The sequence below is a fragment of the Brassica napus genome, chromosome C6 (assembly GCF_020379485.1).
Source record: "Brassica napus cultivar Da-Ae chromosome C6, Da-Ae, whole genome shotgun sequence".
Lineage (NCBI taxonomy): Eukaryota > Viridiplantae > Streptophyta > Magnoliopsida > Brassicales > Brassicaceae > Brassica > Brassica napus.
The window spans coordinates 16,769,381-16,841,469 of NC_063449.1; the positions used below are offsets into that span (position 1 = coordinate 16,769,381).

The window sequence follows — 72,089 nt, forward strand, 5'->3', positions numbered from 1 at the left end:
TAATTAATATAACCATTTTTTGTTATAAAAAAACAGTTTTCTAAATTTCAAGTTCGAAAATAGAATTTTATAGTCGTCATAATCTCTCTACAAACACTATAATCATTTGTGTCCAAACGAGATTTAAATATGAAAATATAGAACTACTTTTTAAACCGGCTGAATTTAGTAGTAGTTTGTTTATTATTTTTCCTAACTCTTACCAACAGTTGATCCAAAACATATCTTTTCCCAAAACATTTCGGCACTATTATTTTTTTTTGAAAAATATAGTTCTTTTTTTCAAGGATATAAGAGTAAAATAATATTTTCATTTTTACTCATTTCATACTTACTTTTTCATTTTATAATATAAATATTTTTTATAAAAACTTTTTTTCAATTTTGTGCAATTTTATTAATTAATAGTGAAATTTTGAAAAATTCATAAAAGTGAATTTAATAATTATTATTAGTTTATAGTTATTGAAAACAGTGAATCAAAAAAATATTTATATTTATAATTAAAATTTAATATTTTATTAATAATTAAAAATTAAAATATATTCTCTATATAAACCACAAGTCACATGACCACTAGAATTTTGACACAAGGCAAAGCTTTACAAATAAAAATTAAAAATCTATGTTAATTAAATATAGTGAAATTAAAAACTAAAAGATCACTAGTCATGTTTTTCCTTCTAAAACTAAAACTACAACAAAATCAAAAACAAAAATTTTAAATATATATTTTATTAATTTTTACAACGAAAACTAAAAACCAAAAACTAAAAACTAAAAACCAAAATCACCATTCGTGTTTTTTTTAAAACTAAAATCTACTGCAAAATCAAAAAACCAAAAACTAAAATCTAAATCCAAAAGCTAAAAACCAAAAGCCAAAAACCAAAATTTAAAATCTAAACAATCATCACCTATTTAATCAGAAAAAGAGAGAAGGTACAAAATTTAATTTAATAACTGTTTATATCTTCTACATCACAACCAAGAAATACCCATCTATTTGTTTTCTTCACACATTTTCCGTTATGTTGTCAAATCTCTATTATTAAATTGTCGTTGACGCATTTGTAACAAGTGCAAACTTTATTTGAACGTCTTTGTTGGTTTGTGTCTTTGTTGGTCTCACTGCAAAGTTTCAACAATGAAGATTCCAAATCCTAAAAAAGAAGAAGAAACACAGAGATTTTCACAGCAACACCAAAAGTCAAGCCACAATCTATAGCAATGGTAAATTATTTTAATTACATAATCAAATTCAAATAAATTTAAAATTTTGCAGAGAAACTAATCATGTATTATGCTGTGTTCTAAAACAAACTCGCAAGTTCTACTAACGGATTTTCAACTTGCTCCAATATGCATGGAAAGCAATGGCTAAATGATATCGCAAATGGTATATGGTATATAAACTCACTGTGTCATAATTTACATGAATCAACTAATTCATGCGTTTGGTTTCAAATTTCAACTACCAACTGAGTTCGATATCATAAAATCATGAAAATTTTAACTCATATCTCATGATTTATTGATGGTGAGAAAACCTCTTTGAAAATAATTTAAATTATATCTACTATTTGCTATCCAGACATATATAACCATCCACGAATAATAAATCAAATAAACTATTTTCAATATATTTTAAAATATTTGTCTTGGTAATATTATAATATGAATTATTGTTTTACCTCTTCCCACTCCTTTTTACAACCCTGAAATTTGAGACACTGTTATTCAGATTCATAGAATATTTGGCCAAAATTAATTTATTTTGACTAAAAACGATGACATGATTAATAATTTTAAAGGCAGTAAAATAGACCCCATGTAGCATGGAGTTATTTATAAACCAAAAGAGGGGTAAAAAGTAAAAAGCTCTATTTTAGATATCAATAATTTACACCGTTACCAAAAAAAATAAAAATAAAAATAATAATTTACACCGTTTCTTAGAAGAAAATTACATACAATACACAGAAAAAGCTAATAGGAAAAAGTGAGCTACTACAATAATTGCCATACAGACATGTTTCTTCCGAAATTAAAAGAAAACTATTTTTTATAATATTTTCAGCATTTTTCTTGACTAAGAAGTAAAAAAAAAAGAAGTCAATAGGAGCACTGAAGTCTATGATCTCTGTCTCTAAGAATCCCAGTGTACAGAGCCATCCTGTTAGCAGGCATGTCGTTTCTACAAACCGAACCGGTCTTCTCCGGTTCAATCACCGGTTCCGGTACGATTCTCCGGAGATGCTCTCTCTTGCGATACTCTTCACCGTTCCCTTTCGGCTCCTTCACATCCTCTGCAAATTTCACCTTCTTCCTCTTCTTCCTCTTCTTCCTCTGTTTCTTTTTTTCCTCTGCATCAACAAAACAAGTTCAGAAAAAAAATTCTACCCGGAGGATGATCGGAGAAGACAAAAGGGTACCTGAAGAAAGACATGAGCGGAGGATCTGTTGATCATGGAGATCTGATGTTTGGTTGGTAGAGAATTGGCGGGAAATCGCCAGAAACAGAGCAGTGCTTGAGAACACCATGGCGGTAGCGATTACGACTCCGTGAGAGCAGCTCAGCATACAAGCCATATGTATGTATGTATGTATGTATCTGTGCTCAAGATCCGGATGAAAAAGACAATAGAAAGAGATGATGTTTAATTTGCACTTTTTAACTTTATCTTTCTTCTGAGTAGAGGTAGAGTAGAGAGGTTGTTGATCAATGAATGAGTTTAAAACGAGAGCATGTGTGTGTTGCAGAGAGATTGGTCGCACCAACAACGTCACGTAAAAAGTACTGCTTGATATTGAACGGTGAGAGATCCCTTCTTGGGTCTGAAATAAATTAATGGGAAAAAGTTCTGACAAAAAATCATAAATTTGGAGTTTCTTTGTGTGCTATTGGAAAAGTTGAAAGAGTGTGAGAGATTGGTGTTTGGTTTAGTAGTCACAGGTTTATAACAAGATTCACTTCATGTATTCATTTATAAGGTAAAAATATATTATAAAATGATTAAACTTATTTACTGTTACATTTTTTGGAGGGGGTTAATTAAACTATGTCCACCTAATTGTTAAAATCTTTTTTCTATAACATAATAAATATCGGATCTTTTAGGTGCAACGAATTTTTGTATAAAATTAAAATTTTATTCACGTTGATTACTTTAGCAAATTAATAATTTTTGTTTGTCATCATCAGTTTGATATCTTTTAATGAGTACTGGTGCTGTTCCCGGGCTACGCCCGGTTATTTTCCATGAAAACGTTAAAGTAGAATACCATATTATATTAAGACATTTGTTGTCTAAATTATGTTAAATATAAAATATTGGTAGAAGTAAAATAATCATTGAATGATAAAAAAGATAGAAAAAGTAATATCGATGGGTATTGGTACTTACTGATACAATGATTATTTTAATTGACGTAGGAAGCATTAATGTAAATTTAAAAACAGTTGACTGTGTCATTTGCTGTCTTGTTATGCCATCAGACTTAGGATCGCAGTTTGTTCCTCTTTTGGAAGCGTTGTATGATATCAATGTCACTGTCAAAGTAAAAGCGCGATCCTGGTGTAGTTGTGAGTGATAGTTTCCCTGTAAAAATGAAATATTTATAAGCATTTAGTTTGACATAAACTTTATGTTTTGTTTGTTACCTTCATGTAACCGTGGAATGATACTTGTGATGATTACGATTTGGTTTTTCCGGGTAGTATACGGTTTAACCCCCTGAAATTAGCTGCCTCGTTGTCCCATATAGTTAGACGTACCACTTTGGATCTGTAAAAATTTATTGTATTATATATTTTTTGGTAAAAACAAATCATATTTAATTAAATGTTAGTACCTGTCTAAACGCAATCCAATGATGATCTTTGTATTTGTGTTGTGGTTATATATATCACTTCCTTGGATGAGGCATATTCCGCCAACAACATCTTTGGAACCAATTTTTTTAAGTTACAAAAATAGAGAATTTATTGGTATGTGAGATAGGTTTTTTTTTTTTTTACCTGGGAGGAAATTGGTGGCACTTGCTAAGCTGATCAACGGTGTAGTGTTGGGGAGAGAATATGTATGAAGGAATTGGTGGAATGTTTTCTCGAATTTGTGTAATAATTGTTGTTTCATTGATATTGATTATGTATAGATGAACGGTAAGCTTGTACCATTGGTTATTGAGAAGAAGATTAAAATATCTAATGTGATAAATTTTCCCTTCCTTGAACCGTTGGTATATTTTGTCAAACGGAGAAAAAGGCACCCTCCCTTGCATTTTTTGTTCTTGTTTAGTGGTTAAAAGCAATCATTTCAAAAGTAGTTGGAGTAAAAAAACATGGTATTTTTTACACAAACCTGGATGTCAAGACAAATGAAAATTGTTCGTAGGAAAGCGTTTTTGTTTTTGTGGTTTGTGATAGGCCACATCCTAATGATCCTAACGATTATTGGTTGTGGTTCGAGGTTGGCGCTTTGGTTTTTATGATCTTCGGCTGTGTGTTCTGCACACATGAGAATGATAATTATTTTGTATTGCCCATCTTTTATTTTTTGTATATTTTTATAAGTGGGTTGAGATTTTTTAGGCGCAGAAAATGCTTTTAAACTTATTTATTTTAGGGGATAATCTTCAATAATTTGGAGTTATTTTATATTATTTTAATCCCAAACGCATAAGTGATGATGTTTTAGCTTTTATTTGTTTGATTTGTCAAACTTTTTTGGTTGTCCAAAGTACAGTCGATCAGTTATATGTATTCTCTGTAGAATCTCAACTCTTGCAAATATATACCAAAAACGCAAACCACAAAATCATACATAAATAATAACCTGAATCTATTGAAAATTTAAGTTTGTTATGAATTATGTTTAGAAGCAGAATAGTCAGTATCATTATTAAGAGCAGATGCTGAGGTCGTAAAACAAAGAAGCAGAAATCATAAATAAGGTGGTGGAATTTTTGACGAAGAGGGTGGTAGATGTGATGGGATTTTCTTGAGTTGAGAGCCTGGAAATTATTTTGAAAAAAATCAGTAAACATAGCTTAGTAATAGGAATCAATTTAATTAGTTAATAGAGTAGGGAGACGTACTTGGAAGTAGCGAGGTATCCATCACCAGGGAAGGAGTTTTAATTCTGAATCATTTCTGGGGGTAGCTCGAATACTGCGTAGCAGGTAAATGTGAATTATTAGATATATAACCACTGTAAGAACCTTCAATGAGATTCTGAGTTTTCAATATCACTTACTCTCATGGGAAGAAGGCGGTTGAAGATTTCTTTGTAAACTATGTTTTTCACTTTTTGTTTGTATGAGTCTTCGCCTTTGATGATTTTTAGTCCTTCTTTGCTTGTTACACGTGAGAGGGCCACGTAGAGCTGACCATGTGCGAAGACCGGTCTAGGTAGATATAGGATAACATCTTTTAAGCTCTGCCCCTGGCTTTTGTTGATTGTCATTGTATAACACAATCTGATAGGAAATTTTCGTCGACGTAAAGTGAACGGTATCTTTGTATCCCCATGCAAGAGGACAATTCTTGGGATCAAAACTTCTTTTCCAATGTGTGAACCAGTAATTATATCTGCCTTAAGCACTCTTTCGCCTATGTGGGTCAGGATCATACGGGTACCATTACATAATCCTTTTGTTTGATTTATGTTTCGCAGAAACATAATCGGGGCCCCAACTTTGAGAGTGAGTTTATGGGATGGCAAGCCTGGAAACTCCATGGAGTTGAGATACTCAATGGCGTATAATGTATCATTTTGGTTAGATTGAGTTTCTGAAACCTCAAAGCTATCGTAACTGTAGTAGTCTTTTGACTCCCCGCCGGTTTTGGAGATTGTATATGCATTAATTTCATCGACTGTATCATTTCGCGGTGTAAGTATAGCTTTATCAGTGTAGGAGCTTTGGGAGGCCTCTATTTGGTTGACATCACCATAAGCAACATCGATAACTTGTTTTAATGACTCATCCTTAGTCTCTTGTACCAATGAGTTTACGACGGTTATCATTTGGTCATGGTAGCCATCATCCTCATCTTCTTGTCCGGATTCTGGACGACCTTCCCCGACCATGAGAAGCCACTCAGAGAACTTTTTCTCGTCCTGATTGACTCACATATTTGTTTTTAAAGAGAACTTGTGGCAGCTATTCCATAGATATGAATGACTTATCGAAGCTAAGACAATATCATCTCTACTACCTTGTGGAATTACTGGTAGGATCAGTCTAAAATCACCACCTAACAAAACTGTTTTGCCGCCAAAAGTTTGATCTTTTGCGGGTGGATTTTTTATAGACATTATGTCTTTCAAACTTTTGTCTAGTGCTTCGAAAGCATGCTTGTGTGTCATAGGTGCCTCACCCCAAATTATGAGGTCCGTTTTCTCGATTAGTTCAGCCAGTATTGTATTTGGTTTGATGTTGCAGAGCTTATTTTCGTCGAGCTTCAAAGGAATATTAAAGCGAGAATGAGCTGTTCTCCCGTTTGGTAGTAGCAATGCGGCTATTCCTGAAGAAACAACCGGGAGAACGATTTGTTTTCTCGAGCAAAGTCTGGATATAATGGTTTGGTATAGGAATGTTTTTCCTGTGCCACCTGCACCATATACAAAGAATAGTTTCCCATCCTTTTTATCAACAGAGTCTAAGATTGATTCGTAAATCGCACGCTGCTCGGCATTAAGTAAGTTTTACTGCCGGTCATGTCTTAGTGTTTCCTCGGCAACATCGTAATCTATTTCTTGGTTCCACAATCTGTTCCCCGATTCTTTTAGCAAAACAGGTTTGATCTTTGGCATATCTTTAATATCATTTAATGAGCGGTCATGCATTCACATCAACTTTTCCACTTCGATTAACGTGTATTGCTCAAGGGTCTCATCATCCAGTTCCAGATTTGTGTGACCCAAGATCCTTTGTCTCTTGTGAAGTATGTCCTCGCTCATTGATTTCCATGAGTGTTCCCATAGGTCTTTAGGGCTTGCAACGAAGCAGTTGGTTAGGAATGTGACAAACATATCTCGGAGTTGGTATGGGGTGGCTGTTCTAGCACCCTCCGACATACTCTCGAGCCATTCAACATCATTGTTCAAATAGCCTCGGGCGTGGCAAACTGATTTGAAGTCAGGGTATTTCACATCGTTAAATGTTTTCAGCTCGTCATAACTCCTAGGACCCTTGATCTTATTAATGAGGATCCTCAAATAATATCGATCTCCTGCTGATGGATGGACAGTGACGATTCGTCCAATGGTTTTTCCTTTCTTACGTTCAGACCAGACTTTGGTATTGTTGTTCCATACGAAATATTCTGGTATTTGCACATAGGTTAGCGTTCGTGCGAACTATGACCTTCTGCATAAGACCATCCATTCAGTAAACATTGTCTTCTCAATACCTGGCTTGCGGATTACACGGCCGAGGTTATCAGTTGCTTTAATTGTGATGTTATGTTCGCCTTCTAGGTGAATGATAAGCTTCTCAACTGATGGCTTTCTTTTGTGTATGTGGAATGCGAAATTCCGCCACATAGACTCGTAAGCTGATAAATACCGAGCATCGATGTAGTCTTGGATCTCATTCCGTTGCTTCATCACTCTTTCTTTTGGTTCCCCAGATGCCACTGTGTCAGAGGTAGTTGCCGGATTTCCTTTTTCTATATCTGCAGATGCTCTGTCAACACCCTTGGTTATGTACTTGAATAAGTACTTCACTGCACTTGTATGATTACACCATTCCACATTAATATGAGCTTCGTACTTCTTTGGGAGCTTAATGTTATGAGGTACAACGAACGTGTTGTTTAGGATTGCCCCATTTTTTACCACATGCTCAGTTTCATTTCGGCGGCGACGATATAATACATACCCTGATTTGTCAATCGAAGTACTCCCATTATACGGCCGTGGATACTTTTTTGTGCACACATTATTTTCCATACAGAGTGACTTCGGATTAATGACACCACATGGACCATGAATCATGTGTTTTGTCACTAAATTGTAAGCTTCTGGGTCTTCTTCTTTGTTTGGGAGCTCTGCTGAAATAATCTCATCTACTTCCTCTGAACTTGGTATTCTGGAAGAGTTTCCAAACCACAATAATATATGCGCATGAGGAAGGCCTCTTTTTTGAAACTATATTTTGTGGAGAGCTGCTGTGTATGGCTTGAAGAAAGTTCCTTTTTTGAAATCCTTGAGTAGCTCATCTAGCTTCATCTTTAATACCCGACATTCAATGTCTGGTCTATCAATGGGGGAGTCTCCACCGTATCTATCAAGATGTTCTTTAATCTCTCTCCAGTTAGGATTGGCCGTCATTGTGATAAACAAATCCGGATTCCCATATTCTCTGCAAATAGCCATCGCATCATGGTATTTCTCAACTAAGTATCGAGGCCCGCCGGTGAAACTTGGCGGCAGTATGAACCTTTGACCAATAATTTTAGCATCGGTGCCACCCTTGCTAACATCATCGAGTACATTACTGTTGATGACATATCCCCTACGATTAGGCCTGCGACTTCACTCGTACTCGGAAGATCGTATTCTTTCCCTTTCCCTTTATCTGAGAGCAACCTAATATTAAACTCTTGCCCGCTGCCTTCGTAGTAGTCGCGCACCCGTCGAAAAATCTTAGCTAAACAGTTATTTTCGGCAATCATCTCGATGAGGCGCGCTAAGGTTGTCTCGTCAAGGTTACCTTCTGTTGAGGTTTGGCCCATCGCATTTAAACGGTTTCTGACTTCGTTTCCCGTATCAAATATATAAAGCTGGAGATATTCGGGGGGACGGCCTTGTCTCGGTATAAGCGAGCCAATTCTATGGTTCCAAGCCTCCCAGAAATGGATGAGCCGAAATCGCAACTGAGCTTCGTGATGACCCAGCGAGAGATCTCTGAAGACCACAAATTTTTCGTCATAATCGGAGGAGACAATCGACTTCCCATTTGGTTTCATCGCCATCGATCGAGTTTCGAGCAGCTCTAGGGTTTAGATTTGTACACGGGAGAAAAAACAATATATAAAGAAGGAGGAAAGGAGGGAGATGAAACGAAACCATTAAGAAGAAATTGATTGCGAAATTGATTGTGAAGAATAGGATGATCAAAACTCAGACGCTACGGTTTCAAGGGGTGAAGACGAAGTGAAATGGGGATGAGGAGAAGAGACTCGCGACTTCGTCTTCGTAGATCTAGGTTTAGATAAAAGACAAAGCCAAAACGACGATAAAGCCGAAACCCATTCGACCCAGACCCGAAAATGAAACAAAGCCCATTCAATCAAATTTGAAGCCCAACCCGAAAATAAAAAGCTGTGATTGGATGATTATTTCTGATGACGTGGACATACTAAATTTTGAGGAAATCTGGCTTTTAGTATTGTGATATACATTACTGCTGACAAAAAAAAATGAGTATATACATTACTAAAATTTATTTGCTATAAAGTTATAGAACAATTTCCGGGTAGCTAACTATCTAAGACCAATTAGTGAACCAGTCAAAGGGAATCCAAACTGGATATATGTAAGGTTACGTTTATATTTAATTATTTATGTTAATTAAAATGAAAATGCTTATTTGAGTAAATGCTTAGGCTACTGTTTCCAAAAACTAAGTGTGCTCTTCGACGTAGTGGTAAGAGTCTCGATTCGGTTCGGGTTTTGGATTTCTAGGATTAGATATTTAAGTTTTATTTTAAAATTAATAAATTTCGGTTTAGATTTGGTTCGGATTTTGGATTTCCAGGACTAGAGATTGAAGTTCCAATTGAAAATTAATAAATTTTGGTTAGGATTCAATTGGGTTTAAGATATCCATTTAAATTATATAAGAAAGAAGTACATAAATTTGAATAATGTATAACCAAATATTTAAAATTATAATTGGTTTGGTCCAGTATTTTGAATATTTTTGGTTATTTTGATATTTATTTATTTTATGTACTTTGGAAAATTCGAAATAATTTTAAGTATTTTAGATATTTTTGAATATAAAAGATCTGAAATAATTTATTTATTTTTAAATATATAATTTTTATGGTATTTTCGGATATTCAAAATATTTTGGTTCAGATTAGAATTGGTTTGAGTTCTGTTCAATTCCGATTTTGGATACTAAATTTTTGGATCTGCTAGAGAAATTTATCCTTTTTAATTCAGGTTTAGTATAAATTTTCAGATCGAATTTAGTTTGGTTCTCGGGATTCTGACATATATTTTGCTTAGCCCATGTATTGAAAATGTTAATAATTTATTGTCGAACAAATTTAGATAGAAAATTAGCTAGGTTTAGCTAATGAGACTAGCGGATTAAACCATATATTTTGAAACACTAACCGTTTTAATAATTTGAGAACCAAATTTTTTGTTCTATGATAATTTCTTTATAGAGCCACAAACATTGAAAACCATATATTTTGAAACTAACCGTTTTAATAATTTGAGAACCAAATTTTTTGTTCTATGATAATTTCTTTATAGAGCCACAAACATTGAAAACATAACCGAAAATATATGGGTCTTTTAAATATTTTGACATTTTGCAAACTATTATTTTAAGTTTTTGAATATAAATATAGAGGAATCACGTTTTTGTCTTTTGGATCATTACAAATATATGGGTCTGTTATATGTTTTCTTTAGTCACTAGATACATTTAGTACGTTTAACACAAATAACTTCAAAATAACTAAAAATCAAGGGAAAATAGGTTGAAGAGAAATATAGGAAGACAAAAACATTATTGATGGAGAAAGATTCTAAAGAGTTCAATGAATCTCTTCCATTCAGTTTTGATTCCATCTCTCTATCATTAACCAAAGCAGGACCTGGCACAGGCTGTTGCCACGTGTCTTATTTCAAAACCTAATTTTGCCGCGTTTAAAGAGTACTAGTCAACCTGTAATTCTTTCGAAACTTCTTGGTAGTGATATGAAAAGACTAGACCAACTTCTCTTCCTTCTTTTGCTTTAGTATTAGTACTTGTTTCCGTGTTCTACATAACTTTCAGTGAAGCCTCCAGATGTTGCAACTCATTTAATTTATATCTAAAATCCTTGTGATCGTAGTGAAATATTTGTGAATTCGATAATTATATATGTATAATAAATAGATTTATCAAGAGATAAGATTTTAGCATCTATCGTTATCGTACGGCAACTTGTCTTTTGGACATTAAGTACTTGAGAGAGAGAGAGAGAGAGAGATCACCAGAAGTTAAAAGTCTTTATAATTTTTAGAGAACGTAAAGAACGAAAGAGATTGTCACATGGGTTGATTGACTTGGATGTCCTAAATAAAATCAACCGCACACCTCTATTTTATTCTTTCCTTCAATTATATTCACATTTATCCACGACTAATTCATATAGTATCAATCCTACCAGAAACGACTGAATCCATTAAACATGTTTTTTTGGGGGGTTGCATTTGTAGACTGATGATTTTACTAAGTACTCTATGATGATTTTACAGTCTCTAATGATTTTAAACCAGCTTTTGTAGACTAGTACCAATTGTGGGGACCTAAACTGATCCAAATCCTCACAGCATCCAAAACCAGCTACTAAGACCATGCATGGTTTGTATAAACGTAAAAGTGAACTAACTATTTTCTTATGATTTTAACAAATTTAATCAAACCCTAAACATAAACAATGATTACAATAAAACAATAGTCCAGAAAATTAAAAGACATAATAGATAAGTTCATAAGAAATTAGCAACAAAATAATTAAGTACCAAAAGGCACAAGACTACATTCTCTCCGCGCGAACGAAAATCAAAAGCATAGCGGTGAAACACAATACCAACGATATTAGAACTTATTGGTAACTAAAGACAATGAAGCTAACTGTTTTATTACAAAAGCTATTGCAGCAGAAGAAAAGAGGAGAGATAGTTATTTATTACCAATAGATACTGCCATAGAACCTTAGGTTGTAAGAATTGGAGGCAGGTAATCAGATTTAGTACCGAGGATACGAGCTTTTGTGTCGGGGAAGCATTCACATCCAGGTAGCTCAGTGATTTCTCCTTGACTAGCAATACCAATCGGGTAGCGAAGTAGATGACCAGGGAGATCATGTTCGAGTGACTCACTTGAGTAAAGATCCCAATACTTATCAGCAATACGGTTAACTTTCTGGACACATTCTTGACTCGATGGATCGAGGAATGTTTCATCGAGCATTCCTAAATGTTCATACCATAATGACATGCGGAATCCATGGATATGACCTCTAGCTGGTTGTCTTATTGAGAGATGGTATGGTTGATAGCCTCCCATTGCTATCTCTGAGTCTCTTGCACCATCCATTGATCTCTGGTTGATATTTGCGGACCCAATGATAATGTACTCATCATCAACTGCAAAATGAGAAGTTAAAGCATCTCGTTTATATCAGAAAAAATAGAGAAATATCTTTGGATAGCACTAAAATATAATTTTATTCCAAAGATACAAATAACATATATTTGGGTTCGGTTTTAATGTTTAGGATTTAGGGATTAGTATCAGGGTGAGTGATTATGGAAAAGATTTAGGATTTGGAGTACATTAATCATTTTAGCTTTTACTTAATAGTAATTTGACTTTTCCTTGTGCCATTTTGTCATAATTTTTCTGTACTATCTAAGGGATTTACCAAAAAAAATTATAAGTTCTTGTAAGAGTTAAAAACACTAACCGATCATCATTTTAGTGTGAACATAGATCATGAAGCGGCGTGCTTCTTGTGCTCGCATATAGTCTGAGTCCGGTTCAGGTTTCTCTGAAGGCACATACTCTCCATCTTTCTTGGTCTCTCGGTTACCGAGACAGAAGAATGTTAGATAATCTCTTGGATCCTCTCCCTCAAGTCCCTTCTCTCTAAGTGCCTTGATCACATCTTTGTACATCATCTCCATTGTTCTCTTCTGCCAATCTAATATAGCTTGGACTGAACCACTCTCAGGAAGCCCTTCAGGCCACATTGGAACAACAGCATAAACCTTAAACTTCTCTCCAGCTTTGATCTTGCTAACAATCTTCAGAGATAGCTCCTTTGGAATCAAATGAAGAGCATTGATCTCCTCAGGTTTGATTCCATCTGCACTCCAAGCAAAGGAGCTTCCAAGGAAGTACTGGTTTTCGATATAGATGAAGTCTTTAGCTCGTCGAATCGCGTGAATGTATGCATCTTGAATACTCCTATCAATTATATTATCTTTACCACTCACAAGACCTGCTTCTGCAGCAGCTTCAGGGGACTCAGGAAACGCAGCTGCTGCACCACCATCTATTGATCTAAACAGCTGAACGTTCCACGAGTCATGATCTTCTGAGAACAGAACAGGAGAAGGAGGGACGATGATATCGTCGAGGTCTCTTATTTTAACCAGAATGTCTTTACCACCTTGTCTACTCCATCTCTGCTCAAAGTTATACAAGACATCCCATGCAATAGGTCCTTCTAGACGACAGTGAATGTCATGCCACGGCTCTCTCGGACCGCCTTTTGTTATGGCCGCCCCAGTGAAGTTCGGTTGATGGAAGTCATCGTGATGCGCAGTGTCCAACGTCCTGAACAAGGAGTGAAACGGGGTGTCGTACCTTCCATCACAAAGATCAAGACCACCAACGAAACTCACAATCCTTCTTGATTTTGTTCTTGCTGTTCCAGGCATTTCGCTGTCCACAACAACAATCTTTTGGTGATGAGTGAACATAGTCGAGACTTGCAAGTTTTGAACTATGCTTCCACCATCATCAGGATTACGAGGACACAGAACACAGTTCACGTCGGTTCCTCTGAAGAAGTTAGCAGTTTCTTCATCATGAGTAGCCATAAGTCCATCTTGTTTCAGCAGATCAACAGATGTTCTATCGTCCCACACAAGCAAGATCACTTTAACACCTTCACTTGCCTTCTTCTTGAGTATCTCACCAATAGTCACGTCTCCTCCTTCTTTAGGCCTCCTTGAGTCTCTCACCAAAGAGATCTCAGTGTAAACAGACCAGCCAGTAATGTAAATCAAATGCTTTGCATTAGTAATGGCATCAAAGATATCCTCCCAACACCGGCCTGCCTCATAGTGTTTCCCTCCAGCTAAAGGAATCTTGGGGACGAAGTTTCCAGGAATGTGAGCATCTTGGTACAAAGAAACTTTGCATCCCTTTCTCTGAGAGAAGAAAGTGTAAGGAACTCCAGGAAACTTAGCACTTTTGATACCACGGTTCCAGTTTTTATCTTTTTCAACACCAAAGTACTGAAGCTTCACATGGATCTTTGATCCTCCTTCAATGGGTTTCTTCTCAGTGTCTAGAATCTCAACCCATCTATCAACTTCCTCTCCGTGGAGAATATCCTCAACGGGGACATAACCTCTTCCTATCAACGTTGCACCGATGGGATTGTCGTCTTTGACAGTGAAGATAACATGTTTGGCCATGTGACCACAGTAGATATGAAATGACTCATGCCATTTTGGGCTTTTTGGTTCGTTTGTTATCTTTCTTGTTCTTCCAACTCTAGCTTTCTCTAGGTCGATTGTAGCATATAGCTGAGTTTCTCCTTTACCAACACCGATCTTTTCTTCTACATTTGCTAGCATCTGAAAAGATTAAAACCAGAAATTAAAGGAAAATTTTGGAATCTAGAACTTACAAATTGCATGGAGTGTTTGTATACATCTTAAAATTGGGATTATCATGGCTTATCATATGATATTCCGACTTAAAACTAGTTCGAGATAAATGGATTAGTTATTTCTCTAACTACCAATTTAAGATTTCTTTCATTCATTAACATTCATATAGATTGTACACCATTGATTAAGTTATCCAACTCGTTTTAGGTTCTTTTATTGTGGACAAAAAAAGTCTTATAAACTGAGACAATACCTTTCCTAAGAAACCTGATCTGCCTCCTTGAGTAGCATGGAGAGCATCGATTTCATAGATTGTAGCGTGTAACCTTCCATGTAACAAAAACTCTTCCATTTTTTCACCTATAAACATCAATAAAATTATAACACATAAGTAAGAGATAGTATTTGTTTCCTCATACATTGGTAATTAAAGCAAATCTTGGATATTAGACAAAATAATTCGAGATCAGAGATTATTTCACCAATTCTCTTAAACTACACCGACCAATACTCAAACTCTGAAGAAATGATCTCGATCAAAATAAAACCGGATCAACAGAGACATTCAAGAACGTAAAACAAATCTGGATGTCACACAAAGATCTATAAGGAATCAAGAAGGGGTGATACCTTTCAACTTTTCAGAGATTGAGAGAGAGATGAGAGAAGCTGGTTTATTAAGAATTCACGATTTTGATCCGAGAAGAAAGCTCTTTGAATGAGAGCTACTTTGTGTGTGTCTGGAGCTGCTGAATATTGTGTGTGATATTAATAGAAGATGAAGCAAAGACGAAACAACTTTTACAAATAAATTTATTAATTAGTATATGTAAAGGTCTGTTACGACGATTCAGCTCCAAAAACCACGCGCAGTGAGTTTAAAGACATGGTCCAAATCACAGGGATTACCGAGAAACGATGACACTTAAGTGTTTTTAGAATCGGTTTGAAAATAGGCCAGAAATTAGGTTTTTTGTTATATGATTTTTTTTTTTAAATTATTTCAGTTTACATAACATATACTAGGAAATTAAATTTCCATGTACATTTATATATTAATTTCTGTGGTACTTTTAAAAAAATTTAGTTGACTCGGTTTGGTTAATTATTCTTCTCCAAGCTGGTTTTTATTGGAATCCGTTTGGTTAAGACCAAACCAATTTACCGAACATAACTGCCTAATGTAATTAAAAAGTCAAATCCCTTACTTGGGCCACAAGTTTTCCGAATCTCTCTCGCAGCTTCGCATTCTCCCGGATTTTCCGGAACTCCATTCTCATCCTCAAACCTCAACCACAAGGCCAACGATCAAACGCGCGTCATACTCTTTTCCAGAAATGGGGAAGAGACCGCCGAACCCATCAGACATCGAAAACGGACTACCACCATTACCACCACCAGCTCGACCTCCGTTTCGCCCTCCCATTCCCGTGCCATGGTACGCATGGCTCGTGCCTCTCATCTTCGCAGCCAACTTCGTCACATTCACCATTACAATGTATGTGAACGATTGTCCCGCGAGATCAGATGAGTGTCTCTTGTTTGATGTCCTTGGAAGGCTTTCGTTTCAACCTATCAAGGAGAATATGCTTCTCGGTCCTTCTATTCCCACGTAAGGACAAGAATAGTTACAACTTGATTATATCCTTATATAGATGATGGATGGCATCTTTGTTGTTGAACTAGGCTGAGAAGGCTTGGAGCTCTTGAGAGGAGACTTGTGGAGGAAGGTGAGAGATGGCGCCTCATCTCTTGCATATGGCTTCACGGTGGACTCCTTCACCTTCTGGCTAACATGATCAGCCTCCTCTGTATCGGAATGCGTCTTGAACAAGAATTCGGATTCTGTGAGAATATTTAAAACCCCTCTATGTTTTTAGGTCGTCATTAAGAACTTGAACTTTGCTGTTATCTACAGTGAGAATCGGAGCCTTGTATGTTCTCTCCGGTCTTGGTGGAAGCCTTATGTCTTGCTTGACAGATTCAAGAGGAGAAAGGGTATCAGTAGGAGCATCTGGCGCCTTGTTCGGGTTACTAGGTGCAATGCTCTCAGAGCTGATCACAAACTGGACAATCTATGAAAATAAGGTGAAAGTTTATCATCTTCAACCTTAATGGTTAAAGCCGGTCATGAACATAATCAAGTGAAGCATTACCATTTGGTCCACAAAGTTTTTTACTTATATATAAACATCGATCCCTAAATTGTTATAATTTCTTTTTACTAAAGTCTAAAGTGTTTAAAATACCTCCCCTCCTCCAATATCTCATGCCGGCTCGGTTTATAATACACTATTGTTTAAACCCACCCCCCCTCTCCCTTCCAAATCTCAGGCAAGCCCGGTTTATGGTACATCATTGAAGGCTGATCTTAATGACTTTTGCAGTGTACCGCACTTATGACATTGATCCTGATCATTGCACTGAACCTAAGTGTTGGATTCTTACCACGTGTGGACAACTCTGCTCATTGTGGAGGATTTCTCGCTGGTTTCTTGCTAGGGTTTGTCCTTCTTCTTCGTCCGCAGTACGGATACGTGAGTCCCGAGTATATTCCTCCTGGTTATGACATGAAACATAAGAAATCAAAATACAAGTGTTATCAGCACTTTTTCAGGTTTACATCTCTAGCCATCCTTCTTGCGGGGTACGTTCACAAAAAAAAAAAAGACTCAATGATTGTCCAAGAAATATGTAAATGATTCACCTTTGTGTTTGAAATCTCTGCAGATTCATTGCGGGATATGCTAAGCTTCTCAGAGAACATACCGTAGGGAGCGAGCCATTCAGGGATGTCAATTAGCATCTTGTAGCCAACCATTGACACATTCTCTGTAAAAGATCATTTCACAAGATCCCAAGATTTTTCCATATTTGATACAAATATCATCATCAGAAAGGTTTATACATTTGACGATTCAAAAGTACTACATATGTAACATGCATGTTCAAAGGCTGTTGTACCTATACAATCTGTATAAGAAAAACATATATTAACTGTAGGAAACATTTTTCATATACTCTGTTGTAGCAAACCAAGATCAAAATCAATGATGTATTCTTAGATCTCACATGAATCAGGCCGACCAAATATAGCCATACCAGTTGTTTGTTACGTATGTTGGATAAGCTTGAAGATATCTTAGGATACAAGTTTCCTATTTTGTGTCATGTTTATCTAAACGAGATTAGGAAATATTTAAAAGGGTTGTTTGATTAGGATTAGGATTTATTTAGTCATATATATAGAGATGCATCTGTGTTTACATCTCTTGTGAATTGTGTGAAGTGATTTTGTGATTTGAGCTTTGAGTGATTAATAAGAGAAGAACTTCTTATTAAGGTTTGTTTGTGATTAAGTATTTGGTATCAGAGCCAAACATATTGACAAACCCTTCGACTTAGATCAACGACGAACGCGTACTAAACCTATTACCATGAGCGACATCAAGGAAGAAAACGAGATGAGTGGCGCAGAGACTAGACCTTCTTCTATACGATTTCCTATGCCAAACTCTACAAATTATACAGTTTGGGCAATGCGTATGAAGATTGCTCTCAAGGTGAACAAAGTGTGGGAAGCCATCGACCCGGGGAACAAGGCTGAGGATAAGAATAACATGGCTATTGCTTTGCTGTTCCAATCCATCCCTGAAGCATTGACGCTTCAGATTGGAGATCACGACACGGCAAAAGCTATGTGGGAGGCAATTAAAGCAAGACATGTCGGCGCAGAGAGAGTGCGAGAAGCAAGGCTCCAAACATTGATGGCGGAATTTGACAGACTCAAGATGAAGCATGAAGATACAATCGATGCCTTTGTTGGCAAGTTATCCGAGATATCTTCAAAAACTGCGTCTCTAGGAGAAACCATCGAAGAATCAAAGCTTGTAAAGAAATTTTTGAAGAGCTTACCAAGGAAAAAGTACATACACATTGTTGCTTCCCTTGAACAAGTTCTTGATCTGAACACAACAAGCTTCGAGGATATTGTTGGTCGTTTGAAACCATACGAGGAAAGAGTTTGTGAAGAAGATGAAGAAAATCAGCAAGATGACCAAGGGAAATTAATGTATGCTAACACGGAATCGCAGCAAGGTAGCTATAATGGCTACGGCGGTCGTGGTACGAGAGGACGCGGAGGTCGCTCTAACTGGCGTGGAAGAGGTCGAGGTCGTGGAAGCTTTCATGCGCAACGAGATGCTTACAAACAGAGCAACGGACATAACCAGGGTCAAGAAAGAGATATATCTCATATCACATGTTTTAGCTGCGATAAGCGTGGCCACTATGCGACTGATTGTCCCGATAAGCTGCTTAAACTATAAGAAACTGCTGAAAACAAGACTCATGATACGGAAGAGGCCGACAAACTGATGATGCATGAAGTTCTCTAACTTAATGAAAAAAGGTGAATCCAAGTGTTTTTGAAACTGAACTTGATATGAAGAACATGTGGTATCTTGAAAATGGAGCAAGCAATCATATGAGTGGGAACCGTTCTTTCTTTGTGAATCTAGATGAGACAATCACATGAAAGGTAAGATTTGGAGACGATTCTCGAATCGATATACGAGGAAAAGGATCTATTCAATTTATCTTCAAAGGAGGCGAGAAGAAGATACTGCACGACATATACTTCATCCCGGACTAAAGAGCAATATCGTTAGTTTGGGACAGGCCACTGAAGCCGGCTGTGAAGTGAGCATGAAAGGTGATGTTTTGATGTTGTACGACAGACTCGGTGGACCAATGGTGAAGACAACTAGAGCGAAGAATAGGCTGTACAAAGTAAGGCTAGAGGTTTATGAAAGCGCGGAATGCTTGAAGATAGTCATGACCGAGTCAAATAAATGGCATGCCCGGCTCGGCCATGTCAACACAGAAACGATGAGGACAATGATCAAAAACAAATTAGTCGTTGGCATCCCAGGCATCGAAGTTGAGAAAGAGACATGTAAGTCATGTCTACTTGGGAAGCAAGTAAGACAACCGTTTCCAAAATCAACTACATTCCGAGCATCACGTCCTCTTGAACTCGTCCACAGAGACCTGTGTGGACCCATCACGCCATCAACCCAATCACGAAAGAGATATGTGTTTGTTCTCATCGATGATCATACTCGCTACATGTGGACTATTTTGTTGTCAGACAAGAGTGAAGCATTTGATAAATTCAAATGTTTCAAGGCGGTAGTAGAACAAGAAATAAAAGGAGAGCTAGGGACGTTTAGAACAGATCGTGGTGGTGAGTTTATGTCACGGGAATTTCAAGAGTATTGCAACAAGAATGGAATAAAACGACATATGACAGCACCGTATTCTCCTCAACAGAATGGGGTTGTACAGAGACGGAACCGAACACTTCTCGAGATGACTAGAAATATCTTGAAGCATATGAACATACCAAATGATATGTGGGGAGAAGCAGTCAGACATGCTACCTATATGATAAATAGGATCACAACAAGGGCCTTGCAGGGAATGACGCCATACAAAGCTCTACGAAGTAAGAAACCGAACCTCTCTCATATTCGAGTATTTGGCTGTGTGTGTCATGCTAGGACAGACACGGTGGGACGAAGAAAACTTGATGATAGGTCGAGAAGATTAGTTCACTTGCGAACCGAACCCGGTTCAAAAGCTTACCGTCTGTTCGATCCGTCTAGCAAGAGAACTATAGTAAGCCGTGATGTTGTTTTTGAAGAAAATCGTGTATGGGACTGGAACAAGACGACTACAAGTCCACTTGAAAGCGACACGTTCTCGGTTGGTTACAATTTAATAAAGGAAGGAGCAGAAGAGAGAGTTTCTGAGTCAAATGATATTAATCAAGTTAACGAAGAAGATGAGTTAGGCGATGAAGAAGACGATAATGTTGAAGCTTCTGAGAGTGGTCAACCTGAAGTACGTAGATCATCCAGAACCGTTAGTAAACCAGCATATCTCGATGACTACATCCTTGTTGCAGAACTAGAGTGCGAACGTATTCATACAGAAAGCCTCTTTACACATCTGCGAAATTGTTTATAATAGCATCTCCTACACATTCAATTTTTATTTCAAAATGGAGTTTAGATTAAAAAAATTTCCAATCTACTTCAAATTTAACTCCATTTTTAAAACATGTTGAACCGGTCCCGAGGCGGTTACACTTACTGCCCCCGTAACTCAGCCGGAGCTGTTTGTGTGTATATATATTGAGCAGAATATATATATATATATATATATATATATAAATATATATATATATATATATACACATACATATCCAGATGAATTACTTTTAAAAATATTTTACCAAGTACGCATCTTTCTTGTAACATTACAATTTCTAGCTCCAGAGTGTATGAAACACATTGAACCAGAGGATAAATAAATAACACATCAAAGACAAACCGAAGATAAGGAATATCAAAAAGAAAAGAAAACATGTAGAATGACCATGGCTCTATTACAATCCTTATGATGAGACAATCCAAACACTTACATAAGCTTCACGTCCTCTATATGGTCGAGAAAAGTGTAAACCTTTTTCCCTCGTATTCCTTGGATTTCAACACTTCTGCTAGTTTTCCTCTGGAGATTGTAGTAAAAAATATAAAAAGGGTCGGATACATATTTGGGAAATAACACAATTTCATTTGTACCAGTCACTCTAACAGAGTATAACGTGTCCTCTCTAACTTCATTACTCAAGATGGGAAACTTGTAAGTATGCTTCGACCATTCTTGTTTGTCGGGGTTTTGTAGAACCCACATGTCAAAACTTATACTGCTCCAAAAGCTATACGACCTTTCCATCATAAGTGAAGCCAATTTACCTTTATAGTTTATCAGAGTTGTTGTAGTATCCACTGCTCCAATGGAACTTTCTCTAACTCTAACATAGTTGTACTTCTCAGATCTAACGTCAAAGCATACAATCATAGAAGCTTTGGAAAGTAATTGATCAGCAGCTTTGTAGTACAAAACACCACTGATGCATACACCACCAGAACTAGGCGAATGAGGTGTACCACATTCAATCGTTCTCCATGACATTTTATCAGTTTCTAATGTCAGAACTTGATGCTCGTCAGAGATTGCATGGTCTACTTCACATTCCCACGTTATTCTCAATACCTTGACTTGTTTCTCAACCGGATCATACCCCAAATAAGTTTTTATCCAACTAAGTACAATATTATAAGAGATGATGAAGCTTCTCGAGAGAGAAGATGATTGTAACAAACTTTTTTTATCTCTTTTATATGGGAAGTTTATTAAAATGACTCAAATTAATTGTGTTATTACTAGAATGACTCATATTTTTTGAAAATTATTAGAATATTTTTCAGGTCGAAATTGCCCTTATCCATAGTTTTAACAAAAAAAATCATTACTAAAGTACCCTTACCATTTGATCGTCGGCAGATTTATTTTCAAAAAAATAAATCTATCGAATAATAAATCTATTTATAAAATCTGTTTAGAAAAAGAAATCTACTGTTAAAGCGGTGTCAGACTTTTTAGAAACGTCAGATTTGTTTCCATGGTAGAGTTAATTGTCCGATTTGAATAGAAAACAGATTTTTTTAATGATATATCTGGCGAATGAGGTAGCAGATTTGTTATAAATGGTAGATTTGTGTGATCGACTTATTTTCTTATGTTCGACTTATTTTCTTATGACAGATTTATATATTCGACTTAAAATGGTTGGTAGACTTTTAAATTTATGTGGTGATAGACTTTTTAATTTATGTTGTGGCAGATTTGTTGACTGAAATCTAGGTTTATGTCAACCAAACTTAATTTAATATTCAATTTCGAACTGGTGAACGTGAAATTCTTTTTCCTTTCCGCCTTGAAATGGGAGCAGGTTTGAAAAAGGATCTTAGAGTGTACATTAATTTCAAATCTGGTTCATTTTTAAGTTAATTAAGATCATAATTAGGTAATTTTTTGGTATCGGTCGTCATCTTTTTCATCTTCTTTTCTTTCTTATCAAGTTGCTCTCTTTCATACTTGTAGCTAAAGAGGAAACTAGATATGAGAACTTTGTGAAAAAATCATACATAATTCTAAACACATGTTCTCTTAAGTGATAAGTACACATGTTCTCTTAAGTGATAAGTATTCGATTTAGTTTGAGACTGGTATTACATTAGATTTGGTGGTATTACATTAGATTTACATGTTGGTCATTTGTCTTTTGTGGTACATTACATTTCATTGTTTTTTTTTCAGAAGTAGGTCCAAACAAGCCTTTATATACATCTGAGATCACACAAGTGAAAGAAACCACATACAAACCTTATACATCCATCCGAGAAAAAGTAAAACCATACAAGTAAGACATCCCCACGAAAGTAACAAAAACCTACCAAATAATACATCCATCCAAGTTAAACGTATTAATAAAACTACTAAATAAAATGATCCAAATTACACGTCCTACAACGGTTAAGATAACATAAAAGTACATCCAACAGCAGCCAGACATTCAATGTACTTCATCTTTCATCTTCAAAAGTAAAACACTAGAATTAATGGAAAACCAGTATTGTGCTTCTTTTTTCCTCAAATTGCAGAATATTAGTAAGATACCTTTGAAAACACAAGACGTTCCCAACTTATAGGAAATAGCGAATTCTCTTAGGACTCACAAGATCATATACAAAGAATGTATTGTCATTAAATAGCACAGCTACACGCCCTCGGCTGCGATCTCCAGCAACAACATGTGAGAATTTAGTTCTACGTACTTCATCTCTGTGACTATTAAATGCAGATGACTGTCCAGTTGTTACATCCCACCATCTTGTGTTTCCTGATATCTCCCATAACCTGAAAAGAGAGCAAAATATGATTTCCAATGCAGCACTTCAGTTGCAATGTCGTTGCCGTCAAGATACTCACGCTTCCATCATCAAAAGCTGCATACTCTTGCTGGTAGCAAGCTGTCAGGAAGCCGCAGAGTACGAAGCTGGGAACATTCACTTATCTCTGCCAGCTTCGAAACCTTAATCAAACCCAATGTCATAACCAAGCTTAAGAAAAAACATAATCAGTCTCTCGAAGGAATGATGAAATTGGAAATTAGGGTTTTCGAAATTAAACATTCAATCAAACAATATTTGTTAAAAGCATGTAATAAAAACTTGGAATTGCATAGATTTAGCACTTACGGTTTCAATTTTGTCAATTTAAAATTGAACCCAAATAGGAGCTAGGGTTTTCGTGAATCAAAGGGATGACGGCGACTTGAGGAAGACGTGACGAAACGGATGTCGGCTGTGACAGAGAAGATGTTGTTGGGGCCGGAGATGGATAATGAACTTTTGTGTTAATGAAGTAAATGGTGGTTTTGACGTTATAAAAAAAAAATTAAAGGATGGTTTTTTAGTAAATTTGCTTGTTGCTTGTGTCATTCTAGTAATTACAATTTTATATGAATTAGTCTAGTAATTCTTAGTATAATTGGAATCATTCTAAGTAATTCTCCTTTTATTAATATGAAATGTAATCTGAATACAGTTTATATAGTATGATGTTCCTGGTTTACTTAACATATTAAATCAGTACTAAACCACACTAAACCAATACTAAACATTCATCTACTCTAATATTCCCCCTCAAGATGGCAAGAAAATCGATTTTAAAGCCATCTTGCCAACTAGGGATGTTGTGATGGACAAAATTACCCGGCCCGGCCCGAACCCGAAATAAACCCGCCCAAAAAATACCTTACACTAAAAAACCCGAAAATAACTCGGTATCATTAGGGTAACCAGCGAAAAACCCGAAAACGTTAGGGTTACCAACGGGTAACCCGTGAAAAATCCTGCTTTATTGGCTGGTTTTAAAATTTTTGTGGGTTTTTAGTTAAAGCTTTATAGTTTTAAACTAAGTTTATATGTATTGAATATTTAATTTTTAATCATGTTTTGAGCTTTATAGTTTTAAACTAAATTTATACATAGTAAAGAGCCTCATGATATGTTGTTAAACGAGTTCAAACCCACCAACATTGACTTATCTTTTGCAAAATTCAACCTTGATCCAGTTCAGTAGCCACGAACACTCAGATAATCTTTTGCTCTATCGGAATTGTCGTCGTCGCATCGCAGCAGAGAACATATCTGATTTCTTAGATCCAAGATTCGTGACTGTGGGCAGGGAAGAGACAAAACAAAATTAGGGTAAAAGAAAACGTAAAACGATGTTGTTTTACTTAGCTTTCTTTTTTAAAAAAAAAACTCCATCGGGTACCCGAAACCCATAGGTAAACCCGATAGGGTAATTTATAAACCAAGACCCGCCCAAAAAAAAACCCGCAAAATTAAAAAACTGAATATATGGATTTTGGGTTTTAGATTCCAACCGGGTTTAGGGTACCCTATTGGTAAAAACCCATTGATAACATCCCTATTGCCAACAAAAGAATAGAATTGAAGAGAAAATAATTAGTAAAGATATCAGTAATCTGATGAGTGATCTTGACATGAAGAAACTTGATGAAACCTTTGAGAAGCCGTTCACGGACTTGGTGACAATCAAGCTTTATATGCTTCAAGCTCTATATGCTTGGTTCTTTCATGGAAAACAAGGTTAGTGGCTATATGAATAACTGAAGTGGAGTCACAGAAGAAGGGAACTGGTCCATATTGTGGTGCCTGCAACTCGAGCAAAAGACCCAAAAGCCAAATAACCTCTCGTGAACCATATTTCATAGCTCTGTATTCGGGCTCAGCAGAAGAATGAGAGACCGTATGCTGTTTCTTAGACTTCCAGGAGATTAAAGATTGACCAAGAACCATGCAATATCCTGAACGTCGAGACTCCAAGCACGAGGCCCAATCAGCATCAGTAAATGCTTGCAAGACAAGATTAGAATCCTCTGAATAGAAAATACCATAGCCAATCGTTCCTTTCAGATAATGAAGGACTTTATAAGCAGCCTTGAGATGAGTCATGGTTGGAGCATATGTAAATTAACACAATTTGTTCAGAGCAAACGTAATGTCTGGACGTGTAATGGTCAAATACATCATACGACCAACCAATTGTTTGTAAAGACAAGCATCTTCGAGAACTGATTCCGCAGAATGCTAAGTGAGCTTAAGACCAGGATCCATAGGAACTAGAGATGGCTTGCAAGCTAATAGTCCAGTGTATTTGAGTAAGCCAAGGGTGTATTTGCGTTGACAAACATAAATCCTTTTACTTGAACGAGCTATTTCAAGACCGAGGAAGTACTTTAAAGTACCAAGATCCGAGCTTGAAAGCATTTCCCAAATCGTCTTTCAGTTGAACAACATCATCATCATTATTACTTGGAATAAAGATGTCATCCACATAAACCAATACTGCAGTGTACACTCCATTAACATTGTGTATGATATGCATTAGACTTCTTGAAAGCAAGCCGGATTAGTGTGTCACTTAGTTTTAAAAACCACTGTCTTGAAGCTTGCTTCAAGCCATACAATGATTTTAGGAGTTTACCGACCGCATTAGGTGGAAGAGTTTCCTCCTCCTTTGGTGTATACCCTGGTGGGGAAGTCATGTATATTTCTTCTTCCAAGTCACCATTCAAGAAGGCGTTGGAGATATCTAACTGAGAAGACTCAATTTCTTTGCAGCAGAGAAAGCAAGAAGAGTTTTGACTGTTGTCATTTTAGCAACAGGAGAGAAGGTGTCAGCAAAAGTTAATACCCTCCTCTTGTGTGTACTCTCTAGCCACTAAACGTGTCTTGTATCTCTCAATGGTACCATCTGCATTCACTTTTATCTTATAAATCCATCTGCATCTGATCGCACGCTTCCCTGGAGGTATAAAACAAACAATCCATGTGCTGTTTCTTTCCAGAGCTTTTAATTCTTCATTCATAGCTTCGGGCCATTCAGAAAAGTTCTTGGTCTGCTTGAATGAAGTAGGTTCTGGAATCAAAGCTACAGAGCATATGTAAGCTTTGTATTTGTCAGAGAGATTGTCAAAAGACATATATGCAGAGAGGAGATAAGGAATTTCAGTTTCATACTCAATGACATTGCAGTAGTAGTTTTGAAGATATGCGGGTAACTTTTAAATTCGTTTGGTTTCATGTACTCTAGTGTCAGGAGTGGAACTAGTATATGCAAGTGGTGTATTCATGACTTTAGAAGAATCAGGGTCTAAAACAGGAAGTCTACTTGTAGATGCAGAAGCTCCACACACAGCATCTGGTTCTTGTAGAGAAATGAAAAAGTCAGTGTACGAAGGTGATTGACTTTGAGCATAAAGAAAGATATCCTCATGAAATGTGACATTTCTTGAGATAAGAATCTTGTTGGTTTCAATATTCATCACTTTATAACCTTTGAAACCAGCAGGATAGCCAAAAAATATGCAAGGTTGAGCTCTTGGTTGGAACTTTTTTCTGTTCTTAAGTGATGTAGAACAGTATGCAAGGCAACCAAATACACAAAGTCCTTTGTAATCCATTTCTTTTGAAGTAACCATTTCAAACGGAGATTTATCCTTGAGCAGAGGAGAACGTAGACGGTTGATAATGAAGACCGCAATAAGAACACAGTCTCCCCAAAACTCCAAAGGAACTTGTGATTGTAACATTAGAGCTCTTGCAACATTTAAGATATGTTGATGCTTCCTTTCGACTACTGAATTTTGTTCAGGAGTCTCAGGACAAGAGTGATAAGGGACAATCCCTTTCTTTTTGTATAAATCTGTAAACTTCAACTCAGAAGCGTTGTTAGATCGTACAACTTTCACAGAGACTTTATACTGATCCTCAACATTTGAAGAAAATCTGGAAACACAGTCAGAACTTCATATTTTGTGCGAAGGAGATACACCCAAGTTACTCGACTGTGATCGTCCACAATGGTCAAGAAGTATTTATAGCCTTCTGTAATTGAGACTGAGAAGGGACCCCATACATCGATGTGAAGGAGATCAAATATGTTGGCACAAACGTTGTTGTTTGAAGGAAAAAACTGACATTTCTGTTTTGCAAGACGGCAAATTGAGCAATGAACAGGTCCTTTATTCTTTTGTTTCAAACCAAGTACATCTATAATAGATTATGTTTTAGACATAGATGGATGGCCAAGTCTGTTATGCCACAAATTTGTATCGAGAACAACATTAGAACAAGAAGCAAACGGCAGAGGAATAACGCTTGATCCTGTAATCTCTGCTGTGTCAAGAACATATAGATTTGAAATCTGTTCACCCTTCCCAATAATCAATCCCTTGGTAAGATCATGTATCATAGAAGAATCCGGATCAAAAGAGACTCAGAAACCCAAATCTTTAGTGAGCTGGCTTACACTGAACAGATTTAACCAAAAATTGGAATATAAAAGACATTCGATAAGACTAGAGCATTATTCAGTCTTATACGTCCTATTCCTTCAATCTCTACTCCAAAACCTGTTGGTAAGGTTACTGAAGTGCTCATTGTATCAGACATCTCAACAAATAAACTTTTGTCATGGGCAACGTGATGTGTAGCTCCACTATCTATTATCCAAGATTCTGAACAGAGAGCATTATTTGTTCCTCGCAGCATGCCAACAAAGCATAGAGTAGAAGAAGAAAATACCATACCCGAAAGTGCAGTGATCGTTCCACCAGAAGAAGAGGCAATGCAATTACTCACTTGAGCTATCTGAGATATGAGTTGTGAATTAAAGTATGTGATAACCTCTTCACTCTGATCTTTTAATTTGTAAAATTATTAACCACACTTAAGACAGAATCCGAGAGAGCTAGCTAAGCAACTAGAGGTTTAGTGGAACCAACATTCTTGTTTGAGGAGGACTGCTTCTCAAACTTCTGTTTCACCTTATGCTTGAAACTAGCTGGATACCCATGAATCTTGTAACATGTGTCAACTGTATGACCATTATAACCACAGTGAGAACATACTGGGCGAGATTGTTTCAGTGGAAAGTTTGACTGAGTAGCATTAATCTGAGGAGAAACTGAAGCATGAACACTGACTTGGAAAGTAGAGGCATTATGAATTGGCATAATGTTACGCTGATTGTGATCTTGATAAAGAAGATTATAGATCTCAGAAAGCTCAGGTAGCATCTTCTTCATGATGATTTGACTTTGGATAACTGAATAAGAGTCATTCAAACCAGCTAAGAACTTTATAACTTTGGCATGATTGGATTTAGTCTTTGTGGCTTTGCAACAGTCACACAAGTTGTGATGCAATTAGCGCCATCCAATTCATCCCAAAGAATCTTGAGAGTAGTGTAATATGTTGCCAAACCCAAAGGACCTTGCTGCGGAGACCATATCTGTTGTGAGAGTTAATATGACCGTGGAAGGTTAGTGATATGAAACCGAGTCAACAGATCCTTCCATATTTCAGCAGCATCATTGAACCTGAGCATACTTTTGTAGATCTGTTTAGATACAGTATTCAATATCCAAGATTTAACCATTGAATTGCATCTAGACCAAATCCGGAAGTTGTGATGAGATTCAGCAGGTCGCACAATCGAACCATCAATAAAAGCAAGTTTGTTCTTAGCATCCAAAGCAATCTTCATAGCAATACTCCAGTTATCATAGTTTGAACCATCTAAAGATTCAGAGATGGTAGATAAACCTGGATTATCGCCATTCGTGAGATAGTAAGGTGAATGAATGCTATCGGGAGATAGTTCATCAGATCGAGGTGAATCAGGAGACGCTGGAGGTGATTGTTCCGGAATAGGAACACGGCGAGCTGATGTTGCACTTTGTTTGCCAATACGGCGTGCTGATCGTCGTCCAATCACCATCGTATCGTCGATTTCACAGATGTCGTGTCTTCAGCAGAATAACTGAAGAAAACGATGACGGAATTGAACAACAAAGAATGAAGGATCAGGAGAAGACGAGACGGATCGGTTGAGGTTTGAGCCTTAACGCTCTGATACCATAATAGAGATGATGAAGCTTAGCTCGAGAGAATATGATCGTAACAAACTTTTCTTATCTCTTTTATTAATATGAAATGTAATCTGAGACAGTTTATATAGTATGTTGTTCCTGGTTTACTTAACATATTAAACCAGTACTAAACCGCCCTAAATCAGTACTAAACATTCATCTACACTAATATATATATCCACATGTTTCAAGGAGAAAAAAAATCTAAATGTATGCCAAATATTTGGGATCGCAATGAAGAAGTTAGAGGAGATGTAGAGGGTGAACAACACAAATATAAAAATAGAAGAATGACACACACACCAGATACATACATTCAAACATTGAGTTTTCTCAAAAACACATACCAGACCTTGTCTTATTCTTTTCTCTTAAGCTGAGTTTTAATTTTGTTCATACCTATGATCTTTCAACCCCATATTCATTAATACAGTTAATTACTATCATTACATTTCTGATTACATAGTTATTATTCGAAAGAGTTTTGTGTCCTAAACTCTTTCTTCCTTAATATACTAGGGGCATTGCCTCCGCGCAAGCGCGGGGTTGTGGACAGAGTTCTTATTTCATCTCAATATTAGCTAGGGTTATTGTAGTTGTGAATTTTGCGTTTTGAGTTGTTTTCAAGTTTTTTTATTGTTATAGGGTTAGAGTTGTGATGATGAACTGTGTATGCATTGTTCTCGACTTATGAAGGACTAAACTGTGTTAGTAATGTGATTGATATAGTTCGTATTGTTGTTTGCTGTGTCACTAAGACTTATTGTTTGTTTGTCTTTTTAATTTGTTTCTTGTACTGTTGAGAGTACATAAATTATATTAAAGTTGTTGAAAGTACATTTTGTTTCTGGATTTTTTCCTCCAGTTTAGTTGTGTAAGTTGTGTGTATTAAGTAATAATTTTTATTATCCTTATTATGTTTGTTATATGTTTTTATTTTATTTTTAAACTTGTTGCTCTTACCAGACCTTTAAAACAAATCGAATTTATGTATTTTTCATAAGAAGACAATAGCATTGGCATGTTGACATTGGGCATGTAAGCTATTTTTATAAGACAAGAGGAATGAGCAGGTGGAGCTGTTGTTGCCACCTTTGTGTCTGTCGGGATTATCTCTTGTATCTCATGTTGTGGCTGTGTTTGTTTATCTTTTATTTGATGGGTAATATGTAAACAAAAATCATTATTAGTTGTATTTATCAGAGTTCATAACTTACCCTGCTTTTTTTGTTTAGGTAATTTCACTGATATTGGTTGTCGTCTTCGTCTTCTTCGTTGCGAAAGTAAGTTTGTAAATTGTTAAATAGCTGGCCATGTAGTTTGTATTTGTTTAGCTGACTTGATGTATGTGTCGTTGCGAAAGTAAGTTTGTAAATGGTTAAATAGCTGGCCGTGTAGTTTGTATTTGTTTAGCTGACTCGATGTATGTGTCGTTGAGTTTTAGTTGAGGTGATTGGTTTGATATATTTGTTTCGAAGTTTATTTTTAAGATTAGACAAAAAAAGAGAGATGATCATTAATGATTCGTCTTTTTTGGAATTCTAGTTTTCGGTGTTTTGATTGTTTGGGTTGTTGTGGTTTCTTTTAAGCTGTAAAATAAAGGTTTGTGTAAAATTAGTTTGATAAGTAAAAGAGATAAATAGACGACCACAGAATTTGGGTAGGAAATATTTTTGATTATTGATGTTAGCACAATATAGATAATAATATAAAGGGAATTTTGTGTTGATTGTTTCTTACGGATCAATGAGGAGACGGATAACGACTCGAGTTGTTTCTTTGCTAAGGTCAGAGCCTTGGACAGAACGGATTTGTCCAACCACATTTGCGAGTTTAAATATCAGTTATGATAACGAAACATATTATAAACCCATATGAAATATGATAATATACCTCGGAGTCCTAGGTTTGTATTCGCAATCATTTAGAAATTGTCAAACAGTCTAATTATGATTGGAGATTGATCTGAGGAGCACCCGTGATGACTTCATCAATAATAGTTGGTGAGATGAAACAAATGAGAAATGGATGATCAATTATCTTGTACATGCTTGAGCACCTAGCAACCTCAAAACGATCGAGTTTCACAATGGAACCGGCTTTCAAAGATGACATGTAATGATTAGCACGTCCAGCGGGAATAAACTCATGAATCACGGAATCTGCAAATAATATTATTTAACAAAGAATCAGGAAATCAATTAAAAACAATTATATTAAATAAGTGTGATAAATCGAAGATTAACTTACCTTTTCATCAAGGAAGAAAACCGTGATTCCCATAAACTCACTGTCTTTCTTGAAGTTCAGGGAATCCCATAAGCGACGAGGTTAGAGGCTATTCTCTGACTACTACGACCAACACAGAGAGACTCAAAGGTTGAGTGACGGATGCCGGGTACGCTGGTTTGAGGAACTGGAGAGGCAGAGAGACATTTTCTAGAAGATCGTTAAAGCTAAGAGGAATCAATGAGTTTTGTGGAGATGCAGATTGGGTTCATCAAAGATGAGAATTATATATATAGGGTTTACAGAAAGGCTACAAATCAGAAACATTTAGGATCAAGCGATTTAAGATGGGGAGATGAAGAGTTCACCAGTGAAAAAATAGATTACGAACAGACACACAGTGCAGCTCTGTAACTCAGATTTGTCTAAGACAATGATGAAAAGAACCCTAACTCTTGTTAAACGAAGATAGTTTATAATATGGAAAAACTATAATTTTTGTTTTTTCATATAACGTGATGAACCTCATAATACACTTGTAGGTCCGGTCCACTGAAAAAATCGAAGAAGCAAAGGTTTCCGACCTTCATAAATATATATTAGTTTCGGCCATCAATGTACAAAATATTTTTTAGTTTAGTGGTATAAATGTTGGTGTTTACATCTCAATAACCCGGGTTCGAACCACAGGCTCGACACTTTTTCACACTTTTTAAAAGTGAGACCCACCAAAGGAAAGACTCAACTAAACTATTATATTATAGATTATAAAAAAACACTCTAAATACTTATTGTGAATCTTAGATTCACGCTAACTAAGCCTTTTTCACTTGTATTGATCGTTAAATTTAAGTTAGAAACAATAAAATTTAATCCTCAAACACCTTTTGTCGAGCGCCTCCTCACCGTGTAGGACGCATCGCCATTGCTCCTCTCGGTCCTCAAACTCCACATGGTCCCAATCTACCTCACCTACAAACACTACCTAACTCACCAGTTCAAAATCCTCGATAGCAAAAATTTAAGCTAATTCTGGTTTTCACTATTCTTGAAATTCAAATATATGCATGAAGAATTCAAATTAAGAATGAAGATGATTTCATTGCAGCATCATCAATCACTTGATACTTGATGTTGGTATCTCCTCTACATTATTTGTGAAATGATTTGCACATGTGACATCACAGCATCACAACAAAAAATGATGATATGGCTTTTGAAAAAGTTTGACATGACACTAATATAATTATGACTTGTACAATTTTTCTTAAAATGATTTATATTTTTGGTAATATTTTTAATATGGTAATGACCATTAATTTATATATCCATTAATGTAATTTTTTGTATAAATCTTTATTTTACCAAAAATATTTACATATAATATTAATTAATAACTCATATATCACCATTAAATTAATATATATATATATATGTATATATATAAAATTAATATATATATATATCAGTTAACTAAAAAAAACTAAATATAATTACAAATATATTTTTAAGTCAATTTATATATCATATTTTGTGTATATATGTATATATAATCAAAATTAGTTGTAAGTGTGTATTTACAAGTACAAAACTAAAGAAGCACTAATCAAATAATTGTTTTTGATATTTAAATGATTGGAATTTTATTTAAATTTATCGGTTCATTATATTAATTAAAAATTAATTTTAAGAGTTTAACATATTTTAACGAAAAAACAAAAATCTAAAGTTTATAATAATTAATATATATTTAAAAATATAGAACTATATTTAAAACTACATGTTAAGAGACATATTTAAAACAAATAACCATTAAATACAATACAATATAATTTTAATTTTTTTTAATAAAATGAAATCTTTTTTTCTTATAAAAATGTAATATTAACTTGATTGGAATTTAATTAAAATTAAAGAAAAATAGGTAGACCAAATCAGAAGAAATAAACTACAAAAGAACACATATTTATGGTTTTATTTTTTACATACCGATGAAGTTAAAATTTATAAAATAATGTCCAAATGTAAACTAATTTATTTAAAAATAAAATAATATTATATTTAAATTATTATTTATGTGTATGGCTCATGAATACTATATTATTAAAATTTATATATTTAAATATATACAAATTTAAGGGAAATTGCCACAAATACCACTTTTATAGTACCACTTTTCATATTTACACTAACCACTTTTATCCTCACTTTTAATTAAGGGTAAAAGACATTTATACACCTAGGGTTAACTAATCTAGACGTAAGGTCTAGAGTTGAGGATTGAGATAGGATTTTTGGAACGTGAAATTTAAAATTATAATAAATATATAAGAAAATATAATTTTTTTAAAAGAGTTTCAAACATAATTTTCGATTTTCAAAAAAAAAATTTTTATAAAAAGTTCGAATTTGAAAAAGTATAATTCGAAAACATAAAAAAAAATTATTTAACAAATTATTTATTATATATATATATAGAACAAGAGTATAAGAGTCTTTTCACTTAATGAAGAAATTATTTTTGAAAATGTTCATTTAGTGGTGGTAAAGATGAATAATGGTACCTTGAAAGTGGTAAACATGAAATTTCTCCATATTTAAACTAGGTGATAAGAGAAATATATAAATAAATAATCATTAAACACCGTATAATATAATAAAAATTAAAAATTTTATTTTTCTAAAATGTAATTTTAACTCCACTAAAATTTAAATAATCTTAAAATGAAATTGCCACAAATCACTTTTACCTTCACTTTTAATGAATGTTAAAGTACACTTATACCCCTAGGGTTAACTAATTTAGACTTAGAATTTAGAGTTCAGGGGTGAGGTAGGGTTTTTGGAATGTGAAATTTAGGATTCTAATAAATATGTAAATAAATACTCAAAAAATAATTTAAAAAATAAATAGTTTCAAACATAGTTTTCGATTTTCAAAAAGAAAATTTGAACAAAGAAAATTCGAAAAAAAAATTATAAAAAGTTCGAATTTGAAAAAGTATAATTCGAAAACATAAAAATTATTTTTTTATTTTTTATATGTTTAAATAATGATTTATTATGTATAGATAACAAGGCTACAAGAGTCTTTTGCCACTTAATGAAAAATGTATTTTTGAAAATGTCTCTTTAGTGGTGGTAAAGATGAAAAGTGGTACTATGATAGTGGTAAACATAAAATTTCCCCAATTGTTAAACAAAATCAAAAATAATAAAACTGTAAAAAAAATACAATTATGGTTTTATTTTTTCCAAGCCTGTAATTTGAAATAGAAAAAAATTAATGTTCAAATGTAAACTAAATTTTTCTTTTCAAATAAAATTTATTATATTTGCAATTATTATTTCTGCGCATCGCATGAAAACTCCAAATTGATTCATCAACAAATAAACACAAAATATGCCTCCACGAATAGGAAGATGGTATTTTATTAATGGGTCTCGGTAGGATCATAAATTATATTTTGGAAGTGATTAGTAAAGTATATTAGAGGGTTTTGATGGATTAATAGGGCCAGAATACAAGGAACAACTTTTCCCTTTTACACGCAAAATTGGAAGCTTTCATATGAGCGATGGAAAATATGAAATCTGCTACAATTCTATGTAACATTTGCGACAAAATATTCACAGTTGGTGAAGAACCAGAAGAATATCATGATTTTGTATTATACCTCGAATAAATACGACGGATCAAAGAAAATTTCTAAACTTTTAAGATCACGCACTTCCCCATCGTTCAGAACACAAAGACATATCGTTTTGCACATGGTGCTTGCACTCAACTGTACCAATTTATCTTTATAAACGCATAGTCTTTTTGTTAAACATAATAGACTTTTTATCGAGACTGTTTATGGTGGCGACGAAAAGAACTTCCTAGTCTATTCTATTAAAATAGAATTCACAACTTCATTTCATGTGTGATATTTTAAGTTGAAGCATTATTTAAAAAGTTTATCAAATGTACATAACTTTATTATAATATCTTTTAATCTCTTTATTTGTATTTAAATAAAAATATTTATATATGAAAATTTTAACAAAATCTTTTAAAAATATTCCATTTTAAAATTTATTTTTGGAAAATTGATTAATTTAAATTTTAGTTATCATAAACTATAATCAGAATTTAAATTTAATTTAGTTTTGATTTATAACGACTTAACATTAACAAACTATATAATACATGTATAAAATTAAGATTTTTCTATATACAATAAAATATTATCTAAAATGAAAAAAAAGTAAAAAATATTGTTAAAACGAAATGCAGCTGTGAAAAGCGGGTTAGAATTTAGCATAAATTAAATTTAAAATAATTTTTAAATATATTGTTTCATGGATATATTAATTTGTTTAATAATTAAATGCAAATACAATAAGATAAATATATAATAAGATGCAACAAATACATATGACGGATTTAAAAAAAAATGATTAACTATAAAATATAAACTATAAAATTATTAAATTATTGTATCTGAAATAGTTATATAAACATTTAAATATATGATTAAATTTTAAAAATATATACCACTTATTATCTAAAATAAATATCTATCTATATAAAACTGAAAAAAATATCAGTGCGGTTACGCGGGTGGAAATCCACTTGATTTTTTAACGATGAAGATCCTGAAAAAAGTGAATAAGCATAGAGTCAACCATGTCATCAAAGTATATGCCACGTAATGAAAATGTAGCCAACCAAAGATTTAAACCACGTCACTGAACCGGATCTCATTTGTAAACCGGTTCTCCGATTCTGGCAAAGACGCTAGCTTGACCCTGAGGGACTCTTCTTCTCCTCTGCTTCGCTCGAAACAACGTTCGTCTCTGCGAATCAGAAGAAAACCGAAAGTCAAAAAGATGGGTTGGATGGGAGAAACCATAGATTCAATCAAATCCATTCAGATCCGTCAGCTTCTCACTCAAGCCATCAGTCTTGGTTAGTTCTTCGCTTCCTCGAACTGGGTCCAATTCAGATTTCTTCGGCCAGTAATTTGATTAATTAGCATCAAGGTAGATCTTGAGGTCACAATATGATAAACGTTAAGAGTTAAAGTTTGCAACTTTATAATTTTGGTCTTTGTGTGCGTAGGGATGATTGTTACGTCTGCTTTGATCATATGGAAAGCTTTGATGTGTGTCACTGGCAGCGAATCTCCTGTGGTTGTTGTTCTCTCTGGAAGTATGGAGCCTGGCTTCAAGAGGGTAACTGTTGACTTATTAGATGCATTACATTACAAACTGTTTGATGCTCAAACTCTCAATCATACCTGTAGGGGGATATACTGTTCTTGCACATGAGTAAAGACCCTATTCGAGCTGGAGAAATTGTTGTTTTCAATGTTGATGTAAGTTTCCCTCTTCTTGTTTCGTCTTTTTATTTTTGATTCTTGATGTGTCTTAACCAGTTTTCTTCTCCTCAGGGTCGGGATATTCCCATTGTGCATCGTGTCATTAAGGTAAAGACTTCCTCATTATCATCATCTCTCAGTTACTTATACTGTAATTGTTGGGGTTGGTTGGTTCACATTATAGGTTCACGAAAGGGAGAATACAAGAGAAGTCGATGTTTTGACAAAAGGTGTATATCTTCTGTTGATTTAAAAAATTTTACTGGTTGAGTGTTGACTTGTTTTTTTCATAGTGTTATTCTTCAGCACACAATCAGATTTTTATTATGTTTTGACTGTTTTCTAGGTGACAATAACTATGGAGATGATAGACTTCTGTATGCTGAAGGGCAGCAGTGGCTTCATCGACATCATATAATGGGTCGTGCTGTCGGGTAACTTCAATCACAAAGCACTTATTTCACGTATATGTGTTTAAACCGAAAGCTCTATCGTGACTCATAAATGGTTGTGTCTGTTTCAGGTTCTTGCCTTATGTTGGATGGGTGACTATCATTATGACGGAAAAGCCTATCATCAAGGTACTACAACAAACTTACTCTTTGATCAAACCCAAAGTCTGTTTGGTTCTGTGACTTAGAGATATTTTTGCATGTTCTCTTCTTGTTGCAGTACATTCTCATAGGGGCCTTGGGTTTACTCGTTATAACGTCCAAGGATTGATCGAGTTCTTTGGAAATGCATGGACTCTGGTTTGTCACCCTTCTGGTCTTGTTGTTTTAAAGGGAAACTACAATTTATAAAAGACTGGTCATTTTGTGGTTTAGACCACTTTAAACAGTAGAATTCACAAAAGCAGTCAGGCAAAGGTTTTCGATTTAACCCATTCAACATCAATTTCAAGAATAAGTATATCTAATTATAAATGTACGACTCATAAAGTAATAAGAGATTGAAAGAGTTTATTCAATCGCCGAAGATCTCCACACCTATCCAGCTTACTGGTAAACTTAGAAATCTAAAAGGTTTAAAAGATTTGGACTTCTCTCATTTATTTCACTGCTGAATGTTATGCTCCACCGAGTGGAACACAAGACTTGTGGTTTGGAATCCATGTACCGGTCAAAGGAGGAAGACTAAACCCAAAACTCGTTACCGTTCTGAAGATTAATTTGCTCTTGGATACGCCACATCTTCTTCTTCTGGCCATAGCTAAAAAATCTTGAAGTAAAACAAGGAGAGAGTGTGGGTTTCTGAGTGTGAGATTTATGATCTTAGCTCTGGTTCTTGGAGGGTTCTTGATTCCTTCCCTCTTGACTATGACTTATATTCCAGGGGCATGTCTTTGAAAGGAGATACTTATTGGGTTGCTGGAGATGAAGAAGAAATTCGCTTTTTCTTGATGAAGTTTGATTTCACCATAGAGAGAGATTTTTGCGTCTCCCTCTTCCGTTACAGAGCTTTTATTTTTTTAGATGCCAAGGTTCTTTCAGTCGTTAGGGATGAAAAGCTCTCGCTGTTACACATCGATTACAGGTCACGTGTGATGAGGATATGGGTGACCAATAAGATTGATGATGAGGATGCTAATAAAGACTTGTCATGGACAAGCGTATTCGTCTTGGAAGTAGATTCTGTTAAATTTAAATTGAATGTGGAAAACTTCTTGTTGGACGAGGAGAATAAAGTGGCAGTAGTGTGTTGCACGAGGGATAGAGATAGGACCATGGTCTACATTGTTGGAGAGGATATGTATAAGCAAGTTTATGAAGATACTAGGGACGCATCTCCCATCAATTGGCCACTTGTCTTTACTTGTGTTCCAAGCTTGCTTTGCCTTCACTAAGAAGCAAAAGAAACCAAGGTTAGCCCTCAAATGAATTACTCTTTGGGTTCTGGTGTTGTTCTTCTGGTTTGTTTCGGTTTAGGTGATACTTGATTATGATTTTCTTGTGCCTCTTCCTATACATTGTTCTCTGCTTGTACGCACTTTCACTTCAAATGTGTGATCTTGGAGAGATTATCATCACGTAAGCAGAATGCTATCATCCTTCTGGTCTTGTTGTTTCAATGGGAAATACAATTTGAAAGACAGATCATTTTGTGTTTTAGACCACTTTAAACAGTAGAATCAGAAGCTATTTTTTATTGTTATTGACCACCTCAAAATTGCATACTACATGAGTAGTGTGTGTTTGTAACGCCCGACCGCCCACGGCTAATGGGCCACCCACGCCCGCTCTCTCGGCCCGTGGGTCCCATCCCGTTCCAACGGTCGGTCCGTTAATTTTCCAAGGCTCTAGAGTCTTGTTTACTGACCTTGCAATCACCACCCGACTTTTTTCCATGCTTTGGCCTAACTCGCACGCTATCGCGAATCACTTCCCGATAGGTCACCCATCCTTCCACTACTCTAGCTCAAGCACGCTTAACTCTGGAGTTCTTTCAGGATGTGCTCCGGAAAAGGTAAGTCAACTTTGGTGACATAGGTAGCCAAATCAATTCTCTTAAACCTTTCCATATATCACAACCCGGGATGTTACAATTCACCCCCTCTCAAAGTAAGCAACGTCCTCGTTGCGCCCACGACAGGTCTCAAGACGCCTCTCGGGTCGGAACCGAGATGGCTAACCAGCTCTGATACCACTTGTAACGCCCCGACCGCCCACGGCTAATGGGCCACCCACGCCCGCTCTCTCGGCCCGTGGGCCCCATCCCGTTCCAACGGTCGGTCTGTTAATTTTCCAAGGCTCTAGAGTCTTGTTTACTGACCCTGCAATCACCACCCGACCTTTTTTCATGCTTTGGCCTCAATCGCACGCTATCCCGAATCACTTCCCGATAGGTCACCCATCCTTCCACTACTCCAGCTCAAGCACGCTTAACTCTGGAGTTCTTTCAGGATGTGCTCCGGAAAAGGTAAGTCAACTTTGGTGACATAGGTAGCCAAATCAATTCTCTTAAACCTTTCCATATATCACAACCCGGGATGTTACAGTGTTATTGTTACAAATGTTAGTGTCAACTCAATAATGAAGTAAGAAAAGAATAAGCATTACAGCTCAAATTCCAGAAGCAGTCAAGCATAGCATAACCTCTACCAATTGTAAAATGGTTTTTATGAACTTCCCAAATAGTGTTCTTCATCTCAGCGCCTTCAAGCCCCTGAGAAGTGAGTTCTGCAAATGCTTTTCTGCTCAGGGACACGGATGTACCCATTAGTTTCTGCTTGTAAAGCTGCAGGAATCATTAACATCTGGTGAATGAGTTTAGCTCATGAAGAAATCTTGATGAGTAAAACTTGTTCACAAGATGTTAATGGTTTTCTTGCTTTTTTAAAAAAAAAACTTGCATCACGTCTCATTTGATTGAGACTGCCATAGCAATCTACAAGGACGTATACCCATTAGTTTTAACTGGTAGAGCTGCAGGATTTGAACAAAAAACCAAAGCAGTTGTCTGCAATGAAGACCGATCACAAAGTTCAGACGAGTAAATTCACTACTGTAACTACACCTGAGACCAAGTATAGCAACTGAACAAAACAAGAGTGAACTATTTCAACTCAAACAGCCAGGAAAATGGTAAAGAAGAAAATGCACACGAGGGAGATAGAAGAATGACGAGCAACGGCAAGGAGAAGAGAGAAAGTCAAGAGGAAGACGAACAGGTGGCTTTACTGGAGATGCAATCGTTTGATGGGTTTATCTATCTATTTATTTGTGTTTAAAAAAAAAAATCTATCTATTTATTTATTTATTATTATAAAATAGTGTTTTCTATCCTCTCAGTCTGCCACGTCATCAAGTCGAAGTCTCCCATTCCAACACGTGTCCCTCCCCTAAGTACTCAGCGTTTCATTAATTCATGTATTCTGGTGAGTTGGGCTTAATTCATTACACATACATTTTCAAGTGTTTTTGTTCCATTGAATTTAGGCTTTGCATTTACATTACTTGGGCTTCATATTTTGTTATTTAGGTTTTCTGAAAAACAAGAGCCCAGCCCGAATGAAAGGTAAACAACTGACGATGTCTTGGATTCATCGTCTTTCTCGATCTGACTTCCTCATTTAGGATTCACCGATTCATCATCAGACAAATCCATCGAGACTACGAACCTTCGCCATTAATGGAGTTTCATGAAGTTAGGTGAGACGAATCTTCGTGAAGAATCCTTATGTCAGATTTTGTTCGCGTTTGTTCGTCTGACATTATTCTACTCAAAAACGTTACAGATTCATTGATTGATCGACATTAAGAATCATCTTTACTCCTCCTTAGGCGGTGTATATCACCTATAAAAAGGTCAGCCCTCTTCTCATGAACATCATCCTCTCGATTCCTAAAAACATTAGAAACTTATTTTTCAATTATTATAAAGTAGTGTTTTATATCCTCTCAGCATGCCACGTCATCAAGTCGAAGTCTCCCATTCCAACACGTGTCCCTCCCCTAAGTACTCAACGTTTCATTAATTCATGTATTCAGGTGAGTTGGGCTTAATTCATTACACATACATTTTGAAGTGTTTTTGTTCCATTGAATTTATGCTTTGCATTTACATTATTTGGGCTTCATATTTTGTTATTTATGTTTTCTGAAAAACAAGAGCCCAGCCCGAATGAAAGTTAAACAGCTGATTTTTCAGGACGTCTTGGATCCTACCTCTTTCTCGATCTGACTTCCTCATATAAGATTCACCGATTCATCATCAGACGAATCCATCGATGCTATGAACCTTCGCCATTAATGGAGTTTCATGAAGTTAGGTGAGACGAATCTTCGTGAAGAATCTTTAGGTCAAATTTTGTTTGTCTGTTCGTCTAACATTATTCTACTCCAAAACGTTACAGATTCATTGATTCATCGACACTAAGAACCAGGCGGTGTATATCACTTATAAAAAGGTCAGTCTTCTTCTCGTGAACATCATCCTCTCAATTTCTAAAAACATTAGAAACTTATTTTTCAATTATTATAAAGTAGTGTTTTCTATCCTCTCAGCATGCCACGTCATCAAGTCGAAGTCTCCCATTCCAACACGTGTCCCTCCCCTAAGTACTCATTGTTTCATTAATTCATGTATTCCGGTGTGTTGGGCTTAATTCATTACACATACATTTTGAAGTGTTTTTGTTCCATTAAATTTAGGCTTTGCATTTATATTACTAGGGGCATAGTCCCCGCGCAAGCGCGGAGCCGGCTTCATTGTTGATGCATTGTATAGTTTTGTGTTATGGAATTTGGTCGTTGTTTTTTTTTAATTTTTGTTTTTCCGGGTTGTCATGAATGGAATTTTGGAAGTCACACACATTGATTAGGTTGATATAAGAATGACCGGCGAATTCATATGTGTTGATATTTTTATATCTTGTAACTATTTGATCAACCATAAGCGTTATTAGAGATTGTATGTTTAAAAGCTGAGGTTTATAGAATTAGTTAATGCCTACTTAGATAATTGATGGTATATAAATCAAATAGTGTAAGAAAGAGATTTGAAATTCGGGTTTAAAGATATAACAATTTATACGAACAATAAATAAAATTATTGCTCGACTCTGGAATACAATGATTGAACTAAACAATAAGACATTTAATTGTGTAAACATCTACACTTGGTAAAACAATGTATATCTTGTTATTACCAATATGGATTTATTGTTCCTAAGTGTAAGAGGTGTGGGGAAGGACCGGTCAAAAGTAGTTGTAGCCACTGTCACGATCCAAGGAGCCACGTTTCTCACAGTCCGAGCAGCTGGGCCAGAGTTACCACCTGAACAAACAACTGTGATACCCTTTAAAATGGCATGGAATGTCCTTGTAGCCCTGCTGATTGACAAATAAATATATTTTAATATTTTTAAAATGAAAAAGACGGTGGCTTTGGGTGTTCTTTTGGTTTAGTCGTAGTGGTTTTATTTGATTATTCAAATTTGCAATATTGTTGAGCCGTAATGGGTTTTACAGTAAAAATTACTATAATCAAGATGAGAATAATAATTAGCACCTCGTTGACAAAAAAAAAAAAAAAAATAGCACCTGCACAAGCTGTTAGTGGATTAGACGACTTACAAAATAACTCATAGCATATAATCTAAGACAGTGTGTCTCAAAAATATCATAGGATTGTAGACATAACCATTTACACCTTATTTTCAGCAAGAACCGACTCAGACAAAATTTCTGTATGATGTGTATCTTTTTTTTTTTTTCTAGAAGTAAAAACTGATATAAAAAATGAAACTGATAATGAAAAAAGAGAAATGCCGGAAAAAAAACATAACTTCATGGGGGATTCATGTTTTGGCGGAGGAGTTTCAGAAAGCCATCGCCAGACGCCACAAAAGCTTTCGGCAAGAGAGGTTATGGAAGAATTTCGGAGGTGGAATTTCGGAGGTGGCCATGTCCTCCATGACCAAATCTGCTTCACTCGCTATGCTTCAAGTAACAGTTGCAGTTCTGGTCCATCTTTTCTCGCACTGAAATGCAAAACCTCAAGTAGTAGAAACAGACCAGGGATTCATACTTATACTTTATGTGCAAACTGGTTTCAATACAAAGATTCAGAATTTATAAATTTACTTAACATTTTTATATGCTTCAGATTCATCAAATAGAGGGGACTTTGCATGTTTAATAAAGATGCGGAGAGTTCTGTACCCTCTTTCTCAAAAGAATGTAATTCTGTATGTATATATGTTGGTATCCATACAAAAGTCACATGGGATAGAATGAGAGAAGCCAAGATGCATACGTTCCTTTCTTCCATGATCTATGGAGATAACATATGCATCAACATAATCTATGTGAATATAACCTAAAAGAAGGAACAATTGAACAAAAAAAGTTTACAAACCTCTTTCAACACATTAAATAAAAACAACTTATTTGGTACAAAGAGTGAAAAGTTCTCAAAGAAAAACAAATTCTGGCTTCATTGAAATACTCTTCTTGTTTCTTGAAAACAATCACGTAAAGCGCATAGATTATGCCTGGTACGTATCCTACGATAATCAGGACCAAGCAAATCAAGAACTCCACCTACCAACCAAACCAGAGTTAGAAAAATCCAAAAGCTCCATCAATCCATTCATGAAAACATAAACTGATACAATATAGAAAAGTTCTAAGTTTTCAAGAAAATAGTAGATTCTAACAAGCCTAGAAGCGAACATAATTTAACCCTAGAGAGACTTCTTGAGAGACTGGACACACACCGATGCCTCAAACAACATAGACCTGAACACTGATGATACCTCTCATATTAAGAACTAAACAACAGTTTTAAAAGAAGTTCTGCCATTCTTCAGAGTTTTAAGGGTAGATAAACAGAAACTGAAGATCTCTTCTGAGGAACTCGAGAGTTAAAAAAGAGAAAGCTTACAGTGCAACAGCCACGGCTGAGGCAAACTCCTAGAGGAGGAAGAAGGACTGCGATCAAGATCTCGCACAAGATTTCGCACTTGCTCGGCATTTTCAACAAAATCTTAGAAGATGAAGACTTGTGATCCTTGCAATGAGTTTAACGGAGATGATATTGAAGAGACAGAACTCTATGGTTGTTGTCGGCTCAGAGATAGAGAACAATACACGTGTTTTTAAATTATCTTTGAAGAATCATAGAAATTCATATTGGCGGTGGCTTGTTCAGACGCAACCTCTCTTTAAAGGTGGAGGAGTTTCAGTTCCTTTTCAAGTGTTTCCATTGTCTGAAGATTTTATCTTACCTCTGCAACCTCAAGCTGCGAGCACATAGAGATATTCAGATATCAAATAGGAACTTATACTACGTTTTCAAAATGGAAAGAGAAGTAATATCCTACATACCTCTAATTTGAAACACCTCGACTGTTCCGCTGCAAGTTGACTCCGCACAGAGTGAAGTTCCTATAAATCAAATAAAAAATGGTTGCTATGATAAAACAATCTCTGAAGAAATTTTCTCAAACTCATGTCTCTTGCTTTCTAGTCGCTTAGATGGTAAATGCTAAGACTGAATAAGAACCAATTTGAAGGCAATAGTATTATTTATTCACCTTGTATAACTCTGTGTTTCGCATATCAGTCTCTTTTAACTCTTCCTTTAGTTGCAGAGTTTATATATTCTCCTTGCTGAGTCATGCCTCCAGCTCAACCTTCTCCGATTTGAGGAATTTGAGTACACGCTCGCTTTTTCCTTCAACCTATGGATTTATATACAACACACAGAGGAGTAATAATACAGAGATGAATTTTATGTGATTACTTTGATATTCACACAGCTGAAAGAGGGAGAATTCAGCGAGAAGATACATTAGTAGTATGTGATAGGCCCCATTTATCTCAAAATGCAATAAGCACGCAGATCCACAAGGAAGAGAAGGTTGCGATTAATCACATCCCAACCCAATCTTGGCACTCTTCTCGATCGCCCTAGAGTCAACCTCTCCAGAAACCGTGATAAACGACTTTGGACGCCACTGGTGTTGGATCAGCGCGTTGACTACACCAGCTTGTAAGACGACAAAGCCACACAAGCCGTTGCGGAGAGAAGCTAGAGCCAGTAGAGGATGCGATTCACTGTGCTGGAGATGAAGAACCATCTGGAGAGGCACTTCTGAGTTCTTCCACGTGGCGGCTTACAGTCTCTTGTCACTGTCTTTGTTTCTCTCGATCGAATTCGTAGACATCTGAGAAGCGAGGATGAGCTTGATCGGAGAGCGCATAAGCTGCTGATCCTAACGTTGGCTTGGTGCTGCCACTGAAGCTCGTGGCTTCTGCTGAAGATTCTGGGTAAGTGACAAGGATGGGTTCTAATAGAGATGGACACATAAAAGTGGGTTTGATATTTAACCTTTTGGAAACCATCTGAAGTAAATATACATAACAACTGCAGTTGTGAGGGTTTTACAAGTCTTGTTGGTAAGGCAACTAATGTGTTATAGCAAATCAAAGTCTTGGTAATCTCTCAGAGGAACGTTTACTGAAATTTTTAAAAAGAGAAAATCGTTGGGTTGAAGAAATAAAACTCTTCAAACCTGGATAAATCCAAGTTTTAGCTGTCTCGGGATCGATCCCGACGCTGTCGTTATTACCACAGGGTCGGAAACAACTTGGGGATCCGGCGGAGGAGGCTTGAGGTCGGCTCTTGCGATGAATTGATCGAGAGTAGATTGTCTTGTGATTGATCCGAAACCGGTTCCGCCGCCGCCGCCTAGGTTATAAAAAAATAGTCAAAAATCAAATTTGAAACCAAAAGAAAAAGAAATTCAGATTGGGAGAACAACTAACGTACAGATTCAATAGCGACATTGATCTTGACCTTAGATCGCTTGGTAGGGAGTGGAGATGATGAAGACGGTTCAGAAAATGAAGAAGAAGAAGAACAGAAACGTCTGTTTCAGAAATTAAATCATAAATATAGGGCATTACAGAGATGAGACGCCGGAATAAGAATCGCCCCAGACGAAAGGATCTGGAAGAAGTCGACGGCGAGGTTGTTTTTTTTAATCAATCGACGCCTCCCCTAATTCCCTAACCTAGACGAAGCCCATCCCAATAGCTATGGGCCAAATACGTAATAAGCCTAGCCAACACTCTCAGAAGCTTTCGACGAACACACTTTAAATCAAAATGAAAGCACAATCGTTTTAAAAAAAAAAAATAGAGGCGGGGCCCACACATTTGCCACGTGGATAGCCTAAGAAGTAAGCAAAAACTGATCTATTATAATATAGATTTAGGCTTCATATTTTGTTATTTATGTTTTCTGAAAACAAGAGCCCAGCCCGAATGAAAGGTAAACAGCTGATTTTTCACGACGTGTTGGATTCATCGTCTTTCTCGATCTGACTTCCTCATATAGGATTCACCGATTCATCATCAGACGAATCCATCGACGCTACGAACCTTTGCCATTAATGGAGTTTCATGAAGTTAGGTGAGACGAATCTTCGTGAAGAATCTTTGGGTCAGATTTTGTTCGCGTCTGTTCATCTGACATTATTCTACTCCAAAACGTTACAAATTCATTGATTCATCGACATTAAGAACAACATTTACTCCTCCTCTATGCGGTGTATATCACTTATAAGGTCAGCCCTCTTCTCATGAACATCATCCTCTCAATTCCTAAAAACATTAGAAACTTATTTTTCAATTTCAAGTTCAACTTCGAAACGAGAAGTCTACAAGAATATTTAGACAAACAAATTCTGAAACTGAGGAAGATGAAGAATTGAGACTTTCCCAGAATTAAGATTGTTCTTAAAACAAAATCGCAATAAGCCATTTTCTCAGATATTGCAATTGTTCTTCGCTGATATTTTTCTCACAGTTGGCCAATTATTTTTTGAGATTCTAATATAAAGAAAACATTGTATTATTGTTGTCAATGCGTTGACAGAGCAAGCGATGGAGAGCGGCGGAGAGCGGCGGAGAGCAAGGATCACTCGGCGGAGAGAAACGAAGGAAGCGGCGGAGAACGACGGAGATAGTAGCAGAGAGTGTGACGAGAGATAGCAAAAGAAATTGTTACAGTTCAATCTGGCACAAGGGAGGTTGATCGGCTCTCGGAAAGGGTGAGTTTATAAGAGCTGAAAGTATATTAATAAAGAAATACATAGAAAGTGAAATCCTATCAACTGGAATCAAACTCAATGCATAAAATTCTTTTTAAAATTGATCTAGATCGTTTGAATATACAAAAACGCAGATGTTATGTTCTAGAAATTTTCTATCAGTGTTGTTTATGTGCATAACGAGTTTTTGATCAATCGATTTTTTGTGACTTGAAACTTGATCGTGCAAAAAAACAGATTTAGTCTTCTTCTGCTTGAAGTTCAGACATTCAAACAACTTAGTAAAGAAAGATCTGAAGATATTTATCTGAAGAGAAAAGGTTGCCAGATAAGTCATTATTTTTCTTTAATTAAGAGATTGCCATTCTTTTTGATGGACGTACTTGCGTTTATTTTCTGTATACATTCCAACGCATGATATGATCAAAATTCCACCTCACATGTACATGTAAAACAGGTCACTCTACAAAATAGTTATTAATATTTTAGCAGAAAAAAATGAAACAATTTTTCTTTATGATCTTTCTCAAACCTGCTGAAGATATGAATCTTATCCATTTTGATTGGCCCGTTTGCAGGCTTTCCATTGCCTCTCAACAATTAGTTGTCGTATTTAGGTTGCTGCATTTTCCAGTGCCTCTCAACAGTATGCTTTAGGGTTGCTGTATTTTCCAGTGCCTCTCAACAGTATGCTTTAGGGTTGCTGCATTTTCTCTGTGTGAAGTTGCTTAGTAGAGAAGAAGATAAAGAGTGGAAAGAGATTAACATAATGTTAGTTTCACTTATGAGATTATGAGATTTTGTAATGTTAGGACCCATTGTCAAATCATGGGAATACGTTTACTTACCAGTTACATTGCAGTCCTTTTTTCAGTCTTCCTCTTGCAAATTTGTGAATTTGATAAAATGAAAAATGGGTAATGGTTACAGCTTTGATCGAAGATACGTTGGTTTTACCATAAACTAGTTATGATTGAATGTTTCTTTTGATGTGCATTCCATAGAGTTTTTTGAACATTATTTTCGTCCTATATTTCCAATATCTCTAAATTTAACAATTTTGTCCAAATTATTATAATAAGTTGGCTTTCTAATTTTAAAACTCCAAATAGGAAGAAACGTTTAAGGTATGAATGGTGACCAAGAAACGACGAGGAATAATGTATTCCGTCACGTTTCTAAAAAAATTACTATTCATAAGGAATAATAATTCCCTCTCATTCCCTCTCATTTTTTTTTGTAGAGAATTAAATAACAAAATTATTCTTTGTTATATTTGAGAAGGAACAATCATTCCTTTTTCATTCCTGCTATTTTATTCCATACATTCATTTTCTATTCGTTCATCTTGTTTCTCGAATGGTCACCAGTCAGACCCTTAGAGCTTATTAAACAAAAGTATCATAGAATATCGAAAACAATGGTAAGAACAACAAGATTATGTTATTTATTTAGTTAAAGCATCCAAAATCTTCATGGTAATTTTGAATAATGCCAAGTTGTAGTTGATTTTGTGCTACACCATGTATGTAATTATTTTAATACATAATATACCCAATTACAGTATATAGAGATTTTAGTTCAATTTGACACAAGTAAATCAATGCATAAAGAATATAATATATACATGCAATACTGATTAAAAAATATTTAAATGATAGTTGAAAGTTGTCTGAATAAGATAATTCTTCAACCAATAACCTTATCATGGATTTTCTTGGTATCATGTTCGTCACTCTGAAATGAAGTTTTATGAATAAAAAATCAAACAAAGAGGAATTGAAAATTTATGAAAACCCACAACGGTAAAAAAAAATTATAAGTAAAGCTAAATGTTTTTAATATCTACATAAATAAAATAATTAAAATTTAGTGAAATAAATAACATAACAAAAATATACATAAAAATAATTAAATCCAACAACTTATTGCTTATTTTACATTTCATTAAAGAAAGGTCACCAACAATTTTAAAAGAGTGAATTTAACTGTTTCGATCATTAAACTCTCTCTAGCTGAAGAAAACTTACAAAATATTGAGGGAAACCACGAAAAATACATTATCAGAATATAGATATCAAGAGATAATCTTAAAATTACAAAATATAACATAAAAATGAAAAAGTAAAAAATAAACTTATTTTCATGATATAACCAAAAGATTAAGTTTATTTATTCAAATAAATGTGATTTAAAAAAAGTTACATCATGATAATACAAAGCATAAGAAGTATATATGCTAAAAATACAAAACTAGAGACGTAATACAAAACAACATAACAAATAATATATAAACACATAAGTAAAACATATGCGCTAAAAAATAAAAGAGAATGATGCCACCAAAATAAATATAAGATAGTTTCATTAAAACAATCTCAACAGTTGAATTATGAAGTTTAGTTAATCGTAACGAGATAGAATTTGAATATCATTTTTAATCGAAAAAGATGGTCAAGAACGTTGAATCACATAAAATATATAATCGAACACTTTCAAATAAAATCTTTAGTTAAATAAAATACTCAAATTTTCTGCATGTAGTGCGAGTAATAATGAAAACCCTTTAAATTCTTAAAATATGTTAGCCCAGCATTCTTCTCCAATTCAAACTATGTTTTCAAATCAAATTCACCAGTATTGTGTACTCCAGAAGCATACAAAATAACTCATATGAGTAAGTCAGCCATGTTTGATTCGAATGTGGGAATGAAAGTGAAACACGATCTAGACATATTTAAATAACTTATCTTGTTTGTCTTATATTGCTTTTTTAAATGGTTTTGTTTTAAAAGAAAAAACCTCAGTTACATTATCATTTGACATAACAACTACAATATAAATAAAAACCACAACACAAAATTGGTTATATTCTGGTGATAACTTTTTCAATCAACAGCAAATTTTGAGATGAAAATAGGATTATGATTTTGTTCAAAATTGATTATATATATCTTATATATATATATATATATATATTATATAAATGGTGCATTTACATCAAAACAGACTTTGGACGAAGTGGAACAAAATTTTGGAAAAGGTAAATTTTCAAATATCTGTGTAAGTAAGATAAATAATATTTAGATAATAGGTCCGATTAGTTGGGTTGTAAATGCAGAAATTTTGTTGTAAGAAATCAGTTTATAATTTTTAGTGGCATAGCTAAAATTATTTGATCTTGAAAATAATACAATTTTAAACAGCTGATTTAGAAAAAAAGCATAAAAAATATATATGGTTGTAAATGTAAGGGGGGATAATGCATTAATTACTTAGAGACTAATTAGAAACAAATATGGGTGGACATTCGGGTACCCATTTGGGTTCGGTTTGGGTCTATTCGAGTTTCGAGTTTTTGGGGTCAAACATGTCAGCCCCATTCAGGTATTTCTAAATTTTGGATCGGGTTCAATTTGGATCTTTGCGGGTTTGGTTCAGGTTCGGATAACCTAGGGTAGGAATTCAGGTTCGGTTCGAGTCTATTCGGGTTTCAGCTTTTCGGAGTCAAAAACTTCAGCCCCATTCGGGTATTTCTAAATTTCGGTTCGGGTTCGGTTCGGATTCGGACAACTCATTTAAATGATTTTTAAAATTTTAAAATTGATTATATACTTTAAATTTCTCAAAATCTATAAAAAAATAATATATTACATATAAATTTGAATAACATATGTCAAAATACCTACAGTTAACATATAAATTGGTTTGGTTTGAATATTTTGATAGAGAATCAATAGATATTTTTTGGTGTTTTGAGTATATTTTAGCAATTTTAGACATTTGTTTTTGACTATTTGTATATATTTTCAAGTATTTTAGATAAATTAAAAATATCTTATATATTTTGGATAGTTTTTAATATACATCAAATCTAAAAATAATTAATATATTTAGGTATATAAATCTATTTCGGATACATTCGGGTACCCGAAATACTTCGGTTTGGATTGGTTCGGTTTCGGTTCTCTAGATACCAAAATTTTGAACCCATTCGGATAATTAATCAATTTCGGTTCGGGTTCGCCACTATTTTTTCGGATCGTGTTCGGTTCGGTTCTTCGGATAAGTATATTTTTGCCCATCCATAGGATAACCTATTTAAATGATTTTTTAAAATTTAAAAATTGATTATATACTTTATATTTCTCAAAATATATAAATAAAATAATATATTACATATAAATTTTAATAACATATGTCAAAATAACTAAACTTAACATATAAATTGGTTTGGTTTGAATATTTTGATAGAGAATCAATAGATATTTCAAGTTTTTTGGTGATTTAAGTATATTTTAGTTATTTTAAACATTTAATTTTGACTATTTGTATATATTTTCAAGTATTTTAGACAAATTAAAAATATTTTATATATTTTGGATGGTTTTTAATATACATCAAATCTAAAAATAATTAATATATTTAGGTATATAAATCTATTTCGGATACATTCGGGTACCCGAAAAACTTCGGTTCTGATTGGTTCGGTTTAGGTTCTCTAGATACCAAAATTTTGAACCCATTCGGATATTTAATCAATTTCGGTTCGGGTTCGCTACAATTTTTTCCGATCGTGTTCGGTTCGGTTCTTCGGATAAGTGTATTTTTGCCCATCCATAGGATAACCCATTTAAATGATTTTTAAAATTTAAAAATTGATTATATACTTTAAATTTCTCAAAATATATAAATAAAATAATATATTACATATAAATTTTAATAACATATGTCAAAATAACTAAACTTAACATATAAATTGGTTTGGTTTGAATATTTTGATAGAGAATCAATAGATATTTCAAGTTTTTTGGTGATTTGAGTATAATTTAGTTATTTTAAACATTTACTTTTGACTATTTGTATATATTTTCATGTATTTTAGACAACATAAAAATATCTTATATATTTTGGATGGTTTTAAATATACATTAAATCTAAAAATAATTAATATATTTAGGTATATAAATCTATTTCGGATACATTCGGGTACCCGAAATACTTCAGTTCGGATCGGGTTCGGTTTCGGTTCTCTAGATACCAAAATTTTGAACCCGTTCGGATTTTTAATCAATTTCGGATTGGGTTCGGTTCGGCTCTTCGGATTCGGTTTTTTTGTTCAGCTCTGAAATAAACGTTATAAATAGTTTTAAGTGAAATGAAACATGTCTACAGTTCAACCAATTAAATACCATAACTAAAATTTAATTAATTTTTGTTCATTATGATCTTCACCTTATATATAATTTCCATAACAAACAAAATTGAATACTAAAATTTTTGAATTCCGTAAGACAAAAGCAATGAATGATTTAAAATTATTTTATATTTTTCTATAGCTACTTATATTTTTATAATAGATTTTAAAATTTATATATTAAAATAAACAAACTAAATATATAATCAAAATTAAAATTTAAACAAAAACCCCGGGAGTAACCCAGACCGACCCTAGTATTACAAAATCAAAAGTTTATAACAAGTAACGTCAAAATAAAATTATAATGATATGTCAATTCTCATTTATTACATTAACTAGGTTAAGATTTGTCTCTTTCGCAGAATGAACATTATTTATATAAATAATTTTTACATATTATTAATTATTTGTGTTCATTTACGTATTATGTATATAATCAATTAGAGTAAGCACAAAAATCAAGACAATACATATTGTTTTGGTAAATAAATTAAAACAATAATATTATTTATTTTATATGGTATGTAATTAAATTTCAATGATATTGACATAAATAAATAGTATATTTTAATATAAATATTTATTATTGAGATTTTCTACTCATATGATTTTATTAACATTTGTATATTTGTTAAACAAAAAATATAAAGCATTAATCACAAAATTTTCAATGTGAGATTTTTTCAAAGCAAATTTAAAATTAAAATATTAAGGTCTCAATACTTATCCAATGCAAATTTCAAAATTAACATATTTATTTATTTTTATGGTATCAAGTTTACTTTAAACGATATTAAAATAGTAACGTTAAAATAAAAATATAATGATAAATCAATTCTCATTTATTACATTAACAAGGTTCAGAACTGCGCTTGTGTGGGATGAAAATTATGTATATAAATAGTTTTAACATCTTATTATTTATTTTGTGTTCATTTACGTATTATGTATATAATTAAATTAGAGTAAGAATATAAATCAAAACAATACCTCTTGTTTATTAACAATAATGTTTTGGTAAATAAATCAAAACAATCATTTTATTTAATTTTTATGGTATATAATTAAATTTCAATGATATTGAAATAGATATATAGTATATTTAATATAAATATTTATTATTGAGATTTCCTACCCATATGATATTATTAACATTTGTATATTTGGTGTAACAAAAAAATTTTAATCAGAAATGTTTTAATGTGAGATGTTTTCAATGCAAATTAAAAAAATTTAAACATTAAGGTCTCAATATTTTATCAATGCATGACATATTTATGTATTTTTATATCGTATATCATATATGATTTAGTTTAAAATGATATTAAAATAGATATATATATATATATTTAATATGAATACTAGATATTGATCTGCGCATCCGCTCTAGTATTGGTTCTTACTATTTTATACATTGATATTTGTTTTTCATAAATAGTGTTATATATTTTAGATATGTCTTAATATAACTAATTGTATTCAAAAGACCTAGACCAAATCAGGTAATATGGTTATTTTTGGTACAAATATCCAAATCCGTTTCAGATAGATTTTTTATTTAGATATTTTTAGGTTTCTATACATTATAACCAAACTCATCGAGACCCATAAGGACTCAACTCAAAACCCACACATAAATTTGTAATATTCAAGCGGGGCTTAATTTCAAAACAAAAAAATTGATACCTAAAAGAAACAACCCGTACGTAAATGAATAGTTAATGTTCATGCCTAACTGATTTTATAAACTAATAAAAATGATTTTTCTATGTGTTTGGCTAAATTAAGTGAAATAAAAAGAGTTTTTTTTATTTAGTAAAATAATTATATGAAGTGAAAAATTAAGCGACAATAAATGTAATACATTTTTATTATTTTGATTTAAGTTATTATTTTATTCACAAAACAGTTCTTTGAATTATGTTTTTGTCTACAAAATTTTCCACCGATTGAAACAAAAATAAGAAAAAAAGTTTTAGTAAAACAAACTAAACCGAACGTTTAACCATATGCAAAACCCTGTTATTTTACACTTTTAATTTTATACTAGGTGACCGACCCACACCCTGTGTGGGCATAAGAAAATTAAAAATATGGAATAATTATTATATAGTTTTTAGAAGTAACGGCTTTTACAACATAATACCACCGTCTTTGGGAGAATTCATCAGCCATGAAAAAAAACTGGTAGTCAATATTTAAGATGGACGAGAGGGAACAAAGTAATATCAGTATGAAGAGGCAGATATTGTGTGTATGTATAATTGCAACGTCACAAAATATTCTGTGTGTTTAAGAAGTTACTTTCATTCAAAAATGGAATAAATAGTGTATAGTTTTAGAAGTAACAAGATTTTATATTATCATTAATTAGAATTTTATTGTATAGGTGTTGTAATTCCTTATTTTAGGTGAATAATATTATTTTTCCATAAATAATAAACAAACATTTATGTAGACATATTAAAAGAAAATATAATAAAATTGAAAATATTATCTATAAATAATATAAATTATGAAGTACAATTCTCGATAAAGAAAGCAAATTCAATTAGAAACCTGCAAAAAATTAAATAAATTTTGTAAGCAATTTGACGGGTTAACATTATTTGATAGATTTATAAATTTCTAAATTTTATTGAACACGAAATAATATTAAATTGACATACCGTCATCGGTCTCCTAACTCATCACAACCCATCTGGCAATTACTAAAAATAAATAATTGTAACAGTTTATATATTTTAAAATTTGTATTTGAAAAAAAAGTAGATTAAAATTATGTACTGTGACTACGGAATATTCTGAAAAACTGGTTTGTAGACAATATATTTTGGATGAATATGCGCAATCCTCCTTATCGCAAAGCCTCGTCTCCATGGTACCCCTTTTCTCGTACCTGATTTCCAAACAAATTTTGTTGGAAATAGTTACAAATGTCAACTCTCTTACCTCTGGGTATTTTTTTGTTTGCTATGAACCAGGCCAAAAACATGGATTGGTTGACAGTCTTTTTATTGAGAATACTCTCAATAGGTTCATCTTCATAAAAAAAACACGAGCTCCTGATCCAGAAGATGAAATCCAAGTTTCTCTACAGCAGTAGTACGAAAATGTGTAAGGAAAAGCAAGAATCCGCCACGACGACTCGCATGCAGTAATATATCTAATTAAGAAATACGAAAACATATATTAGTAAAGATGAACGTAGACCTTAAAATGTAAAAGACAGATAAACTCTATTTGTTAATAATGTATTTATTTTATTGTAAGAAAATGAGTTATATAAATTTCATTTATGATATTATATATTTTTTAAAGTGTATACAAATATATTTTTACTAATAGTAATAGATTATTGATGTATTTTCCTATGATGATTACATAGCGTAGAATACAACAATATTGTTTTATATCTATTATTAATAAATTATAAATAAAAATAAATATGATATATACAAAAACATATAGTAAAAAAACCCAAAAATTTGTATGTTACGTCATCCACTTAATATATATGATAGTATTGACTTAGCACTAAAGTGTGACCATATATTTAACTAATTTGACGATATAATATTATAAATGAAATTTATTTTGGAGTAGATGATAGTGAGATATTCCCAAAGACACCTAGATCACCTTTTGGTCCCTTTTAGATTGACAAGAAATCGCTCATGAAGTTGATTGTTCACTGATCCGATCTGCATTGATCAGTTTTGGAGAAATGATCATAACTCTTAAACCAAAATTATAAATGAAGATCCGTTTTCGGCTATAGATAGACATATGAGTGAAGAACTTACCCTATAGTTTGGGTTCAAAATTCACTGATTTTATCATCCATTCTTCTTCTTCCAAAACATATTTGATGTGTTTCTTCTCCTTTTTAGGTGGCTATAATGACTTTTCTTTCATGGTGGCTATTGTAGGTGGTTCCGATGTCATTCCGGAAATAATTCACCACTCCATAAGCCTCTGTTAAAAGGCTCATGAAATTTCTAATAAATAGAGAAAACTTAGGGTCTCTTATAATTAAACTGGGTAAAAAAAATTAAAGTCGGTATAAATTGATCATCTGATTTACAACTATTTGAAAAAGATTTCTTGGCATGCCACATTCTAGATTCACTATTTATCAGTTCTTCTGAAACGCTGATGTTATCTGAGGAAGGATCAAGATTCAAGGACTCTTGCCTTGGATTTATGTGCCTCTCAGCATCCAAACCAAAATAAAGCCTTAAAGGCACAAAAGCAAGGTAAACACTCTGAGCAGCACTTTGGGTCTAAAAAGCAGATGTGGTTTCTAACATATAAAAATTGCTCAAACAAACAGAAATGCGGCTTCAGAAATTTATTTACAAAAAAAGGAAAAAAAAAAGAGAAACCGTAGCAAAAGTATTGGCATTGTTATATATACAAACAGTGACTTTTGACGGGAACATAGAGCATAAGAGACATTTAGAGACTAAAAAAACTGAAAGGGAGAGAGAGATAGACAAAGTCTAATCTCACATTTTCACCTCCTGCCTCTGTTCTATCTCCCTACTCTTTGGTTGTCACGAGTGTGTCGATTCTGTCGACTCTTCGACACCATTGAGCTCAGGTGATTCGGTTCCCAAGCCTGGAGTTGACGTTGATGTTGTATCAGGTTCAGTAAGGCCATTACTGATGTGTTTATCCACTGAGAAAGAAGCAGTTGATAATTTGTCTGGTTTCGAGTCAAGGAAGAGGCAAACTACAGCGCAGTCATCGACTTTTGAAGTGGGGAACTTCCATCTCCAATTCCTCACTGCAGCTTCCACCAAGGCTCGACCAGCTGTGCAACGTGTTGGTGCTTTCGCTACAATCTCCACAACTTCTTCATTCGTCAATACATCCCATATCTAGCAAAGTTTCAAGAACACACTTAAGAGACCAAATAGTTTTGTACCTCTATTATATGCATTTATTCAGAACTATTGGACTTTTTACTAATACTATTTCATTGACAGTGTGATATCTCTTACCCAATCAGTTGCCAAGACAACAAATCATCTTTCTCAGTGAGGCGTCGGTAGGACACGTCAGGCACAGAAATGAGACCAAAGTCCTTAAGGCAAAAATCTCCAAAAGCACGCGCCATGGCCAGACCAGGTGAGTTGTGGTTAGGAAGCCAGAGGCGGGCAACTCCTGGTTCATCCCGGAGAGCAAATATACGTCCTCTGCATCTCTTTATCCTTTCTGCTTCAGCTGGTAACATCAAAACTTCCAACTTTAATTGATAAAAACCAAATTATCTTCTCAAATGCTTAAAAGCTAAAACTAAAGTTTCCTCACAGTAGTTCCGTAAGAAGAACTTAAGGATGATGGAACTGGTTATAAAAACCTTTGTGAAGAGGAAGATGTAGCAGTAAAATAACCTGGAACATCTGGTTTGAGATCTTCAGTTAACTGAAAAGGAACAAGTTTATTCTCTTTACTCCTCGTACCCTGCTCTTGAATCCCCAATGTTTCCAACAACAAGATGTTGACCCTAAACCAAATAACCCAAAGAACAAAAAAAAATACAAATGAAAAGGACTTTTCGCAACAAAACTCAGACACAACATGAGAATATTTGGTCCAACTATCTACATGCTTAACCATAGTAACTGCAGTAGTACCACTACAAAAGCAATCAACATCCACTTGCATCTTCAATTCCTTGTCCATGAATCTGTAGGCTTTAACAATCGAGGTCAACAGCATCTGAACCATATCCTGATCCTTGTTGTAGACTCGGGATTCACCATTAGCAGATATTTGCACAAGGCTGTCAGAGGTCATTTTGTCAGCAGTGTTGAGGCTGATCTCTTTAAGAACCTCCTCGCAGGAGAGATAGGACTCCAAGTGAGAGACTAATTTGAGCGGAAGCAAATCCCTTACTCTCTTTGCGATAACGTGACCGTAAGGACCATGTCCATCAAATACACCACAAAATACAGTGTCCTCCATTGACCCAAAATTCTGAAACATTTCAAAAAAAAAAATCAAATATTCAGCTGAGTGACACTAAGCCTATACAACTTATTAAAAAGATAAAACTTCAAAAAGTTATATATTTGACAATTAAACCAATGGTCCTTGGAGTAAAACATTTGATGGCATACTTTTAGAAAGTAAATGAAGATAGTTATATAGAACTTACAGCAACAAGAACTATATTGAAATAATACATTTAATGAGAATGTACACATACTAATTAACAAAATTGGTTTTAACAGAACAAACGCACCTCCCAGACAATCATGGCGTCCTAGTTAGGACCTTTCTTGCCCTGTTGGGAGAAGAGAGACGCATGATCGGTAGGGCCATTCAAGAATTTGCATTATAAGACCTTGGTTGTTTTCTATATATATACAGTCAATTTATTTCTCATATTACCGACGCACAATAATTTGCATAATAAATAAATTAAACGCTTAAAGAAAGATATTAAATGTGTATTGTGAATAAGTGATTTGCATATTTAATGATTTTAACTTGCACAAGTAATCCATATTAGAAAGGTAAGTTATTAAAAACAAATTTTGTCAATAAGTTATTTGCATATTTAATGATTTCAACTTACGCAAGTAATCCATATTAGAAAGGTAAGTTATTAAAAACAAACAACCTAATTAGAAACATTAAAATATTTTCTAAGCAAATGTAATTAATATGATATCAACATGCGCAAGTTTACTGTTTGAATAATAAGGAAAGTTTTTAATATTTGTCTTAGTTCTAAATCTTGCCCAAGGCTAAATTAAATCGATAATTATTATCCCCCTACCTATATATGGGCTTAACGAAATCGACAATAGTTTTGGGCTTGTCTACATAAGCGATTGATTAAAATAAATGAAAAATAAAATTCAAAAAAATCGACCAATAGAATTATAACAATTTTTCTGAGAAGCTCTATATTAATGCAATGTCAGCAGAAATCACTAAAGTGACTTCTCTTTTAATATATAGGGGGATAATTGATACAAAGTTAATGTTGATTAACTAATAAATAAAAAAGTGCACTATTATTATGGTAATATAATTAATGATGTGATGTATTGTTAAGTTAATATAATTAATGAAATTGTTAAACTAAGTGAAATATGGAAAGAAAATTAATGTAATTATATTAATGAAATTAATAAAAGAGCACTATATTTCGTTTTTGTACTACTATACATGTTTCCAAACAATTCTCGTTTAAACTGCTATCCATATTTCCAAACAGTACCAAAAGTTACTTTAGTTTTAATAATATAGATATGTTAAATGAGATTTCATATTTACATGATTTTATGATCATTTGTATATTGTTTTAACAAAAAAATTAAACCACTGATCACAAAATTTTCAATGTGAGATTTTTAACATCTTTAGTAATTTACAGTCATTTCAAAAGATCCAAAATATAGCGTATAAGAAAAAACTAAATTTTTTACTATATGGTTAATCTCATTATTTAATTTCTTATAATATTATAAAATTAAAAAAAAAGAGAAAGGATACAAAATTGTTATCAAATCTTTATTATTCATAATCATTAATTGTCATATATATGATAATCATATTAGGTAATTCTGTAACTTTTATTTAAGGAAAGAATAAAGAATATTTTCTTATACACTACTAATCAATTTGATAGTTAGTTTAATAAAAATATATAAAAAATATAACATATGTTTAGATGGACCAATTCTACCATCATATGAGAATGCACGTCTGATTGCATCGCTCCGAGCCGCCCTATAAGATCCATGTTCGATGATACGCCCTTGCACCATGCTGAAGATCTCTTTTTTTTTCCACGATCTACATAATTTGCGTTTTCTGGAGTTGGACCAACCTATTTTTCTAAAGATTTTAATTTTTAAGAATCATCCTTTGATGATACATATATTGCTACCAAAAAATGTTATAATACTTCTTAATTAATATACAAGGTATTTCGTACTTTCCTCATTGCTCTGCTCATCCACCGTTACGCATGAGTGATGAGAAGCATTGGCTATTAATTTAACCATGCTCGTTTCTTTATTCTCAAGACATAGTATTTTTTATATTTTTGTCCGACGTTCCATGTATTTCGATTTCAGGAGCCTACGAAACCTGAGTGAAGCACAATGCTGTTTCTATTAGAACGTTGATCTGAGGCGACATGTTTCGTAAACATAAAAGTCACCAGAAAAAAAGAGAGCAAGTCTCAAATTGAAAATATAATACACAATCAGGACCGGACCTTGGCTAAAGCGGGCAAAGCTCTTGCTTTAGGCGCCAAAATTAAGTTATATATTTTAGGGGCAGCAATTTTGTTAGAAATGACAGTGGTATAGTGGTTGTTTCTATAACTTGTGTTACAGAGGTGGTGGTTTCGGTTCTTTACTCTTACATTTTTATAGGCTATATATTTTATTGATGAATCTAAAGTTTTTGGGCTTTAGGCGCCACATGAAACTGGACCGGGCATGTACACAATGTATTCTTTATCTTTACAGTTTCGATTCCATTATATAGGAACAAACTTAAATGTGAAACCAAATACAGGAACATTGTAGCTCGAATGTGAATCCAAACATAGGAACAATTGTTAATCTATACTATTAAAAAGAAAAGATTCTTAAAAAATCTACTTATGAATGGTTGTTGGATCTATTCATTAAAAACCTAATAAGTTTTATTTATGTAAAGTTATATTTTTATACATATTATATGGTTAGTTATTTTCGTTTTTCCTAAACAGATGCAACTTAATTATTTTTCTTTTATTATAATGACATTAATATTCTTCTTGGTTCGGACATACCATACTTAAGTGAATAAACTATAATAAACTGAATAGAAATACTACATTTATATACTACTAATTGATTCTGTGTTATATGTTTAAAATACAAATTTGTTAACTTATAAATATAGCTGACCACTATGGTATGTAGTTCTATAAACATTGATGAATAGTATATGATCGATACTATTAATACATTTATTTACGTTATATATTTATGATATAAATATATTAATTTCTGACAAAAAATTCTGAAATATATATATATATCACCAAATTATATACTAATTCATATATCACCAAATTAAACAAAGATAACTAGATTCTGATATGCATGCCCGTGCGGGTTTTCTTTAACTTTTATATTGCTCATAATTTTTCCTACATGCTTACCTATATGTATATATATGTATATTTACGACTAACCAATACAGACCCATTATGTATAATATGATTTTATAGTTTGTATGCATCAGTTTTTTAATTGTTTTAAACAGTCAAATTGTTTTACTCATTTATATATATATATATCATGATGGTTAGCAGTGGAACATAGATATATAACGGTAAATGTGAATTAACTAAAACAAATCATTTGTTTGTTTTATATATTACTATTCTTTTTTATAAGGAACTCTTCCAAAACGTTGCCAAGCCATGAACAGAGTAAGTGGTTCCATTCATATTGTGTTTCTTTTCTTCATGTGAACATTATGTGGGTTAACGTATAATAAAATCCTTTTGAACTTTAGTCAAAAAAATCCTTTTGAACCTTTTGTTATTTCAAGTTCATTGAACTGGAGGTTTTAGCTCGCTTCCTTTCAGAAACTGGTGCCTTATCAATTTTTAGTATTTTTGACCGAACATTAGAGGATGGGACAACCCGAATCAGTTTCTCATCTCGGCTACAATTGGTGGTAAATGAGACAACCCAAATCAGCTGCTCCTCTCTGAAACATTTGATGGCAGTCACTTCCGTAGCAGTTTTATAATATAAGTTCACTACCGAACTTGTTAATAGTATTCTGATATGTGATGTTTGGAATCCAGATGGTGGTGAAGAAAATAAACTTCTTATCAGTAACTTCCGTAGGTTTTGATATGAAGGAATATCAAATCAGTAGTAGTACTCTACCGTTTAAGTGGCGCATTAACTTTCAAGGTAGTTTAGTTATAGGTTGGAGAAGATAGTTTTGAGTAATATTCCTTTGTAGAAGTTGACTGACTTTTGATACAAAAGTGTTGGGTGGCAATGGGATTGCTTTCCTTGTGGCGCGCCATGGGTTTAAACTAACTTTGGTACGAAATATTATTTTTAAATTATAATTTCTAAATTAAACTTTGAGTCAACGGGAGATTATGTACATAAGGTCTTGAACTTTTGGTTGTTAAAAAACACTTTACTATCCTCGCACTCACACACTCTCTCTCAAGGTATCTTTTCTCCATAGTATATAATGTGCTTGGTATTTGGAGATTACATTATATGATCCGAGTACCTTTTTCTATTCTTTTTTTTAACGCTTTGTTTATTGATAATGATTTGCATCTATTGCATCATAGAAGAAGAATACATAATGAGAAACTAATGGTCTTTTAGACCCAAAACTAACAAAGACAACATCAATGATGTCAGATTAGCAATAACAAACTGATCTTGTTTCGAAATAGGATAAATTATGTGTTCTTGTTCCAGCAGTAGCAGGCGGACTTCTAATACCTTTAACAAAAACAAGAACATAATTCTCATAGTGTAGATAAATCTTCTTCTTCAATTGCCCTTGTCTATTTTGTTCTAAGTTAGCTTCAGTTAAGCTACCGTTGAACAAATTTGAACCGCAAAGTACAAACCATATAGATAGTCGATCACATCCATTAACACCACGTTTAAAACATATGTTCATAAAGACTATTGAAACGTGATATCAACCACTCTCTGCCACTCAACACGTCTCCACCATAGAACACAATATAATGAATAAAAACCTCTGACCACCACTATCCACCACGCACCACCACACCACTCGGAAAAAACCAAAGCAGCCAAGAAACAGAAAAACAAATCTAGTAAACCATCACACTGACAAACACGTAGTCTTAGTCCAACGAAAACACTGCCTCCGGAAACAGAGCCATGTGCCTGAGAGAAGGAGGACACTGTCTTTGCACGCCACCAAACCACAGAAAAACCACGAGATTTAACCCAAAAATCCCACAAATCTGACGTATGACAACCAAAAAGAGAACAGAGACGATAAGGAGAAGAACGCCTCCGACCACCGCGAGAGGACGAGGTGGCCGGAGCAAAATGAAGTTGACGGCTAACAGACGAAAACCCTAGGAGCTTTTAACCTACTCTCTTATAAATTTATGATATTCTATTCATATTGTCTCTTTTAAAGATGCAACGGTTGTCAGAAGAATCTGTCACTCGTGTAATTTTTGATTGTCCACCAGCCCTACAAGTTTGGGCCTTATCCTCGACGCCAACGAATACAACTATCTCTTTAGTATCAAGTGTCTATGCTAATATAAATTATTTCTTCTGGAGAAATGACAACATTGTTCATCCAGATTCAGATAGGGATCCTTATCCCCGGATAATCTGGTATATTTGGAAAGTCAGGAGTGATAAACTTTTTAGGGGAATTGATCGAGATCCTTTGGAGCTAATTCGGTACGTAGAGAGTGAGTGCCAAGTCTGGTTCAATGCAAATGAGATGGTGTCATCACCTCAACAAGAACATAGTAGTGATCAACCTCAAGTCTTAAGCTTGGGTAGTATATGTATGATTGATGGCTCTTGGACAACTACATCACAGTTCAGCGGGTGTGGATGGGCTTGGATGGACAGCTTGGGGGAGGTTCAACTTATGGGAACACGAAACTACATCCGACTGGAATTTCCTCTGCATTCAGAACTAGAAGCACTAAGATGGGGGATGGAGAGCATGCTGCAATACTCAAAATGCCGGAGCTTTGGAATAGACTGCAAGGATTTGATCGCAATGATTAAAGAGCCACGAGCTTGGCCAAGTTTTGCGACAGAATTGAAGAGGATAGAGACTCTGCAGATATGCTTCCCGGACTTCAAGATTACTCATATCCCACGAGTGCAAAATCGGATTTCTAATTCTTTAGCTAGGACGGCAAGATCGTTCCATAGAAAACTTCATTTTGTTGGTTGTTCTATTCCGGTTTGATTACCCAGACCACCTCAAGTTTGATTAATATAATTGCCTTTCGTTGTCAAAAAAAAAAAAAAAAAAAAAAGATGCAACGGTTGTTCTGTCTTGAAAACTTTGAAGATTAAGACATGTCTAGGCTGCTGAGTGAATAAGAAATGTGCATTCACCATATAGAAATAAGATATATATATATATATGTTATAAACCAAATGATGATCGACCATGGACCAGCCCGTACTGCAGGCCCAATCTGGGACATGATAAAGGCAACCAGAGACTATGTGTTTATCTAGTATATATTCCATGTATATCTGTAACATAGTGTTTATCCTTATCCTTATCTTGTTAGGATAAAAATGACCTTATGACGGTCTAATACCTTGTATATATATGGACCTTCTGGTCGACAGTAATGATAACAGAAGTATTTTCCCAACACTTCATTTACAACACATTATCATCACGACGTTGCTCTCATAAACCCTAACCCTAAAAACCAGAAATAAATCCGAGCAGTAAAAACCCTAATTCCCGACAAACTTCAAACAGCTATATCCCTCAACTCCGGTGGATCCAGACGACGAGCCAGATACCAAATTAAAGCTCTTGACGAGACGAAGCCAACGCCGCTAACCCCGTATCAATCGGAGTTCGGACGCGCCCCCACGCTCAGCTACAATACAGGCGGAAAATTTGTTCCAAAAACCAAAATCTCTCTCAACCATATACCAGTCTCCTATTCCAACAAGCAGCAACAAAAACAATAATTCCGAGCAATCCATCAGCTCACCAGGAAGATCTCTAACTGATAGACCTATCAACCCATCAAAAGTTTTCAGATATCATCGAAAACTCATCTAAAACCCATAAAGTATTAAATACCCCCATCCGCAGCCATGTAGCTATATTTAGCAACATGTCTCTGCAAATAAAATAAAACCAGAAACCATAAACTCTTTAAAATCTCGAACCTGAACTTGTTTTGAACCTGTTCTTAATCTGAAACTGATTTTAAAATTGTTTAAAACTTTTCCTGATGATAGTTTCACATTAGAACTGTTTAGGATTGAAAGTTAAACAATTTTTTTTAAAAAAATCTGACTGCTATATGTTGAAAGAAACTGACTGTTACTTGCTTAAACTTATCATTATTGTCCTGTTTAATGTTCTTATCTGATCTGAATCAACTAGAACTGTTAAGGACTGCATGTTACATAATTATTTTTGAAAATCTGATCATGGTTTCATAAATTAATCCGAGGTTTTACCTCCTGTTCTTGTCTGAGAAATTTGTTTTCCTGATGATTGATAACGACTAGAACTTGATTAGGATTGAAAAAAAATAATATTTTTTTAATATTTAAAATCGAAATATCAGAGATATATCTGAGAAAATATATTTATTTTTAAATTGAAAAGTATATAATAAATTGCTTGAATAAATCAAATCTTCCTGATTTATTTTTTTTAAGCCACAATAATTTCTGATTTGATTATTTTTCGAAAAAAAATAATAAATATATGGTATATTTTTCGAAAACCCTAACCTGATTTCATTATTGAATCGGTTTGCTTGATTGCATATTGTTTGCATACTAATATTGCATACTGAGCATGAAATCTCGACTGTTAGGGATATAGATCATTCATAGTTTTCAAGCAATCTGATCTGAACTGATAAAAAATCATTATACTAAATGATCCGATCCAATGGGATGAAGAAAATATGGAACGTTTTCCTGATCATCTAAGATAGAATCCCCAAAGGCCTTGAAACCTTGTGTTTGAAATAAGAGGACCTTAAATCTGAAAAATACATTGATCCACACCTTAAACCGTATGGTTTTAAGAAAATGCATCATTTAGAAAAAAAATTTCTTTTGGTCTGTGTGTGGCATTGATATGAAGCATGAAAAATTTCAAAAAGATTACTTGATTAAGACCTGTTTTGAATAATGATTTCAGATGTCGAGTTTCATACCCTCAGATTACAAAGCCCTTGATCTCTCTGGAGATAATTATCTTGATTGGGCTGTAAACACTTCAGCCGTCTTGAAGTCTAGAGGACTTGGGAAATGCATCAAGTATGGCAATGACACCCTTGTGTATGAAAGACACAGAGCCATAATGATTATGCGACACCATCTCTGTGAGGACCTAAGAGACGAGTTTGGATATGTTAATGATCCTCATAATCTCTGGTCATTTTTGAATTCTAGATTCTGTGAGCCATTGTTGCACGAATCCAAGAAAAAATGGGAAGCTCTAAGGTTCCAGGATTATGAATCCGTGGACAATTATCACTCTGATCTTATGAGAATCACCTATAGTCTTAGACTATGTGGTGAATTGGTAACAAACGAGGATTTGTTAAACAAAACTCGTGACACATTCCATTCAGAGGAAGTGTTGTTATCACATCAGACCAAAGGTTTCACCACCTATTATGACATGTTCCCATATTTATTAGACATTGAGCAAAAGAAGCAGAAAAGGATGGATAACATCAGACGGTTTAATGACATCATGGAGATATATCATGAAGTAATAGACAGTGAGATGAAAATCCTTGAAGCTAATAAAGCCACATTTGATAAGAAGAGATCTGAGGAGGATTCCGAGTGGACACTCATGGACCATGAGGTCGTATTATACATTGAATAATTTTCTGACATTTTGATTTTATGTTTTCATATCTGATTTGATTTATTTGTTATTCATTTATGTTATTGAAATAATAAAAACGATTTTTTTTTATATATTATCTTGCTTGGTCTTGCTTGATGATTCTTGATTAAATAACAAATAAAACCTTAATAAAAGGATAATCAGTCCACTGATAGTTGATTTCATGCATGGTTTAACTTTACCTTGATTGTATAGGTTTAACTTTACCTTCCTGCAATCACATAAAATCAATTGTTGGGTGTAGACTAATGAGTCAGTTCACTGATAGATTGATTTCTCGCATAGATTTAACTTCATCTTGATTGTATAGGTTCAACTTTACCTTCCTACAATCACTTGAAATCAATTAATTGGTACTGACAATGGCAAAAGACACGACATTATTCAGACCCATTGAGCTATAAAGATTTATAACATTCTACATTGAACCAGTGAGCAAAAAAATACGATTCCTTTCAGATTTTTGAAAAATCGCCTAAAAGCATTATGAATGCCTATACCCATATTTTCTACTGATTTATTCTATGCTAAGGATCAGTATGAAAGAGGCATAAAGCCATGGTAACCAGTATGGCTCACCACGAAATAAACACTTATGGCATGACCAGATTAGCCATCTTGATCCAAAACATGGTGAAAAATTAATTAAGGCACAAAAGTGATCCCATAAAATCTCACAATGTGTTATAAGTACACAAAAGGGAAAATCACTAAAATAATTAAGGCTCCACTGTCCTAAGCACTACGAACTTATTAGTATGTTCATGAGGGGGAGAGAGGACTAAAACCCACAGTCCATGATCATATCATAAATTCGGATTCCATGGTTTACAACCATAATATACACGGCTGGAAAGCTTTAAAGCCCTCACTAATGGTACATCACCCACGTCCAGCCTAAAGCTTAAGGACATTATGTATATAAATATTGATTTACATCAGGCCATACATGTAAGCATAGACATTCCCACCTCTGAATGATTAAGGGTCATAAACCAGACATATACACAAACCATCTTAAGAAAATACGAATATTCCACCACATATATGTGTGCCATTTAAGATGGAACCTCAGATGAGGATTGGGAATATATATTAGATAAATAAGACTTCCTCCACGAAACTATAATGTATCTTGTGCCAAACATGGATGATTTAATCAAGTGGCCAAGAATACAGATTACAAAAGATAGTAATCTGATTATCCAACTTTGAAAGGAGAAAGTTATCAGGCTGATAAAGAGTAAAGAGTAAAAGAGAAATATAATAGTATCAACCATAGTTGTCTTGGCAAGATCCTCAGACCAAAGATTATGATCTAGACGTTCTAAAAGAATATGATCAAAAGATATAAAAGCTAGCAGAAATATATGCCAGACACACTGACCCGAAAAGAAAAAATGACTATGTCATACCAGCTTAAGCACCACGAATATGATGTCTAAGAGACACAATCAAGTTGCTACAATGTCTATTAGAGATAGACAAATAAGTTCCAAATAATAAGGAACCTCGGAAAGTAATGAAACGTGCTCAGAATCGTACAAATCCGAGTTCATAAGAGAAACCAGTTCTGACAGAGAAATAAGGTTGCGCAACCACACATCTAAGGTACCAGACCATGTAGTTTGGGACACCAAACTGCAAGGTATAAAGGTCTTGGATAATAAGATCTCAAAATCTAATTAGATCATGTCTGGAACAGTATGAAACCAAAGATAAAGAGTGTTAACACCAAAGATGTATTTACATACATAAGAGCTCATAAAAGATTGTAGTACTTGGGATTTGAAGGATATAACCTGAGGATCATGAACCCACGTAGAGTACTCATAAAACCTATATAGGGACGTGGGGTGTTCAAAGAATTCAAAGTAATTATAAGACAGATGGGCGTAGTAACCATGTACATACAGAAAAGCCATCTAAGAAAGAAACCAGTGAATGGATCTTGTGAGATAAGAAATTCCGTGAGATTAAAGGACATGACCACATGGTATAGTGTGTCCATGTTCCTTCTAAATAACGTTCAAGTATAGCTTGATTACACAAGGATACTCACAAGGACCAAGGAACAATTTATAAAGAGATATGCTCCTATATGGTGGATGCTACTACAGAAAATCAAGTTTGATTTTGTCTGGATATTTACTAAAGAAATAATGGTGTAGTAAGCAGCAAATGGATCACTGGATAAAGGTATCAACGTACCATAGAAATATGAGAAAGAAATTCTCATAGAACAAGCTTTGTTCCTAAGTTGTTTATGGATTGTAATATACAACAGCTGTAAGTAATATGAAAGACTAAGTATTTACTTAGTGCAGTCAATCCATACAGAAAATATTATAATTCCTTGTGATCATAATAAAGACCAACTGAGAGAAAAAGGTTTAATGGTTCAAAAGTTCAATAATACAAGTTATCGATTGATTAAACAGACTATGTTTTACATATGAAAAGTCTGTAGAAAAATCATAGCTGTGTGTGTGTGTGTATGATTAAGTCAGCACGTCTAAGTGAGAACCATAAACCAGGATAGTGACCAGAAGGATGTCTGGTCGTGGCTTAATGATTATAAGCATTGCTAAAACAAGAAAAGATCGATAACCATGTACAAAGGACATGAGTGTATGACTGCGAATTCATTGTGTGATGAGTTTCATTGCAACAAATAATTATTGATGGTATGACCTTAGACACTCATGATTATGAACGAATATAGACAAGGTCTATAGCCAACATGGATCGACAAAAGAAAATAAAGAATGATTGGTTACAATGGATAAAGCCATTGGCACATACGAAGAGATATAAGTCCGAATGAACGAAAGATATGAAGTAAAGTTGTTCATATGTGTTCTGGGTCTATGACTCAATATATATTGAATGTCCACGTTTTGGGAAAGCCATATAACCAAAGAGAATCCGTGGGACATGAAAAAGGACCTGCAAGTAAAGTTTTATTGCAGATTATAAAATCCATCCGAGCACCGTTTGAAGCACCATCAGTTCAACCAAGACATGGAGTGATCAGCAGCAAAGATGTACATCCTGACCACATCTTAATGGAGTTCCAAAAGACATACCAACGTCCAAGACTTACAAGTTCATTCAAGGAGAATCCAGCTGATCATCTTCACCAAGTCATAGGCAACTTCAACGTTCAAGAAGACTCGGATACCAGATGGGAATGCGTCTACTACAGTGATGCATTCATCTGGGAGAGTTCATGTGTTGTACTCTTTTTCCTGTCCTTGGTTTCCCATTTTGCCACATTGGTTTTGGGGTTTTTCATGAGAGGTTTTAATGAGGCAACATTATGCATGCAACGAACATGTACCGGATGTGTCGATCAAAGGGGAGTGTTATAAACCAAATGATGATCGACCATGGACCAGCCCGTACTATAGGCCCAATCCGGGACATGATAAAGACAACCAGAGACTATGTGTTTATCTAGTATATATTCCATGTATATCTGTAACATAGTGTTTATCCTTATCCTTATCTTGTTAGGATAAACAAGACCTTATGACGGTCTAATACCTTGTATATATATGGACCTTCTGATCGACAGTAATGATAACAGAAGTATTTCTCCAACGCTTCATTTACAACAATATAGATGATTTTTGTGTAGGTCAAAAAGAAAATCCTAACTTATTGTCAAACGTGATTAACATGTTCTATAAAAGGAAATTACGTCTTTTGAAATTATTAATAAATATTCCTTTCAGTTTTAATAGCTTAATTATTCAAACTGATAACTTGATATTATTATGTGATTGCTTAAATATAGGAGTTGTTATGGAATATCATTGATTTTAGTAATATGGCAATTAGTTAGGGTAATTTAGTATTTAAAGCTAGTGGCATGCTATTGTAAATATTAAGGAAAAGTGAGGGTTAATTTTAAATTGTACTTCTATTTTAATAGTTTTGACACTATACTAATTTTTATTATTTACAGTTTAAAGAGTTAAATATCTATACGTAACAAACTATGTAAACAAAAAAAAAAAGAATATGTTGTGAATATGCTAAGTGGATATATTCGTAGGTTTCTTTTGTTAATTATTTTTACTATTATCTAACCACAAAAACACTTATAAATTAAATTACTTGGTCTACAAGTATATTTATTACGGCCAAGTACCATATTTCCCTTATTTCTATCAACTAAAATATCTAATCTATTCTACTTATATTTTCTACCAAGATTTTCGGTAACCTATATTGATTACAAAATATTTTGTCATAACTTTTCTTAACCTACGTCGACTACAAACCTCTCCTATTATAAATATTGACTAACTTGATATCCTTTTGGCTTTTACCATCAACTCTATCGAAACCAAAACACTAGAAAATAGTCAGCAAAGAAACGATTCCAAAAACATGGCTACTAATATGCAGATGACATTCTTGAAAAACCTCAAACCACACAAGACTACTTGGCGTG

The 72,089-nt window shown here is 34.1% G+C and overlaps 6 protein-coding genes, 1 long non-coding RNA gene, 1 other non-coding gene and 2 pseudogenes across 13 annotated transcripts; 3 read left to right on the plus strand and 7 right to left on the minus strand.

The window, feature by feature from the left end:
* Positions 1–1,871: 1,871 nt before the first annotated feature.
* Positions 1,872–3,065, minus strand: LOC106404669. Its single transcript, XM_022705959.2, has 2 exons — positions 2,436–3,065; positions 1,872–2,366 (listed from the first exon to the last, which is right to left on the minus strand). Exons 1-2 carry the CDS (start codon positions 2,590–2,592, stop codon positions 2,116–2,118), a joined length of 408 nt encoding a protein of 135 aa, XP_022561680.2. The 5' UTR covers positions 2,593–3,065; the 3' UTR covers positions 1,872–2,115.
* A 2,160-nt stretch (positions 3,066–5,225) lies between these two features.
* LOC125588372 (ATP-dependent DNA helicase PIF1-like) lies at positions 5,226–6,092 on the minus strand. The gene has a single exon (XM_048759687.1). It carries the CDS (start codon positions 6,090–6,092, stop codon positions 5,226–5,228), a length of 867 nt encoding a protein of 288 aa, XP_048615644.1.
* Positions 6,093–11,631: 5,539 nt separating this feature from the next.
* LOC106405207 (phospholipase D alpha 2) lies at positions 11,632–15,417 on the minus strand. 2 transcript variants are annotated; one of them, XM_013845790.3, is made up of 4 exons: positions 15,282–15,417; positions 14,905–15,011; positions 12,710–14,615; positions 11,632–12,389 (listed from the first exon to the last, which is right to left on the minus strand). In XM_013845790.3, the coding sequence occupies exons 2-4, from the start codon at positions 15,001–15,003 to the stop codon at positions 11,956–11,958; spliced, it is 2,439 nt and encodes an 812-aa protein (XP_013701244.2). In that variant the 5' UTR covers positions 15,004–15,011; positions 15,282–15,417; the 3' UTR covers positions 11,632–11,955. The 2 variants fall into 2 exon arrangements, with proteins under 2 accessions (XP_013701244.2, XP_048616630.1); XM_048760673.1 differs by lacking the exon at positions 15,282–15,417 and having other exon boundaries at positions 14,905–15,087.
* A 373-nt stretch (positions 15,418–15,790) lies between these two features.
* On the plus strand, positions 15,791–17,671 carry LOC106404161 (RHOMBOID-like protein 5). Its single transcript, XM_013844903.3, has 5 exons — positions 15,791–16,263; positions 16,338–16,498; positions 16,570–16,739; positions 17,039–17,298; positions 17,382–17,671. Exons 1-5 carry the CDS (start codon positions 15,989–15,991, stop codon positions 17,452–17,454), a joined length of 939 nt encoding a protein of 312 aa, XP_013700357.2. The 5' UTR covers positions 15,791–15,988; the 3' UTR covers positions 17,455–17,671.
* A 3,466-nt stretch (positions 17,672–21,137) lies between these two features.
* On the minus strand, positions 21,138–21,695 carry LOC125588373 (F-box protein DOR-like). Its single transcript, XM_048759688.1, has one exon. The coding sequence runs from the start codon at positions 21,693–21,695 to the stop codon at positions 21,138–21,140; it is 558 nt and encodes a 185-aa protein (XP_048615645.1).
* Positions 21,696–22,886: 1,191 nt separating this feature from the next.
* On the minus strand, positions 22,887–23,968 carry LOC125588828. Its single transcript, XR_007324989.1, has 2 exons — positions 23,825–23,968; positions 22,887–23,686 (listed from the first exon to the last, which is right to left on the minus strand). It is a non-coding gene; the product is annotated as an uncharacterized LOC125588828 (long non-coding RNA).
* A 12,602-nt stretch (positions 23,969–36,570) lies between these two features.
* Positions 36,571–38,087, plus strand: LOC106402004 (signal peptidase complex catalytic subunit SEC11C). 2 transcript variants are annotated; one of them, XM_013842635.3, is made up of 8 exons: positions 36,571–36,778; positions 36,932–37,044; positions 37,116–37,187; positions 37,263–37,298; positions 37,375–37,420; positions 37,537–37,624; positions 37,714–37,771; positions 37,863–38,087. In XM_013842635.3, exons 1-8 carry the CDS (start codon positions 36,700–36,702, stop codon positions 37,911–37,913), a joined length of 543 nt encoding a protein of 180 aa, XP_013698089.2. In that variant the 5' UTR covers positions 36,571–36,699; the 3' UTR covers positions 37,914–38,087. The 2 variants fall into 2 exon arrangements, with proteins under 2 accessions (XP_013698089.2, XP_022556088.2); XM_022700367.2 differs by having other exon boundaries at positions 36,648–36,852.
* A 169-nt stretch (positions 38,088–38,256) lies between these two features.
* On the plus strand, positions 38,257–39,344 carry LOC106404162 (annotated as a pseudogene).
* Positions 39,345–43,868: 4,524 nt separating this feature from the next.
* Positions 43,869–46,735, minus strand: LOC106406540. 4 transcript variants are annotated; one of them, XR_007324991.1, is made up of 7 exons: positions 46,470–46,735; positions 46,213–46,388; positions 45,488–46,157; positions 45,232–45,378; positions 45,023–45,082; positions 44,580–44,937; positions 43,869–44,236 (listed from the first exon to the last, which is right to left on the minus strand). It is a non-coding gene; the product is annotated as an uncharacterized LOC106406540 (transcript). The 4 variants fall into 4 exon arrangements; XR_007324992.1 differs by having other exon boundaries at positions 45,232–45,951; positions 46,029–46,157; positions 46,470–46,733; XR_007324990.1 differs by having other exon boundaries at positions 45,232–46,157; positions 46,470–46,733.
* A 10,640-nt stretch (positions 46,736–57,375) lies between these two features.
* On the minus strand, positions 57,376–59,300 carry LOC125588374 (annotated as a pseudogene).
* Positions 59,301–72,089: the final 12,789 nt, after the last annotated feature.

Excerpts from the sequence above, each read along its gene's own strand:
- LOC106402004 (XM_013842635.3), top strand. The coding sequence starts at position 36,700 with ATGGGTTGGATGGGAGAAACCATAGATTCAATCAAATCCATTCAGATC. Across the intron at positions 37,625-37,713 it reads ATAATGGGTCGTGCTGTCGG|GTTCTTGCCTTATGTTGGAT; the intron begins GTAACTTCAATC and ends TGTCTGTTTCAG. Across the intron at positions 37,772-37,862 it reads CGGAAAAGCCTATCATCAAG|TACATTCTCATAGGGGCCTT; the intron begins GTACTACAACAA and ends TTCTTGTTGCAG.
- LOC125588373 (XM_048759688.1), bottom strand. The coding sequence starts at position 21,695 with ATGTCATGGAGAACGATTGAATGTGGTACACCTCATTCGCCTAGTTCT.
- LOC125588372 (XM_048759687.1), bottom strand. The coding sequence starts at position 6,092 with ATGGTCGGGGAAGGTCGTCCAGAATCCGGACAAGAAGATGAGGATGAT.
- LOC106405207 (XM_048760673.1), bottom strand. The coding sequence starts at position 15,072 with ATGTATGAGGAAACAAATACTATCTCTTACTTATGTGTTATAATTTTA. Across the intron at positions 14,616-14,904 it reads GATCAGGTTTCTTAGGAAAG|ATGCTAGCAAATGTAGAAGA; the intron begins GTATTGTCTCAG and ends TAATCTTTTCAG. Across the intron at positions 12,390-12,709 it reads TCACACTAAAATGATGATCG|TTGATGATGAGTACATTATC; the intron begins GTTAGTGTTTTT and ends CTCATTTTGCAG.
- LOC106404161 (XM_013844903.3), top strand. The coding sequence starts at position 15,989 with ATGGGGAAGAGACCGCCGAACCCATCAGACATCGAAAACGGACTACCA. Across the intron at positions 16,264-16,337 it reads CTCGGTCCTTCTATTCCCAC|GCTGAGAAGGCTTGGAGCTC; the intron begins GTAAGGACAAGA and ends TTGTTGAACTAG. Across the intron at positions 17,299-17,381 it reads CTAGCCATCCTTCTTGCGGG|ATTCATTGCGGGATATGCTA; the intron begins GTACGTTCACAA and ends AAATCTCTGCAG.
- LOC106404669 (XM_022705959.2), bottom strand. The coding sequence starts at position 2,592 with ATGGCTTGTATGCTGAGCTGCTCTCACGGAGTCGTAATCGCTACCGCC. Across the intron at positions 2,367-2,435 it reads CCGCTCATGTCTTTCTTCAG|AGGAAAAAAAGAAACAGAGG; the intron begins GTACCCTTTTGT and ends TTGTTGATGCAG.